The sequence below is a fragment of the Micropterus dolomieu genome, linkage group LG15 (assembly GCF_021292245.1).
Source record: "Micropterus dolomieu isolate WLL.071019.BEF.003 ecotype Adirondacks linkage group LG15, ASM2129224v1, whole genome shotgun sequence".
NCBI lineage: Eukaryota > Metazoa > Chordata > Actinopteri > Centrarchiformes > Centrarchidae > Micropterus > Micropterus dolomieu.
Window position 1 is genome coordinate 17,152,583 of NC_060164.1, and position 72,089 is coordinate 17,224,671.

A 72,089-nucleotide genomic window follows, 5' to 3' on the forward strand; every position below is an offset into this window, starting at 1 on the left:
ATAGTAATACAGTGATTCGCCAATGAGGAGAGTTGTATTTCAGTGACAGGGCCAGTTTATTGCAGCAGAAAACTGTCCTAAACTACTCCTCCCACTGTGATTTTAAAATGCCTTTATTTCATCTAGACGATGAAGGAGGTAAGAAATAAGTGTTTTGCTATCTGCAATAAAAGAAAGTTTCTCTTTTTAATGGCATGGGTATAGCCGAGTGGGGAGTGCACCTTGCTGTTCATCTCCTGCATGCTAGTGTGAGCTGTCTGGGTGATGGCCATTACAGTTCCTGCAACTGCCTGTGCGTCTGCTCCGCCGGGATCACTGAAGTGTTGGAACTAACAAGCTTGGGATGCAGACAGCGGATGCACAAATGGGATTTTGTCCTGAAAGCTTTAGAGTTTGTTCCCTGTCTTCGGTAGAAAACAGGAGACAGGACAGTGCTGTTTGCAGGGACTGTCGGAGTTATGCGCCACCAGAATGACATGATTACATCTGATAATCTTGCTAATGATCTACACTGGGGAGGAGAGCACATAAAATTGAATGAGCTACTCCGATGTACACAGTTTTCAGTCTCGTCCTCTCATCTCTCTTTTTCTCGTATTCCCTTTCACTGGCGCTCAGATTTATGAATAATCTGAGATGTTCTCCACCCAGGAAGATATGCAATATTCCTTGTCATAGTTTAAGCACACACAGGATGTGGGGCAAAGACGTGCACACATAGACACATTAAAACTCTTCCCCCAGATATTTCTTCACATAAACACAAAAGCTTGTCTCTTTTTTTTTCTGTCTCTCTCTGTCGCTCTCTCTCTCACACACACATACACACACACGCACAAAGACACAAACACGCCAAAATCCGCACAATGCTCTCCCAGCTCAAGGTTAGCACAGATTAAAAGATGTGTCATTGATGGAAGATGCTCCTCCTCCCTCCCCGGCCTGTCACAGTGTGTTTGGGAACAACCCACTTCATTTTAGCAGCATAATGGGTAAACAGAGTGTGATCAGTCCAATTACCCCCTCATTGCAGAGGCGTTCTGGTGGGAATGGCCTGTAGAGAGAGTGAGCTGTCTGGCGTGCAACAGAGTTGCAACAGTAGCACCTGCTGCCCGGAGCCCTCACTTGTATGAATCTCAATTTGTTTATACAGTCGTGCCAAAAAACAGGGACGAAGAAGCGAGCCCTCTAAGGAGGATGGCACTTCTGGCTATCCGTTTGACTGCAGTTTTCACTGCACTGTCTGACCATGTGCGCAAGATCTGAAGCTGCTGTTCTCAGCAATGAGCTCATGTCAGTGTCAGTCCTTCCAGTGGATTGTTCTGTGTTTAGTTCTTGCTGTGCAGCTTTCAAGGATGGTGAATTTTCGAATGCCCCACCCTCCCCAACTACACTGTTTTACAGCTCAGTAACTGTATGATTTTGCAGCCTAGAGTTCATCCATAGTACAGTAACAAGCTGCAGTCCTATATAGGAATTCTGAAAATGTATGTGATATGGGTTTTACCTGTTTTCAGATATTGTGTTCGCCCTCAAATGAAGATTAAGACAGGACAGTTGGCAGCACAGTTAATAGTCCCATCTTCACTTTTCCAGTTTGTGTCCAGGTTCTGGATTGGTTTAACCTTGACAGAAATGAGTAATTGCTCAAACTCTGTTTCAAAATAAATAACATCTGCCTTCACATTACATATCTGCTTATATTCTTTGTTTCGTTCTGATCTAAAGATGTGCTTGTCGTCCTTGAAGAAGATGGAATCCTTCTCTTTATGGATCTCCCCTGGGCAGCTGTCTGGCAGATGATGCAAATGTATCTTCCTTGTGTTTTAGCTCCTTATCACCAGGCATCATAATAAGTTTTCCAAGTCAAAAAAATAAGCCTTTTTTAAAAACAAGACTGACATACAATTCCTGCAACAGCTGACATAGAGCTCTGTCAGCAGGAATTAGGTACTGCCTTTCAGGATTCATTTGGCTCTACTAATTGAAACTAATACCTTTCAAATAGCATATTGATTTGGTGAAAGCTCAATTTTTCAAATGAGAATTGTAAAAATGAATGAATAATACAATAATGTGAAGGTGCCAAGATGAAAACAGAGTTGTTGGATGCTTGTTGCCTGTGTGGCACCACAAGACATGGAGATGACAGCAAACATATCATACTATGACTTCAAAGTGCATCTTATTTCCAGGGCTGTTGTGCAGTAGAAGGCCTGAGGCACATTGTATTAGTGGCCTAATTAAAAAAAAAGTCTTATAGTGTCATGAGAAATACAGGCACAGTAGAAAATCCTGCAGCTGTCCACATCAAAACGCTATCTGGATCTTTATCGGGAAGTCCAACTGAAAATGTAGTCACTCCTGCGCACGCGCGTGCACACGGTTGACAGGTGAATCCGGTGTTGATTGATGCAAGCAAATTATGTTTTTTCCCCCCCTGTCGTTTCAGATGCAAAATTTTTTATTGCCACAGCACTGTACTGCAAAGAACAAATTACTTTTGCTGTCAAACGCTACGAGTCAATCAGGGTGCTTTTTTGGATAACTTTTGTAGGTTTACATAAATAGCCTAAGACGTAATTGAATAAAAACTATGTCCTCCCAGACGAAAAAAAGATCAGCATTTTAAAGCCGTTTTTTCTCCAAACATCCTCATAAACAATGAGCTCAAACAGTTCCTGCAGTCACTCTCCGTCGGCGCGTTTGCCTGATGCGCAGCGCCTCCCCAACTGGTCCCTCACTTTGACAAATTCCTGGACGTGAGCGGGTCTGCTGGCTTCTTGCTCGTAAAGATGATACCTTGAATATTTTAGAAGTTGAATAACTCTTGCACACATTCACCCCCCACCGGTAGAAGATCAGTCTGCAAGAACACAATGGGACGGTGGTTATTTTGGAGTTTTTCGCTTTTGGCTTTCGCATTGCTGTACTCCGCTCACCCCAAGTTTGTGGCTCAAGCGGAAATAAGTTCTCCCAGACCAAACGACAGATTTTATCGCCTGGAGGTAATACCGCTGGAGGCACGTGTTACCCGAAAATCAACGGCGGTCAAAGGCTCAATCAAAGTCGACCACAGCGGAAAAGTTTTAAGCGCTTTTGAAACGGACGGTGCTTTGAAGCCAATTAATGGCAAGGAAATGGGGAATGAAACACAGAGTGGACTTCGAAATGAGGCACCCATCGGCATCAAAACGGCACCAAACTATCACAAACGTTTCAAAATGCCTGGTAAAGAGTATGGTAACAATTCCGAGGACATCCAATGGCGACCTACAGCGAATATACTGTTAGAAAACGCAAGAAAGAGAGTAAAAAGGAGCGTCGGCACAACATTCAGCGAAAATGTGGATAGGAGTATAAGTGGAGAAGCTCAGTCAAGAGAGAGGTTTGTGGAGACTGTCCAAGGTGTTTCTAACTCCAGAGCCGAGTTCCGGCGCACTGGGGAGGAAGCCAGAGGGTCTAACCCGAGGCAAAGCGAGCCGCACCTGGACACTTCTACTTTTGCTCTATCGGGAGACTCTGCGCACAACCAGGCGATGGTGCACTGGTCCGGACACAACAGCAGCGTGAGTTTCAGTTTTACAAATAACACAATATATCATAAAGGTTTTAGAAAACGTGTTATTTCCCCACACACCGATTACAGCACAATTCATTTCACATTTTCATTTAATGTGTGAAAATGCAAATTTTGAACATTGTAAAAATAGATTTACATGAAACTGGCACATCTTTACGCACAGCTGTTTCTGCGCGCACGAGGGAAATTCCTTCCTACAAACTAATTACTTCAGTCTAAGATGGTCTTGAATTGATCAATGCATTTTCTCTTTTCTCATTCATGATGTTTGTCGTTATTGCCTAAATAGAGGTTGTGACTTTATGCGGGTTGTGTGGGCGCCTGATGGATGCGACTGTGCACTTGCTGGATTCCCTCTGGCCCTTTCAAACTACACTAGAATAATTTATTTCAATGGAGTGTTTGTCACATGAACTTTAAATTAACAGTTAACCCCGTGGGTAAATTTATCTGACACTGAGCAATGGGAAGGTGCATTGTGGCAGCAATCACAACACATTAATTATTTATGAAATAATCAAAGATTGTCTCCCAGGGAGGTGCAATAGCTACAGTTAAAAGAGATTAGGTCCAACTTGGCCCTTGATGTGAAGCTGATGAGACAAGTCTGACCTTTTTTGAAAACGAACCATGCATTTGTCCTTGACATTTGACTCACACCTTGTTGGTAGTTGTCTAATTGCTTGGATTAATACTACATTGCAATATGTTTGTTGTTGAAATGTTGCCCAGCTTTGGTTGTGCACAGCTTAAATGGATGACAAGACATTGCAGCAACCACCCATACCCCCCACTCCCAACCCACTCTCACACACCACAGCTGCATGCACTCTTTGTGGTTGCACACCATTTTACCATCACAAAGACAAAGCCATGGAGATTTTATCTCTTACTTTACATACGCCGCATGCAAAGGTGTTTGCAAGCTTCAGCACTTATCACACACAAATATCTTAAAACTACAAACAGCCTCGTACAAGCCACTCTGCCTTTTTAACTTCAGGTAATTCAGATCACCTCAGTTAGCTGGGCAAAAGTGTGTGTGGTGGCAGCATTAATCTGAGACCACATCAGAACAGAAACACTGCAAATATTTATACATTATCCAAAAACATATATAATTTCAATGGATTATACGGTTCACCTCTACTATACTTCTATTTGTATTTTCATGGTACATTTTATATTTGGTAATATATGTCATAACATCAGGGGCATCGCAGACTTCAGCCACATGCTATGGCCAGAAATAAACCAGAAATGCATCTAATAAAATCTGATTTGTGGGATGTATTGTGAAATATGTTGTTGGTTTGAGATATCTTCACCAACGATGCCCTTTTGTACTGCAGGACACTGTTCACTGGATCATTACTGATGGGCTTGTCACTGCAGCCAGTCAACATCTGAGATTTATACAGTCTGAACCTGTCTGTCGTCCCAAAAGTACGGCTGGAACTGCAGGGTTTAAATTGATGGCATTTTATGACTAGATGTTAGAGCTTAGACTATATTAGATGTAAATGACTGATAATAAATCCAATCTAAAAGGAGCATTTGAAGGAAAATTACCGCATTCCTGTGGTCTAGGATAGATCTATCAAATAGTCACTTCAAGACTTTGCCAGTGATCTGGCCAAAATGTAAAATCCTATATGGAGTGAAATGAGAAAGATTTAGACGGTGATCATGACGGCAGCGGGGAATCTTCAGAGTTCAGATGAGATAAAGAATTTCATCGTATAAAACCTCAAATCTATCCACAAATCAGTCTCCCAACTATTATTTGATTTCTGTGATTGTCTGAGACATCAAAGCCTGGAGCCATAGCTCTCTGGTCTCTGACTTTTAAGAGAGATAACATTGATTGGACTCGGCCATGGGAATAAAACATATACTGCACGAATTCCCTTTTTAAATTCATGCTTCTTAACTACATATAGTATTGATTGAGTGTGCATGTTTCTGTCCTGAATGTGAATGGGAATGGAGACACATAGGGTTATGATTCATAATGTGTGCCATAAATAGGAGAAAGAATAGAAATTAAAGTAATTAAAAATACTAATAAATACAATTGACTGTGATATGACTACTTATGTTGGTAATCTTTTAAAACAGCCATTGCAGCACAACCTACACTCAAGGGATGCCGACCCTCCCTCCCCCCTGAAGGCAAAAGTCTTAGTGTGCGAGCCAGCTGGTAATCAGGGAGTTATTGGCAGCCAAATTATTTTAGGTTCCTGATTGACCATTTTTGCAAGCTCCTTGCAGACAGCTGACCAAACTAGGACACTGTGCTGAAGCTAAGGATAGTTAATGAGTGTCTTTATTGACATCACACCCCTTGAGCTGCTGCTGCAGAAATTATACTGAATTTGTTTGTGTAAATAATGCCCACCTTCAATGAAAATAAGGGTCTGGTCATCTTCACTGGCCTGCTATTATAAACTTACTCTGGGAGGAGCTGGAGGCCAGTTGTTCTTGGACCATGGTGTAAATCTTTGTTGTTGTTGTGTTTTGTCTGAGGTGGTGAGAGTCAAAACCAATCTGTCAGCTCTGTAACGTTGTCTTTTTCTGCTGCGACTGACTGGCAATCAGACAGGCCTCCTGGGCCGCGTTGTCCGCATGCTTAATCAGAACGAGGCAGTTATTGTTGCACATAATCTCATCGGTATAAATAGACAATAAAAAAGAGGAAATGGCATGGCCCTGGGGGACACTTGTGTTTAAAACCGGTTCATTAGATAGACAGCCATTCCATTTAACATGCCAGAGCTGGTTGCATAGAAACTCCTTGATCCATAAAATCAATTGGAATGGGTTCCCAATTCACAGAGGTGTTTGACCAGAGTTTGCGGGTGGATGATGAAAAGTGCATTAAAAAGCTGCCACTGTCGAGGTATTCAAATACAACAAAGGGAAAAGTTTCAATGTGGTTTTGTTTTTCTGATAATTTCCCACATCTCTTTCGTATTTTACAAGCACATCTGCAATTTCTTGGTTTTGCACTTATAATAAGATCCCTTTTAATAAAACAGTTACATGATGCTAAGTCAAAGGGGCTGATATTTGACCTTGTAAAACCTTTTTGTTCTTCCGCTTTTCATCATCCTCTTGTCCCCTGGAGATTTTGATCCATACACTTTTGAAAACCAAAAGTGGTTCACGTTTTAAAATTTCAGTACAAATTGTTTGCCTCCCGTGACACACTTTGTATAAGGATATTCTGCAGCACCTCAGCATATGGAAATGTTTTGTTTAAATTATTATCAATATACCTACATCTGATTCAATTGATTGTCAGTTAAGTTTCAAATGCTTTACTAAGTATGTAATTGCCACTGGGGAAGAAACTTCAGAGAACTTTTTTTCTCCCAGCCATATTCATCCTTTAGCTTTTACCTGCTTGTCCCTCGAGGTGTCAGCACCATAAGTCTGTTCATTAATCCATCCCGTCTCAAGCCTTTTGGGGTGCACTGTCCACTGATGTGATTCTAAGATGCTGATAGAAACTGCAGCAATCCTGCGTGCTATGTAAGAAGTACACTCTTGGTTACTACAGCAAAAACAATCGCTCAGGAGCCTGTATGGGCAATTATTAAAGGTTTTCTGAGAAAAAGGCAGCATTTACCATTTGTTTGTTTTTTTTGCCTCAGTTTTATTTTACAAATTTTACCCTCTGTAGTAATAATTCAGTGAAATCTTACTTTTTTACTCCTCAGATGACATGCATGTATGCCCTTTGTTTCATGAATCATTTATGCTCGGGGACCATAATGCATGACATCAACATAGGCTCTCAGCAGTTAGGCTAGTTTTACCTCACAAAGTGCATTTTAAGCTGCAAAACAAGGCCCGCCATCAGTTGCGTGTTCAAGCTCACTGTCATTACTTGATTTCCTTTCTGACTCCCTATCAGTCTCAGTCTCTCTTTTTAACACACACACTTACACACACTTTATATTTCAAATTCAATCAAAGTGACAAAGCGGGTGCAGAATCATATTTGACAGGTTTGCATGTGATTAATTAGTTTAATAACTGTCGTAGTGTGGCAGACACATAGTATAGCTGTGATTAGGTTATGAAAACAAATTTATGCATTTTCTGATTGGGAAAATCATAAAATTGAAATTCAAATTGGGAGACGACCTCTTTATTAATCATCATGGAGATAGAGTTAACACAAACTGTGGCGCTTTATGAGATGAAAGTTTTTATGTCTAAAGGTCATGGCTGATTTTGTTTGGTTCTTTGTTGCCATCACTCCAAATAGCAGGCAAACCAAGCTACCCCAATTTGGTAACAGTATGTGTTGAGCCTTACAGGTCCTTGAAGCAGCATATTGCCTGAAGCAACACAGCAGTTACTATCATGTTTAAAGATGACTGGGATTGCTCAGGTGGCAGTCAGCTTAAATAATGGTTTGAGTTGGCAGTTTACAGTGACGGGAATGTATTAGTTGCGGGGGGGAATGCATTTTTCCTATCTAGTGAGATAGAAAAGACCAAAACGTAATGCACCACACACACACTGTGCAATCAATGTAGGTGATGGAAATCTTTCAAACACGAAATGACACATTTGGAAACGGAATACTCACTCAATGGGTATCCTGGAACAAATCCTTTTAAAATGACTGGTTGCTTTTTCTTTGAACAAAAAAAAGACTTATGGTTAAAATCTGTATAAGCTATAGCTATATAAATGGACAAATCAATAGGAGAAAATGATGGCAGTTATTTAGAAATTATGACACAATATTCATCAAAATCTTTGCAGAGGTAAGGCTTGATGGGTTAATGGTTTTATTGGAGCAAATGTGAATTGACATCAATACAAATGTCATGAGACCAACGAAACAATGTAACACTGAATTTGAAATAACATCTAATTGTATTCTAACTTTACTACTGCTACCATTTAATGACCCTCTCAACCTGAATCCAGTACCCTTTAATTCTTGATTTCATGCTGTGCGTCTCTACTTGACACACTCTGATTCTTAAATAGTCCTGTTTGTCACCATCTTGTATTGTATTCCCATTCATTTCTATCTTTCTTTGCTGTATACTCTTATGTGTTTCAGTGGCTCAATTTTTCACATTTTATATTTGGTTGTCCTTCTTTTTTTCTCCCAAACACGTTTCTCTCTAATTTGGAGATGTTCTGTAAATATTTTTCAAAAGTGTAGATGGCCTAATGCAGCTGTTAGGATGGTACACAACCGGGTGTGACAAATACAGATCGGATAGTCTTAAATTATTAGGAATAATTGGTAGGTGGTAAGAGGTAGGTGGTTTGTGTTGATATTGCAGTAAACAACTTTAAATGTGAATTATTTCATATTATTTAATAAACCTGCAAACTAACAATCAAATAAATGGCCCAAACTGTCACATTATACACCATTCAGGTTAAAATGCAGCTGTGTAAACAAATCATTGTGTCTTGCTCCATTACAGGTTGCGACGCTTGGTTACCAGAATCCTCCCTATTCTGTTTCTGATTGGCTAGTATTCATAACTAGGTACTGCACATGCGCAACTACAAACAAAGATCAAATAGAAGTGCGTAGCTAAAACGAAGCAGTCAACACACTGGGTAAAGAGTTGCTGCAGCAATGTGCAGTATGAAAATTATGGTGATTTTTGAAAATGAAACCATGTAACCTGTTTTTGTACAACTCCTAAATAAAATGATGAATCTGAAAATTAGCGTAATTGTTGTGGTTTCAGACAGAACGGACCCAAACGCAACGCTTGACAGTTTTCAAAAGAGGTTTATTGAGTGAAAAAGGGAAGATGACGGGCTGGAGGTGAAAAGGGGGAAGTTAGACGCCAGCAGACGTGGGCGCGGAGGACCGAGGAGCCGGCGGGGCTGTAAAGGTTCCGGCGAGGTGACCAAGAGGGACCAGGAGGCCGAGGCGAGAGAGGACATGGAGGCTGGTGGACAGGCGAGGAGCGTGGAGGGAAGCGGGGGGAGCGCTGCAGAGGCGAGGCGAGGGGAGAAGGCAGGTAGACAAGCCCAGCTGACTGATCGGATGACGGAGGTGAGTGGACCTGGCGGGGGAAACAGACAAGGTTGGTTTCAGGGGACAAGAGGTCGGAGAACGAGGTATCAGAGAGCTAGAACGGTGAGATGGCACCAGGACTGGAGCGACGACGATCAAGCAGAGATGCAGTGGAGGACCGGGGTAGAAATACTGGTGAAGATGAGGCTGATGGCTGGCAGGTGTGGCGGGCGGAGGTGGAGGTTGACGAGACACAGGTGCGGATCATCAGCCGGGCTCCGGAGCGGAGAGAGGGAGAGTACACACAGAGGGAGAGGGGAGGAGCCACAGGGAATAAACAGAAATGCGAAACGAGGGAAAAAGAAAAACCAAAAAAAGCACAGGACACTCGCCGTCAACAGGGCCCCCCCCTCAACGGACGCCTCCAGGTGCACCCCCGGCTTGTCAGGGTGGGCCCGGTAGAAGTCCATCAAGAGGGATTTGTCCAAGATTTGGCTGGTGGGGATCCAGGAACGTTCCTCCGGGCCGTAGCCAGTCCAGTCCACCAGGTACCGGTATCCCCGGCCTCTACGTCGCACATCGAGGAGGCGGTGCGCTGTGTAGGCTGGATGGCCATTGACTATTCGAGGAGGGAGGGGCACCGCCGCTGGCATGGAGAGGGTGCTGGTGGAAACAGGCTTGATTCGGGAGACATGGAAGACGGGGTGGACCTTTAGGTGAGGAGGGGGAGGGTCAGGCGCACAGCAGAGGGGTTGATTATGGCCTCGATGGGGTAAGGGCCGATGAACCGGGGCGTGAGTTTTTTTCGAAGAGGTCTGTAGAGGAAGATCCCTGGAGGAAAGCCAAAGCCTGCTGCCCCGGCCGGTAGGCGGGCGCAGGGGTCCGGTGGCGGTCTGCCAACTGGCGGTTGCAGGCTGTGGCGCGCTGCAGAGCGGCGGCACCGTCGAAGATGGGCCTGTACTGAAGGGACCACTACCTCCTCTTCTAGTGACGGGAACAGGAGGGGCTGATAACCCAGGGAACACATGAATGGGGACATACCAGTGGCGGCGCAGACTTGGGAGTTGTGGGCATTCTCATTCAGGGGATGTGGGAGCTCCAGGAGGCGGGGCTACGGTATGCCACACACCTGAGTGCCACCCCCAGGTCCTGGTTGACCTGTTCGGTCTGCCCGTTGGTCTGGGGATGATAGTCGGAGGAGAGGCTGGCGGCTTTCCAAACTTGAGAGGTGAATTGGGGGCCCCGGAAACAATGTCCAGGGGGATGCCGTTGAGGCGGAAAACATGGTCAATGATGAGTTTCCAGAGAGGTGGGGAGTTTGGGTAAGCGGATGAAGTGGACGGACTTGGAGAAGCGGTCGACGACCGTGAGGATGACTGTGTTCCCATTAGAACTGGGGAGACCGGTGACGAAATCCAGGGCGATATGGGACCAGGGGCGATTGGGGATCGGAAGGGGGCGGAGCAGACCGGCGGGTGGCTGTTGGGATGATTTGGTGCGGGCGCACACCTCGCAGGGTGCTAGGAGAGGGTGAAGTTAAACTTGTTGAAGAACAGGGCCCACCGGGCTTGACGGGAGTTCAGTCTCTTGGCGGTCTGAAATGTAAGAGATTTTCGTGGATTTTCGTCAGTGAGAACCAGGAAAGGGTGTTCTGTTCCCTCAAGCCAGTGCCTCCATTCCTCCATAGCCAGCTGCTCCCGGTCCCCCACGGTGTAGTTCTAGAACATTAGAGCTAGAACATTGAGGTAGCGCCAGGACTGGAGCGACAATGATCAAGTGGAGATGGAGTGGAGGACCGGGGTATAAATACTGGTGAAGATGAGGCTGATGGCTGGCAGGTGTGGCGGGCGGAGGTGGATGTTGATGAGACACAGGTGCGGATCATCAGCCGGGCTCCGGAGCGGAGGGAGGGAGAGCACACACAGAGGGAGAGGGGAGGAGATGCAGGGAAAAAACAGAAATGCGAAACGAAGGAAAGATAAAAAAAAGAAAAACAAAAAAAAAAACACAGGACACTCACAGTCAGCTGGGCTGCCACCGCAACAGTAATATGACCACTTTAACCAAAGTGCTTTTGTTGCCTAAACCTAACCACATGTGAGACTCCGGATGCAAACCTTGCTCTCTTGTGTCAAAGTCCTGCCCTTTAAATGTCCACCAGTGTTGCCAAATGTAACGTGCTTATTAGTAAAGGACATTATTAGGTTATTAATCTTCTGTTATGTTCTGTAGCAAAACAGGAATGCAAGATGGGGGGGAAAAAAAGTGTTCCTTTTGGTTTTCTGTTTTATTAGTATAATTCAACCCGTTCGTACTCCCTGACTCGTCACATACTCACACTCACCATCATTTATCATTTAATCATTTAGCTGACACTTTTATCCAAAGTGGCTTACAATTGCTAAGTATGTCAGAGGTCCATCACCACAGTCAGCATCAGTTTATAATGCACTATAGCATCCCTATAGCATCATTGTTCAACACACTGGGGGAAGCCCGGTAGCATCAGTTTTTGATGGTAAAGTTAGGGATATGATATTTAACAGAAAAGATTGAGTAAGGAGGTGGATGGAGGGCCAGAACCCCGACTTTGAACCAGGAGACTGGGGTTTGTATCCTGTGTGAAACAAAAAGTCAGCATTAAATATTTTTATTATAAAATAATTATATTTTATATTTGATAAGTTCCGCGAGTTACATAAATTGCGTAAGTTACGCAAGTGACTTAAATTAACTTAAGTGTTAACTGACCTAAGTAGTTATTTAAACCCAGACCATGATCTTTTCCAAACCTTAACCAAGTAGTTTTGTTGCCTAAACCCAACCAATTATTTTTTGTGCCTAAACATAACCAAATTGCTACGTTTCACGACTTTAATACGTTTTATTTTGAAAGTGTAACCGGACGTTGCGTATGTATTGTTGCTAACTTTTCTGGGCATTGCATATTTGTTGTTGCCAAGCGTTGCTAACTTGACTGCGGAGCCTTAAATGTCTTAAAATGACGCTAAAGGGCTTCCCAGGGCATTAAGAATGAGTGAGAATGTGTTGTATAATTAGGCGACCCCCAAACGATGGTTAAAGTAATGAAAAATAATCTACAGTCTTTTAGATCATGTAACATTAAACATTTATCAGCTTTTATCACCAAGAAATGACTTTCTCTGTTACTTAGTCTTTATTATGCAATCAAAAAATGGGTTTAAGAGCAAAACTATCCACACTCATATATGTGTGATTAAAAATGCAAAGCAATTCCCATGCACCAGTTCAGACATCGAATCCTTGCTATTACTGAGACGGCATTGATTTTTTTTTTTTTTCTCCCGCTCCGTCTTCTTCATGGACTTCAGAACTTTTAGTGTAATTACTGTGTAATTTACTGTGCAGTGGATGTTGTCACTCTGATCAAGACTGGCCAATAGAGATTTGTCTTTTGTAGGTCCCACACACAAGATTTCAGCTCAACATTTTAGATTAGCAAAACTTTTAGATTTGCAAACAAAAGTTTTGGATAAAATTTATAGCACACATTTGCTAGTGTGGATAGTTTTGCCCTCAAAACTATTTTGTGACACAAAACTAACTCCATAGAAATAAGTAAGTTTTATTTGGTAATGAGTTGACAGTCACCACGAGCCAATCCCATTGAACTCCATGTCCTGTCAATCTGAATCATAATACCTGGAGAGGAGAAGGGGCAGATTCCTTGGACTGCATCTACAACTTTTTGTCAGCTCAAAACAAATGTATCCACCTAAGCTGCTGGAAAACTACCAAACCTGGCAACACTGACACCCACCTCCAACTTAAACACCTTCTATGACTTCAGTCCTTTGTTCCCTGGAGAAGACATTCCCTCCGAACATAATCATGGCAGCATTTATGTTTACCTCAAAATGTTATTGGCAAAACAAATAAGAATATAAATGTAATTTATAGGAGAAATATATACTTTAAAATGTATGTTAACGAAAACTTAAAAATAGAAGCCAGTCTCTGCCTCCACATATTATGAAAAATGCAAATAAGTGATCGGGGGAAATGACAAAATGGTGATATGTGTGACACATTTAGCTTATGATTTTAGTCTCTCAGCACTTTTGGCAGTGAAGGGGGTCATTTTAGGTGGAGGGCTTCTCTCTTCCAAAATCTCAATTTGGACCCACTACTGCCTTTGGCTCCAGCTCAGACCCCCGTGGGTAGAAGCCGAGCCATTAGGAGCCAAAGCTGTGAAGGAGAGAGGAGACTGGAAGTAATGTCTGAATGGTGTTACATTTCTCAAAGAATTCCAAAATCCTAAGTAGTGTACAAACTTATTATAAACCTGTTAATTTTCCTAAGATTTTATATAATCATATTTCACCCAGGGTAAATATCCAATCTGTTGTATTCCATGGCTTAATGAATAACAGGATTACACACACACACAGAGTAGATGTAGTCATGCCACTGTACCTTCGTCAGAACACTAAATATGAACAAATAAAAGTGTCAGAGAACAAAAAACCTGAAAGAGTAAATTGCTAATGTTGTATTTTCTCCAAACTGCTTACAATGCATCAAATCAATATAAAATTGCAGGAGAAATGACTAGAACTTTGTCGAATGTGTCAAAACATTTAAATGACTTGCCATCAAATTTGTCCTTAAATGCTGCATTCCTTGTTTTTCCACCTTTTTTGTCAAAACCTCAGAGTGCCTTGGTGTCACCATCAAAACACAAAGAGAAAATATGGACGGAGAACACTAAATATACCTAGTCCATTAAACATATTTCACTGACATTTCACCCCAGGCTTTCCTTAAAGAAATGAAGCAGACCAATCACAATATTTTATCCCACTAATGGCAAACAGCACAGTTTGTGGTGCATTGTTGTTAGCAGCAGAGAGACATAACATGCCCGCAAAAACTCTTCACAATAGGGCCGTATCTCAAGTGAAACCCTTTTATATTCAGCCCATTTCATTAATTCCCCCCATAATGGACTGAATTGATTGCTAAAACCTCTGAAGCTCAAAGCGTCAGAACCATATGACCAAAGCTCAGGAGTCGTGAGGATAAGCAGACATACAGACAGCTAATGCACAAGGGACATTTCACTGAGGTTTACTTGATGAAAGCAGCATCCTCTGAGTATGTTTTCACCCACAAAGTACAAACAATCAATTTGGTCCTCAGATGAGATGAGGACAGAGTAAGGCCTCTCTTCGACCGCATCGTTTCTCTTAAAAGACATTTGTCTTTTCTGCTAAGTGCTCTACTTCGGAGATGTTCTCAAAGAGCCACAATCCAGATGTTGTGTTTTTATCCCTCCACCCACTTGCAGTGCATCCTGATTTTGCCCTCGTTGCTGTCAAGCCTTAAAGAAATGTATGCAAATTTGCAACTAATACTGTATTTCTTTTCTCCGCAGGTGTTTGCATCAGATAATTTCTAATGGATGCATGAATATATTAATCTTTAATCTTATGAGGAGAAAAAAAACAATTTATGTCTACAGTGTTGGATGTGTTGGATGACACAAAAGTTGAGTTAATTTTGATACACAGATAACTTTATACATCCACACTGGTAGTCTTTAGATTTTAAGGATGTTTTTCTATATCCAATTTGGCTTAACAAAGGACACAAAACTATCTTTTTTTTTTTGGTGTGCTTAGCTGGTGATCCCCCCCCCCCCAACCCTCATATCACAAGAAATGAAAGTGATAGTCTACAATGGACCTGAAGTGTTCTCCCTTTGGGTGGGAGATCTAGGACAGTAATTAGTTAGTTGACTTAAAGAAAACACAGTGTGTGTCAGATTACTCAAATGACTGTTTCTTGCCCTTGGCTGCTTCTTCCTTCCCTTAATGAAGTTGAGAATGTAATGAGCTTAACAACAAATGGAACAGGTTTTATTTTTGTATCATCTGGATTGCATCTGCGTGAACAGGCCAGTGAAATGCAGTGCAGTGAGGTGAACAATGGAGTCCCAGCTTGCTCTTCTCACATTGGTATGCCAGCTTTTGGTGTTTGATAATGGCCAGGATGCATTAGGGGGCCTCCATGGATCAGCATTATTCGGTGGACTTGGCTCTTCCCACTGTGTTCTATAGTTTTCACCCCGCTTCCTCTTCCAAACCATTCTTCTGCTTCTTATTCAAAGCACTAATGGCGGAGAGTCAATTTTTGGGTAATCTACACACGAGTACAAAAAATTATTTTAAAGATTGGCATCACCCAGATCTGTCCTATTGACTCAGACATTTTCTCTCAAAAAACATTCTTTATGGCTTAGAGGTGACTTTATTTTATTCATTTTATTTATCTGTTGTGATCATCAGTGTTTTTATGATTGCCTCAATTATTGTAATATATTCGTTGCTTATCGGTTTGTAGGGGTATATAGATTGATGCTATTTTATCATTTTATATTAATTTTTTGATCTGATCTGTTTTACTCTCTTACTAGGTTTCGTCACTTGAGGGTAGTGGAAACAAGATGTGTATACAACATTGACATATCGTAACTTTTAGTTTATTGGGAAAACAGTTTGTTAGCAAAACAAATGCTGGATGTGCTTATTACCACATCCAGCAGTTATTGAGTAACGTTATTATTCATTTAAAGTCTTGTCTGTGGCCACCTGGTGAATCGAAGTCCAGTATTCACTTTTCTTTTGGCTCTGTTTTTGGTCTCTACCAACTCCTGGGGGAAATATCTGGCCCTTAACCGCTAAATGCTCCACTGTGTTCATGAGCTAGTGCTGAGCAGGTAGTGAACAAAGGGTTTTTATACTTTCTTTACTGAAAACAGTTGCCTGCTGTGATGGAAAACTACGCTATGAGAGCAGTGAGAGTGAACCAAAACAGTAAAGTTGCAGCCAGACAGCTAAACAATGAGCTGAAAATCACAAAAAAATCTCTGGAAAACTGAGCTGCAGATTCAGGTGACAATTCTCTGCAGACTACTACGACTGACGTCTTTTAACTTTACATTGTCATTTGATCCATTGTTGTTTAAAAAAAATATTGATTATAGCTACTTTATAAATTGGAACCCATTTCATTATTAAGTGGGACCTTTTACATTGTCACCTTGTCAGTGGAGACAGGAGAGGAGACACTGTTTCTAAATTACCTCAAACCTAGCTGAACTCGGCCAACATATAAACCAATACGATAAATCTGCATTAAGCTAATATTCGCTCATATATTGGTCTAGCTGTAGTCTGTGTTACATGTTTTGTAACCTCTATGTTGTATGTTCTGTGTGCTGCTGCCTGTAAAAGAGATTGTTTAATCTCAGTTAGGCACTTTTCTGGTTCAATAAAGTTGTTATTATTATGAATTACAAAATTATTATCTAGTACAGGACATCTTCACAGCCTGAGTTTCTTGTTGGAAAATAGAAAAACACAAAAAGTACACACAAATATATACTTTCTGTACACGTGCATCTACACACAGCCCATGTAAATAAAAGAACGTCTGCTCTAAAGTCTTGTCTGATTATTTTTAATTCGATCACTTGATGGATTCAAAACCCACCTTTTACTGTGTTTATCAGATCTGATAAGGTCACAAAACCTGACCTAAGCTGACAGATAAAGGTAGCGTATTTGGATAAAAATCAGCCTATGAAAGCTTATATTTAACAAATGATTTAATTAGTGTTGACACATTTCAGCGAATTGTCAGGCGTTTTGATGTTGTGGTTGGACTCAGAGGAGGTAAATAGACAAGGGTTACTCCCGGGAGATGGCTGTGTGAATGGATGTGTTTACCCTCCAGTGCAATATACAAAAGCTTATGTGTATTCATGAGAATGTAAATGTGTACCATTTCTGCAGTGAACTTTTCACAGGAGGCTAAAGGTAAAAAAAAAAATAAAGATATGTCAATGCTTCTCTGAGAAAGAGCCGTTATCCATGTTATAACATTCACTGTTATAAACTTTGGGCGTCCCTTGGAAATTAATTTAGATCATTCCGTTTTCCCCCTCCGGTTAAGTTAAAAAAATGAAGCCAGATCTGCATGAAAGTGGCTTTATTTCTCACATTTCTTAAGACTCTTCCTACTTCCCGTGATGTGTTACTCCTGAGAAGAAAAGAATGAAACAACAGTCTTTTGGAAGTGTGATATTTAGGATCCCTTTTTTTTCCCCCCTTGACTACCCAATTAGGCAGAAATAATGTTTGAGGGGTGCCGTCTTAATGATGCTTTACTGGTGGCTGAAAAAGCAACAGGTTCCATTTGAAGTGTGGTGTTAGAAAGCACAATAAAACTGAGCTGATGTGCAGCGACAGTCTATTTCATTTTATTAATAGCCAAATTGCAGTACAGTACACAGAGATGATTCATACCTAAATTGCGAGCTGTGTAGAAAATCTTCTTCCCACAGATGCCTCTCATGTCCCACTGACGCATTTTAAAAATTTGAGCATTTTCTCTTTAAAATAACCCCCAAAAAACAGATTGATATTCTAAAGATTTCATTTAGTCTGTGAATGTGCTGTACATGCTGCAGGCTTGAGCGCTCGTGCAAGCGGCTTGTGTAGGTCTGCCTGTAGGTAAGGCATTTGCATCGAGCCAATACAGTATGTCTCTGACATGGCTGTAACACCTTCGTTGTCATGCTGGCTGTCTATGTTCAACCATCTGAAAGAGTCAAAATACTTGCTTGGCTCAACAGCATCTGACTGTGATCTGACTTTTAATGGGTTTTTGTATTTATTTTTTTATTAATCTTCTCAATGTGCGGGTTCCTCGTGAAAAATGCGGGATGCAAAACAAAAACACAACAAAAGAAAGTACCTGGAGAGCCTGTTTTTAAAAGGAAAAGAAAGAAAAGGAACAAAGGCAGAAATAAAGAGAGATGGGATGCAAAGAAGTGAAAAAAGCGACAAGAATAGAATGTTAGGATAAAAGGATGACTAAACCCAACTCCTCGGAGGGTGAGAGCCAATCTGAAAATGATTGGTTGACTTTCCCGGGGCAAAGCTCTCTTTGCTCACATCAATAAAACATAAATATGAATAAATGCAGTGCTTTTGGCCTTCCAGGGTCCTTACTTAATTTCATGTATGCAAGTGAGCGATGATATGCATGGTAAATTGTATTTACCTAGAAGGCTCAAAATAATTCTGAAGCCATTTTGTGTTTGTTTGTTCCCAGTATTTACATAAATGCAAGGCTGCACCGTAAACTCTTTTTGCCTTTTAATGCAACTTCATTTGTTGGGCTCTTATAGTGTAAGTCGCGCATGTGATGTGTAAGTCATGCGCTCTCAGCCACTCGTCTCAGCATTTGCACGTAAAGCAGTTGCTCCCTATTGACTTGAGCCACACATGCACAGCCTATCAATAATGTTGAAGACGTGGGAATGCACAGTCTCCAGTGATGTACTCTACATGTATCCACTTAGAGACAAATCATCCAAACAGTCATCCGCCTCAGTAGTCTGTTGGTCCCTGAGGTAGATCGTCACTGACCCAATTCAATGGGTCAGCTTTGTTAATGAGCCAACTGCACAAACACGTTGATGTCAGTTAAAACAGGGCCCCTAATGGCAATTACAGCTTGGGTGCTAAGAGGCTTTTTGTTAAGTTTTGCCTTTTGGGGCTATTTTATTTTACATCCTCAACTAAATTCGTGAACATTTGATTAAATTGGATCCATGTAAAAAATGGTGATTGAAATCCTAAAACTGTGAACCTTTTATTCGTTGCTCACTCAATTAATTTGCTGGTTATTTGAATCCCTTTGGTTAGGATTGAACTGCCTCTAGTTTGACACTGATAAAATCAATTCCAGATCCAATTTACCTCACAGTATTTATGATGTCCCATGACACAGAGTCATTGTTGTTGGCAAAAGAGAACTGAAGAGACAAACGATCAACAGTTTAGGAGAGTTTTTCTCCATTTTTCAAAGCAGGCAATTAGGCCTAACATCACAGCCATTTAACTAAGTCTGTACTCCAAATTGATTCAGACTCCAGAGTTGGACCTTGCAGACATGGTGCATTTAGTTATGCAAATGCTTATTTCTCTGTGTGATTGGTTAATTAACCTGTAATGCAGATAGTCCCAGCCATGCACAGTGGCCGTTTGATGGCTAAATTGTGGGTCAATTGGGTTTTTAACATTTTCAAAGCAGACTTAGAGACATTTCTTTGTTCCTCCGAGTCTTGTGTGGCTTTTCTCAGTTTAATGACTCGTTCCGTGGGTCCCATAAGGTTAATGTGTTTAAACTCACTGTAATTGAGCTTTTGACCCATCTTTCAGGGTTTTTTTTAATTCGTCATATTATGCCATGTTTCTGGTCCTTGATTATTATTATCTGCCATCTCTTCTCCCTCCCTCCATGCGCTGCCCTAAACTCTCTACCCTAACCCCCCTTTCTATCCTGAGTTATGAGCATCCCCATGGGAAGTCATTTATAATGCCATTGGAGTGACAATAATTCGTTTGCACACCATTTCACTCTGCCCTCTGTGCCTTGGCAGGCTTTTATGGGCTGCATTTTTGTTCCCCCAGAAACACATTGTCCAACCATCCTCAGCGAACACGCAAAAGCATTTAGCCCAAACTGGACCTCTTCCAATGAGTGAAATAAGTGACATAACATCTTCCATCAACATTTCAGATAACATTTGTTGGTGCTTTTTGCACCTGAACTCCTTTGCTATTTTAAATGAATGACAGAAATTTTAAAAAGGAAAAAGAAAGGGAATGAGAGATGACGCTGTAGTGCAGCCACTGACTACATTTCTTTTCATTGTTCAGTGAACAATTATGTTCAGATTTTGCTGTCATGTAGGTATCATTCCACATGAGATACAAGCACAATTCTTGACAGCCCACATGGATTTTTTTCAGATCCTGCCACCAGCAGACTGACATCTCTTGACAGCATGAGGATCACTTGTCATTGGGATAAAATACTGTATGAAGCTGATATTTATCAGTAAAGGAATGTAGCAAGCATGTTGTATTTATTCCACACCATTAGATGACAGGTAATGTATGCCAGTGAGGTACTTATTCAAAGGCGTTTTAGTGCAGACGTTGGCATGTAATTACATATGTCTGTTGCTGTTATGTTGTAGGTGATCCTGATCTTGACTAAGCTGTATGACTTCAACCTGGGAGCTGTTACTGAGAGCTCACTCTGGAGGTAGGTGTTAATTTTAATCATTGCCATTTTCCCCTTTCCATCCACTGCAACATTGCAAGAATAAAAAAAAAATGCAAAAGCACAGCTCTAAAAACAATAACAATAATATATTCATAGAGAGTGCAGTGTACTGTTAGTATGATTTATAGTGTTCTCCTTGCTAGGATATGAACAATCAAGTTACACTGGAAGCCAATATGAAGTATGTTTTAATAAAGCAATCTGAAGTAGTTTAGAATGAAGCATCCTCCCCTTTGCTTCCTGCAGTTCCATAAATAACAACTGAGATTGCAACAACCTCTTAGAAAAGGAACTATCTTCTGTCCATCATCAGTAAAGAAACATTTTGAAAGGCTATTTCTTAAAGACATATACCGGAAGAGTTATCTGAGGGATTCTTTGTTTGGATCTGTGGCTCTTTTCCTCTGACCTAGAAACTTCCTGATGGAGTTTTTGATTGATTGTCATTCGTAACCTTTTGTTTCAGAAGCAATTGACATGCAATTGCTACTGTATAGCTATAGTAATTCCATTCAGTATGTATTGAGAGGTGAGTTACAGTGCCCTGTCAGGTCATAAATAAGAATGGAATTCATTAAGGATTATACCATAGAGACCAACCCAGCTTTTTTTTCTCACCTCGCCCATAGCCTGCAGAGAACTCATTTCATTCTGAAATACACGTGAAAAAGAGACCATCAGTCTGCCAAGCATAGAGTTTCAAATTAATATCTGTTTCACCAGAGGCGCCTCTAAGATTTACACCCGACTTGACACGTTTTGAAATCCCATATTGTGTACAGGAGGTCTTCCATCATCAAGGTGTCTGCTTAACAATGGCACCACAAGTAAATTAGAGTGTACCTCAGGGGGTGCATGAAGGCTCTTAGTATAGGTATTAGAAAAGCAGAGATTTGAATGTTGTGAAAAGAAATAGGAGTAAATGATTTCTGTGACAACACAATAAATGATTTATGACTACAGCTCCGGGCCACTGTTGGTGGCAAAATACAATGTGCAGATCAATGAGTGACTTGAAGAATCTAAACACATCAAGTCCCTTTGTGTTTTAAGATGGCTGCCTTTTCTGCTAAAGAAACTTCACAATATAATAACGTAATTTAAAAGGCTTTCTTCCAGAACCACAATCAAAGACAGATATGCCAACTGAAAGGAGTACTTAAGCAGAAATACAAATGTGTTTAGGGGTAAGTCTTTGAAAACAATGTCAACAACAAATGGGACTATTCAGATTAATGCACAGACAATGATAACAGACACTGGGTATCTATCCAATTATGCGGTGAAATTACATTTGGAGGCACTCAGGTAGAACTGAGAGTGGATTGGCTGTTTGTGGTGAGGAGAAATATGAAGATGTTGATGACAAACACATCTGCCCTTGTCATGAGATGCATGGGCTTGTAAGGAACAGGCGGCTCTGTGAAGAGCAAGTATCTTTACATGTTGCAGAGATACCTTCCACAACATTCTGCTTTTATTTTATTGAAACGCAGGCAATTTAATTGATAAACTGATAAATCTGCTTTTTATTATATTTTTTACAATATAATAACCGTAAACCTATATTTGTCACATTTGTGCTGCTAATTTATTGTTCTATAGCAACACAATACCACACTTAAGCTAAGAAAATGGAATACAAGAGGATGAAACTGAATAAATAAGATGAAAACAGAGAACAAAAGGCCATTCTACCACTAATTTAAGATATATTTCTGTATGAAAGGGGATTTCACCTCTCCTGTGTTTACACCGTTTTAAGGATGTCTTTAAATCCCTTCCTCACTGTCTTCTATGTACAAACGTCTACTGACATGAAAGGAGAGTAATGCCATACTGTCGCTTAAAATGTGTTCAGCACAATGTTGTTATATTCAAGAACTACTGTATGCTTGTGTTTGATGTTTCAGTCCTGTATTTACTGTGTGTACATTCCTCCTGACCATTTTCCAAAGTATACCTGAAGTTCATAAATTGATTTTCTACCTTGCAGGCAGCTGCTTGTTTCATTACATGTCAGTGTAGCATGAAAATCAGCTTGTAAAGCCTTGAGACTTACTTGACGTGTGAAGTGAATGTTTAGGCTACATAATGTGTTTGTCACCGCTACATTATTGCTGAATGGTATTGTAGCTTGGAGTAGGAAATGCCTAATGAATATGTCAACCTCTTTAATGTAGAAAGCTTGCATTATGCTTCTTCTGCTTTCCATATTTTCTTGTGGGTTGTCAAAATGCTTCCATTAATGCAGTAGTAAACAGGAGTTTTTGGATTATGTGTACTAAATGTGTACTAAACCATTACCACACAGTGACAACATACTTTTGAAAACGTTACAATACGTTAAAGGTACCCTGTGGTGTTTTCTTGTAAACACAGTTGTTTGTGTGTATCCTTGAGGCCTAACAAACCTGCTGAATGAATTTCCTTCCTCATGAAATATTTGCAAAACCATTTAATATGTCCATAATATTAATCCATAATCTGTATTTACATTGGTCAGCAGTCTTTTACTTCCTGTCTTTTGCTGGTTCATCGCTACATTTCCTGCTGGCTTATTGCCACCAATTGTTGATCTGTGAAATAAACTGAGGGATGACCGATACTGTCGCCTCTCTTTCATTTGACAGACAATCTTTCAGTTAAATGTATTTATTTGCTTTGACTGTTGCTTCACCTTCACCGCTTCACATTGTCCTACTCCTAGCAACTTTTAAGAAAGACCATAACTGCTAACATAAGAGAGTCGACAACATTTCTTGTATGTGAATTAGCTAAAAAAATGCGTGTAATGGCCAATCCCTGATCACTTGTTTAGCCGGGAACTCCTTCGTTGTTGTTTTTGTTATAATGATTTAATAAGTATGTAAGTGTAATTCTTTTCTCAATAAGTGAGTTTATTCCTGTGTGTTCTCCAGTCTATACAACATACTACATAAAAAAGCTTTTGATATTAGAGGTGGATTTAGATGAATATTGAAATTATGCGGAATAGCTAACATTAAAGCTGGTTAGAGTTAGTTAAGTTTTTACACTTACCTAATGATATCACAGATATGCAAATAGCATGCAACATCCAATGACTTTTTGAGCAGGCTTTAGCTACTTTCTATTTAATATAGTTGTCAACAATACTAGTAGAGTACAAAACACATGCATCAAAAAATGTCTCACAAGTGGTCAAAAACTCCACAGGATCCCTTTTAACAGTGATTTATTTAATCTGTCTGTTTGTATAGCACATTTCTGTGTAAAAAACACAGACTGCTTGAATGAATGAATGAATGAATGAAACCTTTATTGCCCCCAGGGGGAATTGACTTGAAATGTCTGTTTTAACTCAGCTTCCACCGTGTGCTGAAACATGTTGGCAGAATAAAGAGTAGGCTTTTCCATAAGTGAGTGTGATTTTTCTGAGTAATTTTTTCAAATATCCCCTTTTTTTTTATTTGAGCATCTACAGTAAATGACTGGTGGGGTAATGACAGCCCACTTTTTCCTGTCTAGCATATTTCATGCAGGACATCAACAAAATGCTTTACAAGAGCAAAAATAAAAATAACACATTAGCATGAAGCTAGTATCTCTCTGCAAGTTGATTTTCCTTCTGTAAAGCAAAAGCTGCGTGAATGGTAATAAAAAGAAAAAGAAAAAAAAATCTCAAAACTCATGGTGCGCTTTAGAGATGCAGTCACGTAGAGAATAACTGATTTGCAGTTAATGGGCTAAAACATCCCAGATCGCTGGTACTTTAAAATCTGTCTCTGGCAGGTCTCTAATGGATTTTCTTCATCAAACATGCAACATGTTTTTTTTTTTGTTTGTGTCCAGATCCACTGATTATGGAAGCACCTACACCAAACTCAATGACAAAGTGGGTTCAAGGACCGTTTTAAGTTACCTGTACGTCTGCCCTACCAACAAACAGAAGGTCAGCATTTCTCTTTGCTTTTATCTCTCTGTCTCATCTCTTACAAGCTACGGTCCTGACATCAAATTACAGTTTTTTTTTTTAAAATTGCTGCCAAATGTCGGTATCTCTATCTCTCTCCCTCCTCTCATGCCTTATCCCTCGTCTGGCCCTCTGTACTTTAGATAATGATGCTTAGTGACCCAGAGGTAGAGAGCGCTGTTCTCATCAGTTCAGATGAAGGGGCAAGCTTTGAGAAGCATCTCATTAACTTCAATATCCTGAGCCTGCTCTTCCATCCTGCACAGGAGGACTGGATACTGGCTTACAGTCATGACAGCAAGGTAGCTTCTGAGTGAATCCGCAATGAACCTTTAAGTGGAAACAATATAATATATGATGCTGAACCCATAACCTGTTTTTAAAATGTTGTTTTAATGTGATTCTGCTGTGGATGTGATGATAGCTGTGCCACTCATTACCAAGATCTTCCTCCTAAAACTTTTAAGTGTGATGAAGATCAGCCTAATTTTATCTTGCAGCTGTACAGTTCAATGGACTTTGGGAGGAAATGGCAGCTTGTTCACGACAACGTGATGCCAGGCCGATTCTACTGGTATGATTATGTGGATCCTATTTTTGAACTGTTTTGAAGAGTGATTGATTGTAATTTGCATAATGATAGTGTTCATGACCCTATGCTGTCAGAAGGATACAGTGACCTCTTGTCACAGCCCCGCCTCTCCCAATGGCAGTCAAGCACAAACCTGATTATATCCATGTCACGTAGACCTGAAGGAATATTGTTCTTCTTTTCCATAGCACAAACACGACATGCTGTTTTTGTTGTCGCTGTAATTTTGTAATCTCGACTGCTTGGGCACAAGGTAGTGAATATTGATGTGAGCCCGTTTATCCCTGTTTGTCATGGCATGTGTCAAACAGAAGTGTGTTTTGTAGCCGGGAAAGAAAGGGCATTGGTTGGAGGACATCCTCTCCACATGCATGAACAGCGAGGCATTTGATGAATAAGAACGGCACAGCGGGTAAAGCGGCACCCGAAATGGGCATTATTTGTGCTCTTGAAAACCATTCCTTCACGCGTATCAAATTGTATTATTCAAAACGGTTTTACAACCACACACAATTTCATAACTACAGACATTTGCTTTGGTAGATATTTATGGGAATAGCTGATGTTTTGTTATCCCTCCTCCTTGTTGTTTCCATTGCTGGTTCTTTGGTGAATTGAGATTAATTGCTGCTGGTGGCGCAGATTCTACACTGACTGATTTACCGGAGATAAAAACATCTTGCTTTCACACAATAGGGATGTCCATCTACAGCTGTGATACACAACCTGGCGCCCCCCTCTCTTATCTCTTTCTCATTTACCTTTTCTTCCCCATCTTCCTCTACTTCTTTCTGCTCCTTTCTATCTTCTCCTCCACATGCTCTTTCAAGGGCGGTAATGGGGCTGGACAGAGAATCAGATGTGGTCCACATCGAGACGCGCATCGCAAAAGGCCGTGAGTGCTGCACTCCAGTCCGCCGCAATAGCAGGACCCTAAGGACCCCTTGCCTCTCATTTAGAGCGAGGTCACAGGGAAGATGAGACCCGTTCTGCTGTTCAGATTGGTCCCTGAAGTCAAGTAAAGCAGAATAGGTGTCTCCTGACAAACGGAGACTTTTATTGTGTTGATGGATGTTTCTTTCTCTTAATCTATCCCCTGTGTCTCATAGACAAACCTCAACTCCCTCCGCACATCTAAACAGCATCATATATTCTGTCAAACCAATTATAGATGTTTCCTGCATTGGGAAATATAGTCATATGCATCCTGTAGTGAGAAAATATATATGTCTGAATTAGCATCAACTCTTCTCTCTCTTGTCTCACACAATAACATCCTGAACCTTTTTTGTAGTGTGACACACCGCAAGAGCCTCTACTCGTTATATTGGATTATATACCTCTATCCAAGCCTAAAGTTGTTTCAGAACTGTGAACTTACATAATTATTAACATTTAACATATGCATATTGCAGCTCGAGTGCATACAAAATACTGTTCAATGGTAAATGGTTGTAATTTACTTCTTATTGATTTCCTTTCGCCTCTTTCCAGGCGCCCAGTATGTGAAGTGCAGAGCCCAGCGATGCACAGATGGCAACAGACAGTACCTCTTTCCTGGACATGTAGACACCAACTCACTGGTTGTGCAGGATGAATACGTTTTCACACAGGTTACTTTTTGTTGATTAAACTAAACCAGTTGTCTTTTTCACACAAAGGCTTCTGTCTCTGTGAACTTTGATTTTCTTGTTGTTTTTTTTATCATTTTATTTTGGTCTCTAGTGCATTCAATTCATGCTTTTCCATCAAAACCCACATAATGGCTTTCCCCAACACACCTGTTCCCCACTGGCCCAATGTGTGTTTTGATTATGTTTTGTCTTGTTCATGTCAAGGCACGCTCAGTTTTTGAGTTTCCACACAGACATGCTCCATGCCTGAAATATGTGTTTGCTAGCTGAGAGCACATAGCAAAGGAACTGTGAATAGACAGGTTGGTGTCCTTGTTACGATTCATTCTGAGTTTGACTCCAATTAGACAGCAGTAGTCAGGGCCATTATTAGAAATTTAATTTTCAAATGCCCTCCACTGTCATTGATTTCCATCCACAGCTAAGTAATTTTCTCCCTGCTGGTCAGCCTTGATGCATTTGGCCATCCTTGTTAGACTCCAACTAAGTTTCAGGAAAATAAAAATCACATAGCTGTTTTCTAGGGCTCAGTGTTTGTAGTAAATCATCCTGTGCTCTTTCATTTTGAATAAATGCCCCTAAATATTTGCTGTTCGTTTTTTAATTTATTTATCCACAGATTTAATCTTTTGATATGATGAGATGATGTTGCAGCAGGAATACTTCAGCGGTGACCCAGTTTCATTTTCAACACACTTAATCCACAGACTCTATTGGAATGGCTGCGATGTAAGAATAAAAATGTATGGGGGGGAAAAAAATACATCAGAGCGTGATTCAGAAATGGTGATTCAATAAAATGCCCAAATTGCATTTAGCTGAGATGAGATTGACCGTCAAGGCGGAGGCAGACATGAGGAAGATGCTGGTGAAAATAACTGGACACAGACAGTGTCTATGCCGAGCTGTGGTGGCACAGATGACTTTCTTGTGACTTTCATTGCTCGGGGCAGTTGGATTTAACTTGACAAAGAGTAATGAGGTTATCGATTGGGTTACAACGAAATAAGCAGTCTTCAACACCTCCAAAGTCTCTTGGGAGAGAAGGAACAGCCAAGTGCAACATCCTCAAAAATGTGGCCTGGGAAAATGCAGCTCATTGATTTTCGATAGATTATTCCATTAGAGCCCTAATGTAGTGTGTTGGGGGACAAACACCATCCTTCTAGTTGATTAGAAAATAAGCAATCAAGTAGTGTTGCCCTGCCTGTAAGTGGGAAAGTGGTAGTGCATTAAGATCTTCAAGACACACTGTAGATAAAGCCAACACAATTTTCAGTGCCTCTTCGCTTTAGACTAATTGAGATAATGATTATAATTTCTGTTGTGCTTGTAATTTTTAGTCTGCTTTCGACACTGCGGAAAGCAGAGCAAAACTGTAAGCATTTTATCAAGTCAGTCATGCATTGTGAATTAATATACCTCCTTCATGAGACGTTTTAGCTTTGTGTCCTCATTTCATTCACATTTTGAATGTTGTCAAATTCTCAAACGTCTTAAAAAAGCTCCCCATCCCATTTTTTTTTTCATTTTCCGGACAGTCTACATTGTCCTCTATGTAGGGAAAAAGTCAAAAGTGTCACTAAAATAGAGAAAAACAAGGCGTTAGGTGAAGTGACACTGACATATATGTATATGTGGTCTATTTAAAGAATGACAAAGCCTCTTTGACATCATTGCAAAGGTAACCAAGTCAGGACGAGCCAGCTACTTTGTCTCCTACATGAGAGAATCCTTCAAGCGAATGAAACTACCTAAGTATTGCCTACCAAAGGTAAGCATCAAAGACACCAGATAACTGTCAAATAATAATGGTTCATATGTATGATCATAAATAAACATGTTTTGTTTTTTTCTGCTTGGAATCGCTTTTGTTTCTTTTTTTTGTAGAATACAAGTCGCACAACAGTGTTATGAAGAAATGTATTAAAAGGTTTCTTAGCAGTACACAACCTCTCTTAGTCTTTTTCATCTCTAAGACTTTTTTGGGGGGTTTTCTCACTTGCGCTTTGCTCCACCTGTCTCTCTTTCTCTCACCCACCCCTTCCTACAGGACATGCACATTATCAGTACAGATGAGAAGCAGGTATTTGCTGCAGTCCAGGAGTGGAATCAGAACAACACTTACAGCCTGTATATCTCAGACTCCCCCGGGGTCTACTTTACTCTTTCATTAGAGGATCTGAGAACCAGCAGAGGACCCGCCGGTAACTTACTGGTTGACTTTTATAAGGTGCGTAGTTAGTCTCGTTCATGGGCTGTCACTGTACCGCTAATTCCCCTTCCAGTTATTTCACATAGTAGGAGCTGTCAGAAAGGCCTATAACATTTTTCAGAGCCTAAGGTGACATATTCAGTGCTAAAGTATAATTTTGAGGTACTTTACTTGAGAATTTCCATTTATTGCTACTTTATACTTTACTACATTTGAGAGGTAAAGGGAAGGGTAAATAGGGCCCTTTTTACCCTTCTACATGCATTTCACAGTTATAGTTAGTTACTTTTCAGATTAAGATTTTATGCTTATAAGTCTTTAAAAGATGGCGCATTGTTACACATTAAACAACCCACTAGCAGGGTGCAAACCACAGTGGAGCCAGGGGGCTGTGCAGATGTTGTAGTTGGAGCTCTCCTAAATCCTGATTTCTGACATTTTATGGGGTCTCTAAAATATTGTCAATATACAAATGTAGCCATGCATTTCTATTTTCTGTATCTTCATCATTATGGATCATGCATAAAATTAGGCTATTATTGATCTATGATTGATGCGTGAGGGTGATTCATCACTAATTCAGTTTAATAAAGATGCATGCTATTCTGTCATCACCATTGAAGTGTGGCGGTGCAATATCATAAACATCACTCGCTTAAAGATCAAAAAAATGCCGTGTGCCGAATCACCATGATTCATTTAAGATAAGTACCAAGCCAAACACTGGAATAGCTTTGTACATGCATGGCCAGGTTGGGGGGGGTTGCGTGAAAACATTGCTTCCCTTTAGGCAACACCCTTTATAACCATTAAAGAAGTAGGCAGATAAAATTTGGTAATAGTGAACTAACATAAAAACAATAATAACACTGAGAAGGCCTTTTCGTAATGAATTCTTTTAATTTTGATACTGGAGTACACTTTGCTGATAAAAGTAAGTACTTTTACTTAAATAACCTGTAACTGAACTGAGTGGACTGAATGCTATGCCACTGCTCAAACAATAAATCACTTTCTAATGATTCATTTTCCATTCAACTAACTAATCAGTTAATTATTTTAGCTCTAAAGTGTCATGAATATGATTGTTACTTCTTGACAATAAATGCATTTTTGCTGTTTTCCTTCATAGGTTGAGGGGATAAATGGCATTTATCTCGCCAACAAACTTCTGGACAGTCACATCAAGACTTTTATCACATACAACAAGGGACAAACATGGGCACTGCTGCCAGCTCCTGCCACTGATGTGGCGGGAAATAACCTTCATTGCATTCTGGTAAGCTTGATCCTTTGGGCAGCAGTGGATGAATGCTTGTATTCATGCGAAATGAAGCTTATGATGTATGTCATTCATCAAATGTTTCAACCTCATCAGCTGTGCTGTGGGTCTTCTTTGATTCAGAGCCATATTTGCACAAGGCTAGGTGCCAGCTTCAGCATCAGCTTGTGTCTTTAGCCTCCTAATTGGCTGAGGAGATGCCTGGCTGGAATATTCTTATTATCGGTGGGAGGCACAAAGTGTCATCGCGTTTAGTTTCAGGGGTCCAGACTTTCCATTAACCCCTGTGATTTCAATTTACTACCTGTAGTCACACTGGACTAATGACTGTTAGATTACACTGAATTACATTATGTGGCCGTGTTGGTATTCAGCAGGTATGAGAATCACCTAATTCAGTTAGTGTGTTCTATGGAGACAGAAATAATGTATATTGTTTGGTTAATAGCAAGTTACACTTTTTCTCTGTCATACAGATGACCATTATGCTCTTGCCTGCTTTCTGACCTCTGTCCAACCTCAGCTGTTTGAAAAGCCTTATTGATGTTTTTGAGTGTGCTTTAGTCTGTGAGATGAGTGAAAATGATTTGAATCAATTTTGCCAGTTTTATCAGTGCATCTTGGCGAATTTTAATTACATGCCTTGTTTGCTTTAGAATGAAACAATTCACATGCCCTCTGTGTCCTCTCAGCCATTTTCTGCCTTTTTTTTCTGGTAGAGGAGATGAGAGGAACAAAGTATCTTTGTTTTATAGATTTTCTCTGAAAATGTTAGCACTTTTCTCTCAATGGGAAGAATAGTTTGAAAGCAAAGCTAATTATAATTGCTTCTGTTAAGATCTGCCTGATACATATTGTCTCAACCTGTGCTGTATTGGAATCCATTTTGTTGACAGCCATTTTGTTCGCTGCATCTTCATCTGGAGATGTCGGAGAATCCCTACACGTCCGGACCCATCACCAGCAAAAAGTCTGTTCCAGGAATCATTGTGGCTACAGGTACAGCTGCATAAACGACGTGCATTTAATTTATGGATTAAATTGATCAGTTTAGACCTGACAGAAGTGGTGAGACTTGGCTAATTTTTCGTCACCATAAGTATCCCTACTCTCTCAGATAAATGCATTGTACCAGTGCAACCACAAAAACACAAAAAACTAAATCATACAGTGCCCTCTTTCTGTCATTGAAATCAGATACTGAGACTTCAACTCCTGAATCTCATATTTTGGGGGAGATGATTAGGTTGCAGTAAGTCATAAACATGTCCCCCGGTGGAAATTGAAGACATGCACAGATTTGCAATATAACTAACGATATCTTTATCAGGCGATCGTGCATATAGGTATGTTATGGAGTCTTTGCTATGTAAATACACAGTGAGTGAAATTATTCATGTTTCTGTACTCAGGGAATATCGGAACAGAGCTGTCCTCCACCAACCTTGGGATGTTTATTACATCTGATGCAGGAAATAGTTGGAGACAGGTGAGACACTGAACGTGTTTACCTTAAACAATATGCATTCATATTGAAAGTGTTTCTGTCATGAGTGGAGCAAATGTGTTTCTTCATTATAGATTTTCGATGAAGAGCACAACGTTTGGTTTCTTGACAACGGAGGGGCTATGCTGGCAGTCTTGCATGCAGCAACGCCTATTCGACACTTATGGTGGGTGTAGTTACTGTTAAACAATAGCTGATCTCATAATTGCTGGAGGTAGGGACTGTAGGTGTTGCAGTGGGACATTACCTGGGTATAATTTCATTTTTTTTCTGGGTTTGATGCAGCAAATGATTACATTTAATGATGTGAAATGCTGATTGTATCGGCACTACAGCTTCAGAACTGTCAGACTCATTTCCAGCAGAAGAGAGTCTATTAAAGCTTTGTACTTGTGGTTGGATATGATGGTTTGAGTGCTTTTATGCAAATGAAAAGTAGAGCAGGGTGGAAATGAGACTGAGGACACCCTCATAAGTCCCCTATGTTGTGGTAGCTTTGTAACACTCTCTACTTTGATATGTACTTTGATGTCCCTGCTCCAGTCCTGTCAAAGGTGATTTAAGCTCTGAGAAAGGTGATTTGAACCCCCCAAATCTATTTCAAATGTTACAACCTGAGACATATCTCTCTTTACTGTTGTTTTGTCACCTTCAAAGATTTACCTGCGCCGAGGAACATTTGTTCCATTGTTCACCTTGGTGACGAGATAATTTTTCACACTGAAGAGAATTCAAGGTTCTTCATTTCTCAACTGTGCCAAAAGCTAAATGGCCTGAAATCTTTTATCATATTTCTTTGTGCCTTGCTTTCCGCTGTTGACCTCTACTTGGGATGTTTAATGCCATACGCATAGAGAAAACAATATATTTAACCACTACAGACAGACAAATGTGGTTGGACACACAGACAGACAGATGTTCATGCATTGACAGCTGTTGTTTGTTCATTGTTTTATGCAGGATCAGTCTAGACGAAGGAAAGAAATGGGACCGTCACAGCTTCTCCTTGGCACCGCTGTATGTGGATGGAGTTTTAATGGAGCCAGAATCTGACAATCACATTATCACGTAAGCAGAGACAAACAAGTACAGTCCACCATGAATAAAACAAATATCAGGCTTGAAGAATTAGCTCTTCTGTGGATGTAAACCTGATTTTCCCCAATCAAGTATAGGGAATGTTATCTTGTTTATCAGCATAAAGGACATATGACACATTTGTAGGTGCTGTTGTTCCACCATCATGTCAGTAACCTTTATATCTGTATATCAAGATAGTCTCATCTGAAATGAGCTTTTTGGTAAATCATCTTACAGTTTCTTTGGACACTTCAGCCATCGGTCAGAGTGGCAGCTGATCAAGATCGACTACAAGGGTCTCTTTAGCAGGAGATGCATGGATGGCGATTATCAGACATGGCACCTGCACTACAAGGTAAGAGGAATATTAAACGTTATTGATTTATTGTCAGTTTCAAGTTTGATGCGTGTTTCACCAGTGTCACTGTGGACACAGTACACTCGTATAATGCATGAACAAAAGTATTTCTTTCTGTCTGTCTCTCTTTTTCTTTTCAGAGTTTCTTTCAATCTTGTAAAAAAACGAGATCATCTTTTTCTTTGTTTGGTAGGGAGAGCTGTGTGTGATGGGTGAGAAGCAGATCTATATGAAGCGCAGGCCCGGCAACCGCTGCATGCTGGCCCAGGACTATTCAAGGATCTATTCCTCGGAGCCCTGCCTCTGCACAGCCTATGATTTTGAATGGTAATGACTCATCTCAGCTATCCCATTTGGGACTGAACTGTACTGTACTGTACTGATCCTTAATTTCTTTCTCAGCATGTTTACCAAACAGCCCCTCTCCCCATCTAATTTAATTGCACTTAATTACGGCTGCTTGTAGACATTTGTAATCAAAAACACAAGTATCAGATTGCAGAAATTCATATGCCTTAATATCCATCTTACATTGCATATTTACTGGATAACCAATGTGACTGTATCCATCAAATCTAATTATAGTTTTGGAATTGTAGATGGGAGTTAAGAACTTTTCATCGTGCTACTGTAATTTGCATAATGTCGAATGACTTATTAGAATTCAATTAATAATGAATCGCTAAATGAATTTTGAATATCTTTTATCCATCCGTCTGAAATTCTGTTTGATCCTACTTGTCTGACAATCATGTCTCTAGTTATGGTCTTAAAATATGCCACGAAGCTCCAACAGCAAAGCACTTGCCCAACTACAAAAGCTTGTAGAAGCTAGATTATTTGATTAGCAGAATTTATCATTTTATGAAGTGTCGTGTTTTTTTGGGCAGTGATTATGGGTGGGAACGCCAGGCAGATGGGAAGTGCTCCCCAGCTTTTTGGTTTAATCCAACTGGTGCGACTAAAAGCTGCAGCATCAGCCAAAGCTTCCTTAACAGCACAGGGTAAGTGGCCCCTAATGTTCAGTCCTCACAAAACAATATTATTCCATTCCAGCTTGTTTGTCATGTTGTCTAGCATACAGAAACAACAGAAAATAATGCTTCATTTCCTCAATGGTAAGTAACCTAGACTGTGTCCCAATTCCATAATGTATAATAATGCTAAGCAGATTTGTAGTATGCAGCGTGTTCACACTCATAAAGTGACAAAATGAAGTATACTTAAGGAGGCCAGCATGCATACTAAATCTGTTTGCTGATGATGGACACTTTTGCCCCACAACTTAAGAAATGAGAAATGAAAATGAGGAGCTGCTCAGAACTGGAATTTTGTAAAATATATTCTGGATGGATGGTCCAGAAACATATTTTAAAACCCCCTAAAAAGACGTATTAAACCTTTTGCTTTCTGTTTTTGAAGTTTAATCGACAGTAGCATTCCAAAGTTGCAGTATGGTTGATCGTCTTCATTTTCTGTACAAAACACTGAAGTGCATAGATTAATTTAAAGTTGTAAATGATGAAAATGAGTATAAATCATAAATATCATGCTGTATTCTTTTAATATGTAATAAGACATTATGAGACAAGACTTGTTTTACTATATGCTTCAAAGGTATCGGAAGGTTTTGTCCAATAACTGTAAAGAAGGAGGGAAGAACGTGTACTCACCCAAGAGGCAGGCGTGCCATCCCAGCCCACCCCGAGGCCTCCGGCTGTCCATCAGTCAAGGAGAGTTCAGTGCCACTGTTGGAAGCAACGTCACTTTCATGGTTTACCTGGACGATGTGAGTCATTTCACCAAAAAGTTACTGAAATGTTAGCAGTAGCTGTAGCATTAGTAATTGTTTTAGAGGGTCGGTTAAACAAAAATGAAAGCAAGACTAGCATGGGTGTAGGCTCTGTGAGCTATATGGTAACGCCAACACGCTAACATGCTAATGTTAATACAACCTGCTGGTTGCTACTAAAGGAAAAGTTGGGGAATCGCCAACGTCAGGAACAATGAATGTCAGCGCCAAATTCATTTCAAATTTACCAAGCAGATGTGGCAATATTTCACAGGAAAATTTTAAAATTGAAAGTCATTAGGAATCCTACCTTGAACACATTGACTGTCAGAATCAAATTTCATGGCAATCCATCCAATATGTGTCGAGCTATTCCACACAAAAGCTCAAATCCTAACCTGCAGGAACAGTCAAGAGATCACCAAAGGGGCCAATATGTGTTGAGCTATTTCAGAAAAAGACTCAAATCCAAAACTCACGGCAATAGGGTTCCCAGGACCAGCAGGGCTGGGAACCCTATTGTAATAGTATTCGTTTTTATTATTGTTATTCTTCCATAAAGAAAAGTGATACTGCGGCCTAGATGGTAAGTGCTACAGACGCGAAACTCATAGGATAGGTACAGGTCACCCCAGCGACCTCAGGCCCCAAATATTGCACACTTCAACCTCTAGGGGGCGCTATAAGCAAGTTCAACGCATTTGGGCTTGGAACTCCTGCATACAACGGCCTTGTCAAAAACCTTATATCCACGCGTTGGGGGATCGAGCTGAATCTCGTGGTATAGGCCGCACCCATTTCCGTCTATAAAAAACTATTTTAATTAATTCCTCCAAAGTGGTAAATCTGATCGGCAACTTGGCACGGACCATCTTTGGACCAAGCTGGTAAAAGTTTGTAGAGGAAATTTTGATAAATGAAAAAATGTCCCAATTACAAGCTAACAAATCTTTGCGAAAAATGCTAAAAACAGGAAGTCATGTCATATTTTAGGTTTGGAATGGCTGATCAACACCAAACTTGCTGCCCTAATGTGGCATGACTTGCTGAGTGGCTGTGTAAAATTTGGTGCAATTAGCCACTATGTGACATTATTTAACACAAAATATTTGTTCCTCTATAACCACAAGTCACATTGACATGAAACTTGAGCGGAATTGTTCAGGATGGTCTCCTGACTCCAGGCACCAAAATTGACTCTAATATGCCCATATGTGGCGCTGTTGTTCCAGATTAAAGACTTATATTCATTTCATAACCACAATTCCAATTGATACCAAATTTGGCTCATTTGTACCCCATGCACCCCTGATGACACCTGCAAAATGTTGTGCAATTTGGCCTAAAGATGGTGCTATAATCGAAGCTGAAATACCGTATCATTTGAAAGGGTCACGGCTGTCACCATATGCCACATTTGATGTAATTCGGACAATAGGTGGCGCTGTTATTGCAAACTGAATAGTGCTGGAAAACGTTATTTGAATACATAGGATTTTGAAATTACACAGAGATCAGAGGGCAGCAGCTGGCGTTGAGAGGCTTGGACCCCGCTTACAACTGCTCACAGTTCTAGATATTTATGAGATTTCTGCCTCTAGCCCAATAATGAATGGAATTTTGTTTGTTTGTGGTGAATTTATAAACTCAAACAGTATCATTACTCTTGATAATTCTCAGATCTTGCGGTGAACAGTTTCCATTGGAACCACTGAAAAAATTCTTTGTAAAACTATTGACTGGGTGTTTAGCAGGACATATTGTTAGCAGAGCACCACAAATTAAGCCTTATTGACATACTACATTATAGTGGCAGCAGAAATCTCCCTGGACAGATATCTCAAAGTGTGGGAAAATAAAACCAAAGCTATCTGCCTGACTAGATGCCACTATGGGTTAGTGAGAAGATATGTTTTTGTTTCTTTTTTTAATTTGGATGAAAAACTCTTTAATAATAAAAATATATTTGTTTGTTTTGGATGATTTTATCAGTTGGTAAGGTGGCACGCGAATAAAAACTGATCCTTCTCACTTTAGGATGGTTTCATTACCTCTTTTGCTTCTTTAGCTCTATTTTTACTTTTCTCTTATTTTTTCAGTTGAATTTCTGTCTCCTTCCATTCATGTTCACCTACAAAGTATTTGTGACACAGCTTATAGGACATCTCAGCCCAAGCACTTTAGAAGTGGACTGTGCTTACTTCACTTGTGTGTGTGTGTGTGTGTGTGTGTGTATGTGTGTGTGTGGTCTAATTGAAACATCCTGACCTAAGCCATGGTGACAGAGGCCACGTCTTACCGTCTGTCCACAGGGAGACTCGCTCAGGACCAGCATCCAGCTAGACTTCGGGGATGGCATCAAGATCACATACTCTAACCTGAGCAGGACTGATGATGGCATCAAGCACATCTACCGAGCAACCGGGATTTATAGAGTGACAGCTTCTGCTGAAAACAGCCATGGATCTGACAGCAGCACACTGTTTTTACACATCACCAGTATGTGAATAAGAAACATCATTACTCAGTCCTCCGGCGGCGCATATAGCATGAACCTCCTCTCTTTCATGGATAGTCACGTTCCCACTCTGCTGAATTTTATTTCAGTCATGGTTGTATTACTTTAATACATTTTAAAATTGAAGAACACACACCTGGAGCTAAATGTACATCATCTGTAATCACAATAATACCCTGTTTGCTGAATATTTGTGTGTTTTGTGTGTGGGTGCATTTATTTGTATGCACACGTGTGCTGGTGAATGTGTTGCTACCTCAGGTCCAGTGGAGCGTGTATATCTCTCCGCTCCTATTGTAGCCATCAGGGGGAAGGAGGCTAATCTGACTGCGGTGGTTTGGCCTAGTCACACCAGAACATTGACCTTCTTCTGGTGGCTTGACAACAGCTCAGAGGTGAGAAGATTCTCCTCCCACTCCCACTTATTTTCCCCACACACATTTTTTTTGTCTTGTTTACTGCAGTCTTTTCCATTCTCCCACTCTTTTCTTGATGTCCTGGTGTTGTAGTTTACAAAGTATAAATCTACCAAGGTTTTGCACAAATCATGTTAAATAGGACTGCATGTGACTGCCCTTTGTCTTTCTGGAGGATCCAGCTAGGATGGCTGGTCATATTTGTTTATCATGCTGATTGTGTTTACTGCAGCACCCCCTCATTATACAGTATGTCAAGGGCTGCATGTATGGAGTATTCTATATTCGGCTGAGAGGATGGTGGTTTTTCTGTGAAATTCTCTGTTTTTCCTTTTGAAATCCAGCCCATTATAACCTTGGAGGGAAGCATCTCATACACGTTTCAGACAGAGGGAAAAAACAAGGTCACGGTCCAGGTTGCTTCTGGGAACACCATAATGCAGGATTCAAAAGTTATAACTGTTAAAGGTGAGTGGTGGAGACAGTCTTCAAAGCACTTTAATTGGTGCGATGCATGTTACATGAATATGCAATCCCCTAGCTCGGGGAAAATATGATGCCCCTCGGTCCACTCTGCAATCGGAGTCGATTTGGACTTATCTAATGAATAAAATGTCACTGTAGATGAACACCCAATCTTGAGGTGCAATTAACTTCAAGACGTATGTTGCCAAATGAAAAAAGACAAAACTGCACATCAGATTAATCAAAAAGAAACCAGAGGTAGTGTTCATATTCTAACATCATGACACCTTTTTTTCCAGAGTTCTTCAGGTCGCTGCTTTTGTCGTTCTCACCAGCTCTTGATGAGCACAACCCTGACATACCCGAGTGGAGAGAGGACATAGGGCGTGTGGTGCGGACAGCTCTGTCACAGGTACATCACGTCCCCATAGCTCTGAGAACATTGGCCACAAGTGGCTTTCAGGGTCATTACTATTTTATACCTGTGTGCGGTACTGATACAGCGGTCCTGTTTTATGGCCAGTGTGAGAAAGTTGGTCTTTTTTTAGTTTACCTATGACAGTAACCAGACATGGCTGTCTAGTGTGAGTTTGAATTGAAGCTGTCAAAATGTTTGCCGTGGGACAGTGTCCGTTTGGAGATTCTGACTTTAGATGTAACAATCCAAACTTTAGCCTCCACAGTGGAGTTATACCTGTCTGTGGTGTTGTCCTGTTGCCGCAGGTGTCTGGGGTATCTGACGATCAGCTGCTTGTGTCTTTGTACCCTGGACTTCCAACGACAGCAGAGCTCTTTATCCTACCTGATGAGCATATATCAAATGAGCACAAGAGAAGGAGTGAGGAGGCTCTGGAGACAGTAAGAAACATGATATCTAAAACAATACTGGGTCACTTATCATATGAATCTTTACCAAGAATAGCTGTACTTCTACTGATATGACTCATAAAATTATACGATCTTATTATGTGTAAAAAAGCATTCAGAGGCTGTTGCCAAATCACGTCCACCGGTAAATAATTAGACTAATTGATTTTGGCTCTGGTTTTAATGTACTTTTTCATACTAGCTGCTATGTAAGGAGCCAACAAACTAAATGACGAGGAATAGTTCTACATGTCTTTATTTGTTTTTTTGTTGAGAGTTAGTTGACTTAGATCTAAAGCTCACTAAAGCTAAATAATCAACATATTATAAATTGTTTATTTCGTATGCAATACAAATGTAAAACTGATAAGTGGGGTTAAATGCTGTAACTTGTGATGCCAAATTTTGAATGATGGAGAGAGCAAGGCTAATTGTTTCCCCCTGTTGCTAGTCATTATGCTAACCTAAGCTAATCGCCTCCCGGCTCAAGCTCCATACTTGATGTACAGACATGAGAGTAGTTCTTCTCATTGAAAGAAACATTTATCGAAAGAAGAAAGCAAGTGTTAAGCAAGTTATAAATGGCCAGTTCATGATATTATTAGGGCACTATGATATTTAACCATACAGTGAGATTTTATTTTTATTTATTGTAGTACAATACATCACTCTCTGTTTTTTGTGTTTTTGTTACCTAAAACAGATGTCAGATATTTTTGTCACTGCCCTGAACCAAGGCCTGATCCAGTTTGAGCTGAAAGCTGATATTCGCATTATTGTGTACATGACTCAGCAAACCTTGGGTAAGTATGTCGTGTTTGTAACCTTAGTCTGTTATTTATGCACACTTGGACCAATGTAACATTGAACATTTGAAAACCTTTTGCAGGCACATAATAACAGAGTGTTTAAACAGATCTTAGTCTTAACTTATTCCAGTTTAGTACAGGATGTCTACATCCACAGTGCATTTGTTCTGCCTGCTGATGTGCAAAAGATAAACCACATTTCTTTCTTGGGATGATTTGACATTGAGTTGTACCCAAAAAACAGACAAAGACAACAGTATTCCCAGAGTGAGATTTATATGATACGGTATCTTACAAGATTTAAATATATTTCACAGTGCATCAGTTTTGCACCCGAGACTGTGAGACAGTTGTTCTCTTTGAAATCAGCCAATCAATGACATGATTGACAAAGAAGGCATTTGGTATGCACTGAGGAAATCGTCAGGGTCACCAGGTCATTAGCATATCGCAAAAATGTGTCGATCAACCCTGCGTGCCTTTACCCTTTTCATCCACCAACGGATCTGTCTTCATTTGTGTCTGCATACAAAGGTCTGGGTTGCCTTTAAAATGATCCAGAAAGGTCATAGACTTCATAGGCTTCTTTCTGAAGGAGAGAAAGATGGGCGGGGAGGAGGAATACTTTGAATATTGCATCTCAGCATTTAGAAAACCATGACTATGCATAAGCTACCTGCATGATGGACCCTAGGGAGAGGCAGTAGACCTCCTAAAGCTTCCTTTTAATACCCTGAGGGGATAACATGCAGAGAGCAGCTCTTCCAACTGGGCCTGCAGTTGTTACATGACATGGAGTAATGAAAGCAATCTCCTTGAAATAAGACATAATTTAAGAAAAAAAAAGAGCGGGGGTTTAATGCATTTGTCTTAGTCGAAATGTAATGCTCATTTGATGATGTTTGTCTTTCAGCGCCACTTGTGGATTCAAACTCCATCCACAGTGGGTCAGCCATGCTGATGCTACTAACTGTGGTATTTGTAGGTGTTGCGGCCTTCTTCATCTACAAGTTCAAAAGGTGTATTATCCCTTAGATGAGTTAATCAGAAACTATTTATCTTTGTTTTTGGTGAAAACCTTACACAGTTGCTCTGCCATCTCCTTGTCGTTAGGAAAATCCCTTGGATCCATGTTGAGACTGAGGACAGTCATGAGAAGGAGTCAGAAGTGATCAGTACAGTTGGTCAGAACGACAACATGTCCAAGGTCAAGCTCAGTGAATTTCCCTCTCCAAAAGAACTCATGGAAAAGGAGCTGGAGGCCAGAAGCAGAGGTACACTGGCTACACATTTTCTGTTTACTATGTGTTTTACTTGTGTTTTCTATTTTGTATTTTAATCAGTGGTGGATGACGGATAATGATATATTTCTTAAGTAAAAGTAGCATTACCCAGGCCTGGGTATTTTTAGGGGGAAAGGCCATATGGCCTTTGGGGTTGTCAATTTTTTGAGGTCATAAAGGCCAAATGCCAGGGCAGCAAGGTCATCAAATGAAACAACAATTTTAAGACCACGGAAATAATGAAATTAATTTAAGGATTAAGGATGATCTTGTCCCTATTGTCTTCGGTCTTATGGCTGCAGCTGCAAAACCTTGATTAACTGGAATTTAGGATCTTGAGGAGGAGGATGTGGGCTGGTGCATAATCATAGTTGGCTGACAACACATCTGTCTCGCTCTTTGTCCGGAGTGACCCGGTGCTGCAGATGACCAGTCTGACTATGGTTTCTTGTCTTATTCATTCTCTAATTTATCAAACTTTCTTACCTCAGCTCAGCAGCCCTTCTCTTCTCAGAAATTCACTCAATCTCAGCCTGTGTATCAATGCATTGCATTTTATATGCTCATAGGTTTTTATCATCTGCATAGTAACTTGTAACTACAGGTACAAATACATGTAGTGGAGTAACATGTACAATATTTCCCCTTGAAATGTAGTGGAGTAAAAGTATCAAGTAGTATAAAATTAAAATAGTCAAGTTAGTACTCAAAATTGTACTTGAGTAAATCTACTTCCCACCACTGACTTGAGTGAATGTTTTTTAGGATATAGAGTCAAAACTATAGTATATGACATCTATGATGCAACTTTTTATGCCAAGACTAAATTAAATACAGAATATTCATATCTGTACTACTCAAACACATTAGTACAGGGTTTAAAGGCTGACTGTCAGTGTGACAGACTGATACTGATTAACATTTTCTTGCCCTAAAAACAAATCACAGAGCATCTGTTTTGAATAAATTGAAGCTGTATTTGGTGTAAACACAGAACACAATGACGTTGTTTCAGCTTTATTTAAATTAAGTCTTTTCTATGAGCAAGACTACTGCACATTGAAGTCAGCACACATCTGAGGTGCTGGAATGTCTTTATCAATGCAATGTGTCATATTTTGCAGATTTGTACACCACAAGAGCAACTGCAGCCAAGTAACCAGATATCACGATAACAAGTTAACTGTTTGATTGCTATGGCTGACATCCACTGTGATGTCATTTAGACGAGAACTATTCAGTCCCTGCAGACAGTGTGGGTTATTTGACAAAAGTAGCATTGCAGTGCTCCTGACACAGACATGTGGGCTGCAGGCCTTTTTTCTGGTCACTCAGCACTTTCTACTGTTCTTCATTTCTCAGCTGTTTCTACCTTTCCAAGTCCTTACTGATCTGAAACAAATTAACTCCTTTTGGTTACTTTCGAAAGTGTTTATTTACAGAAAGGGCATAGCAGCATGCAACCTTTGATTTGGGGCTTGATTAAATGAATTTACAAGCATGCTGTTTAAAGATTTCATTTATACTTGGAGGCTTGGCTTGTTTCTCATGCAGTCTGATTTTGGCTGGGAGACAAATGTTCCCATAACGCTGAGTCTGTTGTATCCAACTTCAATTCAGTTCACAAGAATATAAGAAGATCTATCATCTGCTAGTGAAGGTCACGGTCAGTCTTCCTGCAGGATTAATGGCAATAATTCATCAATTTTTAATATTGCCTTCATTTATTTATCTACAGTTACTCTGACATGTATATTCATTTAAAATTGACCTAGTATAAACTGAATATCCCTCTGAAATATTTTATGAAGTAAAGTAAGTCTGCAAGGTAAGTCTTACGCCAGCCAATGGGGAACATGCCCCCTACCAGAGAAGAACCATTAAACAGTTTTAATTTAATTAATGCCAGTGTTCATTGATTTTATGTCTTCTCCTTTTAGTCTAAATGGCTTTAAAAAGCTCTAAGAAGAATCTGCAGGTCTTTGATAGTTGCCACAGAACAGCCAGAACTGTGAAGTAAAATCACAGTCAAAATTCATAAAGGTTGAAATGAATATTTGAATATTTAAAACGGGATTTGACAGATTAAAATGAAAATTTGAATGCAAGTTCAGTTAAGAATCTTAATTTGATTTATGTTAATGCAAATTGGTTCAGAATGATTAACACGACAGCTCACACGGGCTCATGTTTCATAATAAGTAGAAATTTGCAGTTCAGCTGAAATAAGAATTTATAAAGCTGTAAAAGACATTATGCATCGCACAAGACAGGAGGTCAGCAGAACAGGTCTACTTTGCAATAAAGGCAGTGTTTCCCAGTGTGAGAGACGCAAAATGAATACTATGAAAAAAGTGTTATTTATAGTACATTTTTATATTTATATTGCATACTGTATTTATATTTATATTATATAGTCTTGCTAATCCACCCTTGATGCTCATGTGCTGTGAGGGAGAGGTGAATATTTTTGATATGATATATTGATGAAGGTTGGGGTGACTTATGCCAAGTATATAGACAGCAGAGCCTGTACTCATCAAACCTCTAAGAATTACAGTTAAAATTGGTCTAAAGAGCCCATTTAGTCTAAAAAAGGTGAATGTGAATAATAAATATTTATGAAGCAACTTACTCCTACTGACAGTAAAGTGTGGAAAGTGTAACAGCAACTCTCAAGTAATCACATCATTTGTCACATGTATTAACAGCCTATCAAAGACAAGGATTTACCCTACATCTGCTCCACTGTTTAAAAATCCTTACCTTTTACTTAGTGATGTTGTTAAACATTTGTAATTTACATTTTTATTAGTATGAAACCTATAAAGTGGCAATAATTTACTTTTTTTTATAAATACCAATGCATAAAATGATGTGAAAACAATAAAGAATTATCACCTGATTCTGCAGCTCCCCTCAGTTTCATGGAGCTTTATAGTGAGTTTCAGCTGTTTGGCCCTTCAAAACTTTACTTTTTTGGTTCACTTTCACCGCTCTAAAACCCCCCTGTACACTACCTCCTAAGCACCAAACAGCACACAGACACAGTTAGCCAATAGCTGGTGAATATAATGCTACATTTAGCTGCTAAAGAACCAGATATTTTCCTCATGAGTTGGTGGAGACCAAAAATAGAGCTAAGAGAGAATGAATATTGTATTGAATGTATAATGACTTACTTCTCAAGATGACCACCACCCCATATGAATCATGACGTTGCGCTGTATCTGCTGGGTGTTAATAAGCAACTGTTTGCTAACAACGACAGTTGCTAACTCGCCATCTCAGCTTAAAAGGTGATGTGTTAACACTGCCCACAATTGGCCAGAAACTCTGTTATCGCAGCTTCAACGTCTTTACATGTGAAATGAACAGCAATTTAATACATTTATAAGGTCTAAATATACTGTATGGATGAAATAATAGTAAACTGACTGAAAACTAAACAAAAAGATACCCAAACTGGAACAGGAAAAATATTCTGTGACGCTGGTAGATGAGGCACATCAGAGAAATTATTTTGTACAGTCACTTCAAAAAATGTCTCAAAAGGTGTGTGCTCACCTCTCTGGTGGTACTGCAAACATCTATGATGTACTTTTAGCCAACTTGAGATTAAGTTTGATTAATATCTTATAATCTTAAGTGTGTGAGTAGAAGTAAAAGTGAGGGATTTAAACTTTTTAATTTTAGCAGTTATACAGGTTCAGGTCTCTTCCCTCATGGACACTCAGCTCTTTGAAATCAGCCAATCCTGGCTGGCATACTGTGATATAGTAACTTCTGCTGAGGCTTATGAGACATTTATATCTTAGATTTAACCTTTCAGAACTCAATTCTAAACATTCTTCAAAATTTTGATTTTGCTACAGACAGATTTTAGTCTTAAAATACGCTCCATGTAAAAGCAATTTAAAACTCATACATCATATTTTCTTTAGCAAATCTGAACTGACTGCCAGATCTTTACTTTGATGAAATCTGCCAGGTTATTAGTTGTATGGGCAAACATGAAATTTCATGCTGCTTTTTACAAATCACTAAATTTAAAACTACTGACACTGTTTCAACACCTTTTGAATAAGCCAGTGTCTGCACAATCTGAACGACCCCTCACAGTGATCCTATCAGCCCTCCATCGCTAGCTCATCCCTGCTTGGATAGACCGTGTTCCTTTGAGACAACAGGGGGCTTTTCAACAGAAATGCATGGGTGATGACTTTATAATTAAGTGTAAAAGCTTGTGATCGTCACGTAAAAAGATTAGAGAACACAAGATTGAACTTTGAGTTGTTTGGCTGATGTTAAAGATAGTTATTACAGCTCAAAGTTGTTTGCATGGATCCTCTCTCACAGTTCTTTTATTACCATATCCTCAAAGCAAGCAACTTGTGATGTGCAAAGCAGTTGACTGTCCTTATATTTTGTCTATTTTGTCATTTGTTTGCATGTTTTCAGGAAGAATTGGAAGAAATATGGAGAGAATTGTAACAAGGGAATTTCCAAACTGTACAAATGTCTAAGACATGCGCTCTGTCACTAAGTAAGTACAGATTGTTGTGTTAAAATTGTGCTGAAATTGTTTGCTTTGTTGGCATTGTTTTTTATTTATTTCACGCTGATAGCAGCTATTGTTCAAAGTCATGTTTTAAACTCACATGGATAGATAAATATCTACTTTACAATACTTGATGAAGATGAGTCCACTGAGCCAGACTTGAGGGCCTCTAGTTGGAGGGCGGTGAATTGCTGAAATTAGCTGATAACTACGGCACACAGCACAAAATGTCCAGTTAGCATCAAGGTTCCCTAGCTCTACGTCAACATCACTGATGAATTGCTGATGTGAGTATTGTCAAGAATGTCAAGAAATGAAAACAGACTGAGTTTCTGAAATTAAATACCTCAAAAGCTATAAAAGACAATTTGAGAAATATCTTTAAAATAATGTAAATGAGAAAAGTACAATTCACTCATGGGCAGTGGTGGAAGAAGTACCGCTACATTCCACTACAAGTAAAAGTCATGCGTTCAAAATGTTACTTAATTTACAGTACAAGCATTATCAGAAAAATGCGTAGTTTAATCTACAACAACGCATCATCATGAGTTTGTAGCGTCGCTGTCCTGTGAGAACCATGTGTCTCTCAAAAGTCACCTTTTCATGAGCTCAGTAAAACAGCCCTGTTTTCAGCTTTGTGACAACGCATTTTCCAGCTAATCCAAGAAGGTTTTTAAAATAGGTTCTTTAGTTTAAGTAGTAGGAGTTGTTTTAACCCATAAACACACACAGAATCAACAAATTTGGACATACGTGGTTTTCACTGGACAGAAGAGGTTTGAAACAACTAAAGCGGTCAGACAAATGCAGTGGAGTAAAAAAGTATAATATTTGCCCCTGAATAGTGTAGAAGTATAAAGCTGTATAAAATGGAAATACTCAAATAAAATACAAGTACCTGGAATGTATACTTAAGCACAGTACTTAGTAGTGTTAATGTACTTAATTACATCCCACCACTGCTCATGGGTCAGTACAGGAGACAGTGGAGTGTACAGGTTTTACTGTATCTGTGTATAAGTTTGATAAAGTTCAGCATTGAATGACAGAGAGTGATCGTGACTTAGAAAAACAGGATATTTAGGCCCTTGAGAAATATAATAATAATACAGAGCTTAAAATGACAAACTAATGTATAAAAAGTTTTTCAAATCTTACCGTACATGTTGATAATGTTTCCCTCTTAGCATAATGTTTGCTCATGAATTGAACCCGCAGGCTATAAAATTTCTCAAGTGTAACCTTTTAATTTCCTATTTTATTTTCATTTTTCTTATAATTTTGTGTCTTTTTGTTACATCCCGAATGGATAATACAACCCAACAACAAAAAGTTGTCTGTTTAAGGCAGAACACACCTTGCTCTGCCTCTGTAAGACAGAAATATCGTTAATAGATCATTTTAGATTTAATTACAATTTTGGTATGTTAAATAGGGTTAACTTTACGCTCTGGAGATATATCAACATTTACCACCCTATAACTAGAGGTCTTTTAGTTGTAAATATACAGTAATGAATATAAAATGTAATAATCTGACTGTTGTGAATGCCTTTAAGAAAGAAATATGTAGTTGCTCTGTAAGATAACATGGTGCTTTCATTGACTGTTTCTCAGATGATGGTACACAACAAAAATGTGACAAATTGACATGAAAGTCTAGCCTTAGGTGTGGAAATACTAAAAATGTGTATATAGAATAAGACGAAATGTAAATCTATACAGTAGCTCCATCCTACTTTATTGTAAAGTCTAAACCACAGAACAGACAGTAATGTTTCCATGACCTTCAGTCTCACAACAAGCTGTTTGTCGTCTTTATTCTATTTTTTACAGTAGCATGACCTAATAATCTGTGTTAAAAGACTGAAGACTATATTAGGGTGAGCGAGTACTGTGTGTGTGTGTGTGTGTGTGTGTGTGTGTGTGTGTGTGTGTGTATATATATATATATATATATATATATATATAAACATATAAACATAACATGGTTGGTTTTAAAGTTTACTTGACACATCAAATTATTAAACACCTTGTCTAATAGGCTAGTTGTGCATGATCTATGATATTGTTCATTTGTCGATGATATAAGAACCGTCTTGTTTTGAATCATATTTCTTACTGTGAACAAATTGCCATTTTAAAATTGTTCAAAATAAATGTATTTTTGTATGGAATTATGTTTTTTCTATTATGCATGCACCTACTATAGTAGTTTGTTGTAATGGAAAATGTGAAATTATAATATGGTTTACCCTTTTTTTCAGTGAATGAGAAATGCCCATGTTGTCATGACATAAACATGAAAACAAATGAGTTCATGAAGCTTTGTTTTTACAGCATTGCCACAGTTTTATCTGAAACATAGGTGCCTTGTAGCACTAGTGTATCAGCCTCAGCCCACCACTTATAATGATCCCGCAGAGGCCCTGAAGTTGGCTTTAATGGGCAGAAGTGTGATAACACCCATGTGAAGATTCCCATCTGACACTTTGACTGAGCTTCATTTTACCTCTATCACTCGAGTTGTCAGTCCCAAATGGTTTCTATTTAATGGGAACAATTACTGAGGCTGTAGTCGAATGATGAGAAACAGATGATTTTGTAAAGAAGAACTACTGCCGTATTGCTCCTTCTCCGTTCTCAGATCTGAAAAACAAAAGTCTTAAAATTAAATACACGGCAAGGTTGAAGGACAGAACTGTGCAGATGATTGGCTGAAATAACTCTATACACACAAAGCTGTAGCAACAAGGCCCTTGTTCCTCCTCTTTTGCATTTTGTTTGCCACTTCCTATCACACACACCAATCTTCATCAGTCCAACAGCCATCGACACCCCGAGAGTCTTATTCTCGCTCTTGCTCTCAGTCTGAATTAACACCAAGGCCTTTCTCTAACTGCCCTGGGATGTTCAGCGATGCACAATCAAATTGAACGGTGACAATCACTAATGGATGATTCGCTGCAGCCAGACACTGTAATGTAGCACTCAATGAAAGGAAACATGCTCATCAATTTCACACTGTGGCTAACACAATATTGCTGTGGGTTATTGTTGTGGGACATTTTTCATTCAAGGTGCTACCCAGACTGGGAAAATCTTCCGTGTGTGTGTGTGTGTGTGTGTGTGTGTGTGTGTGTCTCGATTTCCTGGAGAGGGTATAATTAATTTGATGCACAGTGGGATAGCCAAGGAACCAGCCCATTAGAATCACTCCAGGCTACTTGGTGCTTTTCATTGTCCTCCAGCTCTGCCCCATTGTGTCATGTAAATGGCACTGAAACTTTGAGCCTGCTAAGCAACATTGTTAGAGACAAAGCAGAAAAAGCAACAAATTTCGACAAAATAAGAGTTCCTGTCGATCAGAACTAACGTTACCAATTTGCGACGGACTCACAGTCAGCTGAGGTGAAGTCACAGTTTTGCCCTTCATGAAGTCTGTTGATTGATTAAATCAAAGGTCAAACACAACTAAAAGCTGCAGTCAACTTACATAGATTACAATAGATCGATAACGGCACAAATGAGCCGTTTGTGCCTTTAGAAACGAGTTTAACAACCAGCCTTGCTGCGTTAATGTTGTTTCTGCTTTATTCCACAACCATGGTCACTTCTGCAAGATCAAATGGAAAAACACAGAAACAACCCACTGAATAATCACGTCACTTGTAATCAATGCGGTGTCTAGCCTCTGAGAAACAGAAAATACTGCAGTTCACATTTCTAACATTTTCTAATTAAAACATATTTTAAGTATCTTGAAAGAAGGGAGAAAAAACATCATGCAAATATGTTCACAATCGTATTTACAGGTTGATTACTGGGGCTTAAAAACTTTGTTAAATAAGTAAACAAGCACAAAATAAAACTCTTCCGATGATCGGTGTGGAGAGACGGCGTTCACCTGGTGATGATCACAAGGTTATTTTTGCTTTAGGCTCAATCGCAGGATTTGGGGGAAGAAGTATGGAGAAGTCTCTAGTCAATTTGTCTTACTGACAAATGCTGCTGACAACTCTTAAAAAGAAAAGTTTGATGAAGAAGAACTTCAGTACTTATCCCAAAGAGACAGCAGCTGACCAAAGCTCTGTGCGTAGGCTGAGCCTTGTTGACAGGAGATACGTCTTCTCTATCTCTGTGTCCCTAGCAGCGAATGAGATGAACAAATCTGCAGCCTTTTGTCCGCTGAGTCCTTGGGAGCAAACCTAGAACAGACTGCAGGCTCCTCTGCGTTACTGTAAATTGAGGAAATGCCATTTGGAGATGTTGGTATAATCATGGTAAATAAATAGTCCAGAATAAACAAAAGGTGTTTTAACATAACGTAAAAAGACAACTTCTTCCTGCTCAGATCTGGTCTAGTTTAGCTGTTGTTCTACTTCCTGTAAGAAGGCACCGCAACCTTCACAGTGAGATCAGTTCAAAGAAAAACAACAAAAATATGCATCTGTGTCAAGGAGTCTTTTAACTTTATGGTGGCAAATCGAGAACACAAACAAATAGCTAATACATTTAACTAATAAGTAATTGTCATACAGACATGGCACTGTAGCACTTTTTACTGCATTACAGCAAGTCTTTGCTGCTGTATCGTAGCTTCTTCTGTTAACACAGGAATTATTGAGAATTTACATGTAGTTCTTTTTTTTTGTTATAGAAACCAGAATGTACAAGAAATGCTCCCGGCAACAAGTAAATATGAAACACAAGTTTAAAAGTCATTGTCTGTGAAACAATCAAATATAAAATTGCTGCTACAACAATATAATCCATATGCATGATTTAGATTAGACAAAAGATTTGTGTATAATCTGTTTTAAAGTAGTTTTAACATTTATGATGTTAGCATTCATTCCACTGCCTCTAAAATGATTTGCAGTCTCCTAAACAAGAGGGATTGCTCATCTACTGTATATACCTATCTAGTATATCCACTTTCTGCTTCTGTTCTTATTTTTGTTATGACATGTATAACATTTTGAGCGGCGGGCTTGATGGAATACACAGATCTGGGAGTAGGAGCCCTCCCTCATCTCCTGGATATTGCAAGCTTTCATTTGATGAGAATCTGGTGATAAGATTTACTGATTGTACAGAGCTTAATGAATCTGCTACCCTCACTGTCTTACTCAGATAAGCTGTTTCCACATAGTTAAACAAAGTAAACTTCACAAACACAAGCCCAAAGAACAAAAACCGAAGCATATTTTGAGATATTATTATACATCACTTCTGTTCCGCTGTTTAATATTTTCATATTTGAGCAGGCGCAGCTGTAACCAGCCGAAACAAATAACTATAACTCCTTCCATTATGGATGTACATTATTTACATAAAAAGATCAATGTCCTTGCAAAAATACAAGTATTTTCAGTCAAAAAGTGTCCCTTTTCAAGAAGCAAGTATAAATCTGTACAGTCTCCTCAGAGGGATTAGGCAGCACAGTGTGAACTGGTCCATCCATGCATGGGTAGCAAAACACTCGAGACCATTCATTGTGACCGTGGTTTCATAGCTTGCTGGAAGTAACTGCCAAAGAAGATGTATTGCTTTCGAGTCGGTCATAGACTCTCAACATTAAAACACATGGGGCGCTTCATCAGAGAGCTTGATGTCTGTGTGCGATGGCAGGTAGCCTGGCAAGGGAGAAGAAAGGGAAAGAGACAAGAGGAGGAATTTTATGTAGCTATTTGCATACGGCTGTAGTTTTGCAGGCAAACACATTTATCTTGGATGGGTCGATTGTTTAGCTACGGGTAGAGGTAAATCAACTGGAACCCCGTGGATATTTCTTGATGAAAATGCTTTCACCACTCTGCCACTTTCCTGATGCACTAATTATTTTATTGGGTCAAATAATTCACCCAGACATTTTCATCACTTTAGATCGCACTTGATTGTGCTTCACTCACCTGTGAATACTAATACCCTGCTATGACAAACTCGGGTTGGCAAATACATAAATATACAGCACATAATAATGAAAGTATTTTGGCAAACTCATGTGATAATACAGGGGAAGGAAGAATAGCAGCAGCACTTAACAATAAGTGAATATCTAGCAACTCTTCCCCGGTCAGCGAGCTTCAACTTGTTCCTCTTTGCCAATGCGGTTTTTAATGTACTGTCACAACTTTTGCGACAACTCTTTTTGCTTAGTCCTTGTGATATCCAACTAAGCAGATAGTTATGGGCTAAGGTTGTGAGATATGGCTGTGATTTCTGCCTCAACTCACACACAAAGGAGGTGAATTAAATGTTTGTATTGCTCATAGCATTAAAGAATTAGATTTTACAAATTCAACAGTAACACGTATTTCCAGAAACAAGGTCTGCCTTCTGTTCAGTCTAACTGCTGCGCAATGCCTGACTATCCAACCACCCACCCAAAAAGGGTTAGTGATATCATAATTTTGGGGTGGTAATGAAGAAATATTAGCAGAGCAATCACTAACTGTAAGTGGTTTATGAGAGCGATGCTGCCATTTGTAGTCTGGTAGAATAATATTGAACAAGACAAGTTGATGGCACATTGCGAGTTAATTAGCAATTAATTTTATTTCCATGTCAAGCCGAACATTTGGCTGACCCTACATGTGATTACATGAAACTGCAATATATCAAACACCAAAAGTATAACAAGATATTTTCTGGTAAAACATGCACAAAACAAAAAACATTATATGTACTTTTATATCCATTGAAATAACATGTTTAGGTGTAAAACTTCAAACAAGTTTCGCACCAAATAGTGGAGGAAAGAAAAGAAAAACAACAAGTTTAAAGTTTATTCTGGCCAAAGGCCTTTTCCCCCCTCATCTACCTGGCTATCTCCAGTTAACCGGCTTAAACTCAGTCTACTGAACTAGTTAACAAGACTACATTTCCGAATGCAATGCATCACTGTTTCCGAAAATGCGCATGTAAAGGTTTAATAAAAGTAAACTCTGACTTAAGAGTTTGCAGCAGCTGGCCAGGAGATCGCAATGAAACAGGAAAAGCATTCCTGAATTCATCATGGGTGCTGTGAACAGCTTTTATAGGAACAACTTTATACTTAATAGGTCCACCGAAGACAGTTGACAGTGTGTTCTGTGGATTATCAGAAGGGGGAAATTGTTGGAGAAGAATTTTCTAAATGTGATTTATTTTTTCAATGCTGTTAGCACTACAAATTAAATCCCAGAGATGGTTATCTTGAAACCTGTGGAAATTACAACCAGTACCACTAAATGTAATAAAGAAAATGTCAGCTGGCGTTGGCTCCAGACCTTTTGTTGCTTTGACAAGTGATACATACAATGGAGGTGGTGATTATTCGTTTACAGGTGTAATACCACAGAGTGAATAATTACTTTGTCAAGTGATAGAACACAACACTACATAAAGAACAGACGTTTCATTGTCCAATGTACGAATCTGAAAATTACAATCTGTATAAACCTTGTGTGTTTCCGAGGAATGACTGTAGCTCAAAGGAAGAAACAGATGCATTAATACCTCTGCTTTTTGAGTCCAGCTGCACATCCACACGATCCAGTGAGGTCAGCTTGTCCCCCTCAGGGTTTGGGACGTCTATGGAGGTCACTGTCGGTATGACCTCTTGTTCTTTGTCAGGCTGCTCTGCTGTGTATGTGTTGATGCCCGGGATCTTCCTGTTAAGTCATGCAGAGGAGGGAAAAAAAAGAAAGGAAAGGATTTTAAAGTAAAGTTAATGGAAACCTGCCATCGAGTCTGTTTCACTAATGCTCTCACTATGCATAATGTGTCACACACTATTTTTAACTGTTAAGGATGGGAGAGGATTGCTTGAAAGCTAGAAACTGGGGCATTTTGTGTTCCACTGGGCATTGCTCTCTCACTTTCATATTGTTCACCTCAGTTTTTTCAATCAATTTTTCATCCCCCTCAGATGCACCCCCAATTCTGCCTAAAAACTAACATCTTGCATTTCTAATTTCAGATCCTCCCCTTGTGATTTTGTGCTGCAGCTGTTGCTGTGACATTTGAGGCAGCTTTAGAAACTCAACGTTGATTTCTTAATGTAGTAATTATGATCCGGAAAGTTAAAGTTAAGTAATGTTTTACTTTATAATGAGTAAAATTCTCCAAACTACAGAGGAACTCAACCATCCCCCTGTGATTGGCATGGGATTACCTGCAGCAGAGGATGCTATTTACTGTATGTCTCTCACTGTATAATATATGTTGTCTCAGGACTCATCTCCTCAACCTTTCCTGCCATTCTGCAGAGTATGCCTCACCTTGAACGGCTGTGTTTAGCATTTCCAAAAGGTCAACCCTCACATTGTCAGATAGATGAATATTGATAACTGCAGGACTCTGACACCCATTCAGCACTCTGGGAGAATTGATTAGACTGTCATTCCCTGTAATATTCTGCAGATTGAGACAGAGGGGAATTGTCTTATTCCTCGAGTTATTATTGTGTCGTGGACGTCCATAACTCAGAGATATACGGAGTCTGAATACTTGTGGAAAGTTTTAGGAGTTCAGCAGTGAGCCGCTTGCTTGTAGATAATAGGGCCGACTACAAACACGGCCATTGTGCAACACACACACAACCAAAACAACATCATCTATCTTCTAGATATTTACAATAATATCTTCACATATTATTTCTAACAGTTTTCCTGTGCCGTATATGTGGTTACAATATCCAGTATACTGTACCTTTTAAATTTATATATTACAAAGAGAGCCAAGCCCATCAGTACGACTGACACAAGCATGATGACTGCAGTGCCACTGTGGCCACTGTCACTGCTGTCCACAAGAGGAGCTTTGAAAGAGAAAGAATTAAAGAGAAATTGAGTGTACATGCAGGCCAAATGAGGACAAATGCAGATTTTTGTATCGACTATATATTTCTATATCGAATTAGATAACAATTGTATTAAATAACAATGGAAACCACCGCTGTCTGGTTTAGCTGCTAATATTCGAGAATTATCTCCAGGAAGTCATGGTTACATGAATTAAAAACTAACAATACACCAGTAAGACAATTAAATGACATAAAACAGTTAAGTAAAGGCTGTAGACACATTTGTTCCCTTGCTAGTCATCTTCGCCTCCAAAGTAGAAGAATTGCACTGTCTTGACTCAAATAAGAGACAACACACACAACCACCTGGAATGCTCCTCTATCCCCAAAATGATTTGGACGGTAGGTGCAGCAAACTCACCCGGAGACAGCCGTGTGGCGTACACGTTCACTTGCACCCCTGGTCTCAGTGCGAACTGGATGAGGTCTTGGTTCAAAGCACTTAGCAGGACCTGATAAAGCTATGAGGAGGAGTGACAGAGCGGAGAAGACTGTTAACGGCAACTGCACAGCAATATTCCACAGTCATCAATATTTCAGCCGCAGTCATTTCATCCAACAGCCTGAATTATGAATCAGAATTTTTGCTTCCTTCTAAAGAGGAGCAAATGTTGATGTGACGTGAAGAACCAAACCTGCTGCACTGAAACCTGGCAGGCTATTAATGGCGATGGAAACCCTATCAGGTAAAAGGGCAATCTGCTTATTATGTGGTAGTGACATTTAAAAAATCTTTTGCCATTTCTATCAAATCAGGGAAATTTCCACCTGTTTTATTTTTATTTTTTGGTGTACCTATGTTCAACAAAGTATTATTCGCCATTTTGAAAATTCACTGAGGCAAAGCTATTGGAACTCAAAGTGTGTTCCAATATCATAAAATTGCTATTTTAATTGTCCATCCTGAAGTGCCTCTAGTCTCCCTGCTTTTTTACACCTAGATGAAGCAGTCATTTAACAAGAGACCAAAATGCCTTCCCAGAGCCCATTTGAGTCCTTAGCCATGCCTCACTAATTCCATCTCACTCTTTCTAAAATCTTTCCACTGGTTAAAATTAGACTGCTCTACACAGTATGAATAATTACTTTTTGTTCTAGTGGCATATCAGGGTCAGTAAATCTATTACACATTTTAATAAGCTGTTCCACACATACTCACCGCACGCACGTGTGTATGTGTGGGTACACGCTCACTTAATGCATCCACATTGCAAGTCATTCACTGGAGATGAGAACAGTGAACTGAAGATTTATTACCCTATTGTCTGTGAGGTTCTGCCAGGTAATCAGACAGGCTTTAGATAAATACATCTCTTTAATTCCCAATCCAGGCCGCCTGCCCCAGTTTGTCTAGTTTCTCCATGGTGCCAATTATATGATGCATCAATGTAATTAAATACCTATTAACTTAGTTCAAGACTGACTGTCAGCCAGCAAAATTATGTTTACTTGTGATACTTCGAGGCCCTATCCATTATCATGAATAAATGAGCTGGTGCTTTAAAAACAGCTCTGCTTTATTGTTTTGTTTACATATTTAATAGCTTTATACAACATGATAAGATCCAGAAATCTTTTTTTGATGTAAGAAAATAAATATGACGCATGGTGGCTTGAAATTATTATGTTATAATTTAAAGATTGCTGCAAGTCTCTAAACTTCTAAGAGGTTAGTTTGGCATTGAGTCTATAACATGTACTGAGATGTTTTGTGAGCGTTGTTTCAGTGCTCTGATGGATCCTGTTTCAGTGCTTTTACATGTGAAGACATTGCCCTCTAGTGTTGACATTATGCGTTACTCTTTAGAAGGGAACATGGGACCATTACATCATTTAAACTTCTGTGTTACAATGAGTGAAATCTCTCACTTTTCGTTTGATGGCAAAGAAAAGAACCCCAAATTAACAATTTAGGTTTGGGTTGCATAATTCAACCATTATAAAAAACAGAGATACAGTGAAATTGAGAAGCAGTTCCCCAATTGAATTGACTCCACGGGATATATAAGTGGTTTACTCTAAATCTGGAAACTAAATGAGAAAGTCATATGGAGCTATGAGATGAGATGTGCTTGCATGCTAATAACAGTGGAGCTGTAGAAAACATATTCCTCTTGCTCTCTGTTGTGTGTTGTCACTTGGCGTTTTTGCATCTTTTACCTCATTTTCTACAAAAAAAACACTCTTCATTACTGCTGACCTTTTCCAAGGAACAACAGTGTTTTCCTACCTACAGTACCATGCAGCCAATGGTGTGTCTATGGTGACCATTTCACTGTGGTATGAAAATACATTTGCAGAGACTTTAAACTTGGTTGACTTGTAATCCATCACCATGAGCATCATGTCTGCATTTATTTTTGTCAAAGTTAACCTTACTGTTGTGTGGTGTGCCGACTTTCCAAATCAAGCTGCACTTTAAAACCTTGTTACCATGCAACGATAATGTAACTTTGACAAAAATAAGTGCTGACATGATGCTCATTGTGATGTATTGCCTCACAGAAACAAGTTTAAATTCTCTAAGTTGATTTTCATACCGCACTGAGATTAATAGGAACTACTGGCTGCCTGGAAAGTAGGCACAAATGATTAATGTATGCATGTAAAATGTAAAACACTTCATAAAAGAAATAATCAGTGATGATGCAAAATACTTGCATTTTAAGAGATGTATCTCAAATAAAAAAGGGGAAACAATTGGGCTGGGGAAAATGAAAAAGCCAAAACAGAGGTAACCACCTTCCATGTAGTCAGAGATAAGAGGGGAGTTATCAGTGCAAGTACAAGTATCTGTTCACTGTATAACAGCGCACATATAATTTAGGTACTGTGCACAAATAAAGAAACGGTGCAGTTAAGATGTAATCTTCTCTTTGAAATTCCCCTCCAATACATATGAAGATACCTTCAGGGCAGAGACTTTAGAGAAATGAAACAAGCTAAAGAAAGTGGACCTAAATTGTAAACATATTCATTGATGCATATGACATAAAAGACAACAATTGTCTAATATCAAGATTATATAATGAACACAAAAGTCCAAAAATTACTTGACTGTCTATATTAATCAGAAATTGGAGAATCAGAGATAAATGAGCATGATTGATTGATATGATATGAGAATGGCAGATGATGACTACCAAAATTGAAATTTATACAACAGGGTTCTCAGGAATTTGTCGTTTAACTTTTTAACATTGGCAGGAGATTGCAAAAGAAATGATTAAAATATTTGTAATAGAAGCTGCATGGATACGTTTGGCTATGAGCAAGAAAGCTATCACAAAGTGCAAAGTGAAAAACATATACAGCTGAATCAAAGCGTGTTTAAAACTTCTCACGACCCACCGTAGTCGTGAGAAGCAAGTAGTCCTTAACTAGGAGCTGTGCATGTTCAACTCCCAACAAAGGTCTTGTAGAGTTAAGATGCATCACTCCATAGCTGTGTTCAACACAGGGTGAAAAAAGGAGCTGCAGCAATTTGCAGTATGACAGAAAATATGGTGTTTTTTGAAAATGAAACCTTGTAAACTTGTTCTGGTAAAACCCTAAATAAGATTTTGAACCTGAAAATTAGCACAATATGACCTCTTTAAACTGATAGTTAATCAATAGTGTTGTATGACACTGAAGTAAATTGCATATTCTCAAGGGATGTTCTTTCTAGACAGTCTCCTCACTTCCCTAGCGTACTTTTGTGCGGCTTTAATTATCACATAAAAACCACATTGTACTGAGCATCTGCCATGGGCCATTAAAATGATTTGACGAGACAGTACCTGATTCAGGTGTGCCCACTTTTCATCCATGGCTCTGTGTCTTGACCTCTTCTCAGGCACAATGAAAATCTCTGCTGTGGTTGGTAAACCTGGAAGCACTGTGACCAGGAGCTGATCCTCACTGATTCCTGTGACCTTTAATATCAACAACAACAAAACCTCATTAAAAAGGTTTTTAAGTTGACACTGTTTGGGATGATATTCTGAAATATGATTGGGGTCATGGGCATTAATGACTAAATACTGTTGGCTTTCTGCTTCATATATCATTTGCCTAAGTACCAGTCACTGTCAAGATATAATGCACGTCCAACTGAAACATGCTAGTTCAATTTGACAGTCTTTGGTAAATGTCAGGGCTTTTAGTGCATTTATGCCGTAACCAGAGGTCTCCTGTCAGTTTCCGGGTGTAAACCATGGTAATATCTGACAAGACAGAAGGTCAAAGTGAATGTTTCATACTGAGGGCTACTGTAGGATATATATAGACCTCAGTATCCAGGTCTTTTACATAACCTGCTGCTTTTTTGACATCCCCACAGTGTCTGAGAGAGAAAACCAGATGCACTTAACCACAGTTAGGCTCTCTTCACTTGAGGTTTTGGTGTTCTCTCGAGGCAATGGCATTACACTCTTTATCAACTGTCTTGGCAGTACTTTTACTGCCCTTTAGTGTTTTGACAAGTTCAGCTGAAAGCTTGTAGTGGTAATAATGATTTCAGGTGATGTGCCATGTCAGCGTGTAGAGGTTAACAACTCATTACACAGCAAGTGAGGTCAAAGACATTGCAAGTAGTGAAGTGCAACACTTGACACAAAACCACATGCATACATTACCAATGCAGCATAACCAAGAACGGAAATGTCACTGGCTCACTAGACAGAGACTTGAGTTTTTCTCTCTAGGCGAGTGCAAAGCTGGTAATTGCCAGAATTTGAATGAGGTCTAGGTTTAGATCATACCTGATTGTTTTTCCGTCTTTATAATACGAGCTAGCAGATGCAGAACATACCTGAACCATGCAGTTCTTCACCACTCTGCCGATGTCCTCTCTCCACTCAGACACCCCGGGGTTCAGCTCGTCCAAATTAGAAGAAAAGGCCAAAACATGTGACTGTAAATATTCTGAAATGCAGACAGAAAACTAACTCAGACCTACTTTTCTTGTTCTGTCAAACCTCACGATACAGGATCATGATTACAATAATCAGGTACTTCAAATAACCCTCAATAATGTTCAAATGATTTCTAAAATGCTGTATATTATACGCAGAAAAGATGCATAAAGATAAATGTTGAAATGTCTTTTCTATCTTGGAGTTTTAGGAAGCAAAGAGATTGTTTCTTTGATATATATTTTGATCTTGTGACCATGTAATGTTTGCATCTCTAGCTATCATCATCATTAAATCCTCGACTTCGAAAATTTGGCATTTTAATATGAATTTAGATTTTTGGAAACATTTAGAAACTATTTAAACAAGCTAATTGTGAGAATCTTATTCCTAAATAAGCTCAATGATTAGCACTAGTACTATATGTTGTAGGATATGTACATAATACAGACAAATAAATCTGTATTTTAATTGTAAAAAGTAAAATAATGTTTGCAGCAACTAACTTACTTACTAGCTCACAGCCACATCCCATGGCCTTCATCAGGGACTGGAGTTTAGTCCAAACACCTGTTATCATGTGGCCAAATTCCATACTTCGGTCACGTGATAACAGTTAAAACATCACCATGGCAACTAAGCAAAGACCATCCGCTGATGAAGGCCAAGAAAGCTCTGGAAAAGTTAAGTGGACTTTTTTAAGTAGGCTTTGAATATTTCAAAACATTTGTTGATTCACTCAACTTTGAAGAGACAAAATTAACTTTATAGTTTTAACTTCATTATTATATTTAAAGTAAAGAAAAAATAAATGGTTTACCATAAACTGCCACAGTCATTTGGTCCTGATGGACAGTATTGCCCACTGAAGCCTGAACAGCAACAGTGTGACTTCCCTCCTTGAAGAAAGTGAAGGACATTGCTCCGTCCAGTGTCACAACAGGCTAAAAGGCAGACAGGCAGACAGACAGAGAGATGTACTGTGACTTGTGAATCTATCATGTAATTCGCTAAATAGGCTGCATGGTAGAGAATGAGAAAGTAAGCCTTACCTCCGTTTTGTTATCAAACCACCAGTAATAGGTGACTGTCCCCACATTGCTGGGTTGTAACACTGTCGTGAGGTTTACTGCTTTGTTCTTGACGACAACTGAAGGAGCCAAGAGCTGGACTTGTTCAAGCTGACCTTTAGAGAGAAAACATAAAAGTCACAGTAATGGCTAAATACTGCTTCCATGATGCTCACATTTCCAACACAAGCCATATTTAGGGACAACAATGACTGTCTGGAACACACTGGGCACACAGGCAGACCGTGGAGATTTTGCAGGAGTGGTTTGATAAGTGTCTGTGGATGTTTCAATGCTTTTGCCGCCATAAAAATGTCACCATTGGGATCCTTTATAATGAGCCAAATTCAAACTGACCACCGCTGCACTGTCAGTGAGGAGACAGTTGTCTTTAAGCCTACACGAGGTGAGTGACACTTGAAACTTTGGAAGGAGTCTCATTTTAATGAGCCAATTTGAAGTTACAGAAGAGTCGCAAGCATATTTATCCAAGTGTTTTGTATTATTTTTTCTTTTGAAAGCCTCACAAGTTGAAGTGCTTTGACCTATTTGAAGGCTGTTGGATCTTGTCTATGATTAGCTGTGATAAAGAATCAAGACCATAGCTTATAGTGTAGTCGCTTTATATTAACTAAAATGAAGTTAGTGGCTAACAAGTTCACCTTACCATGTGGCAAGAAACAGACCAGTTAATCATCGCCTATGAGCAATCCTTTTACACTAAATCTACCCCTGAAGTCGAGGGGTATTACACAATTCATTAAAATAATGCACACAATAACTTACAGAGTATTCAGGAGGAAAAGGTTTTATTATATTCAAACATTCAGAAATCACTGGAAGAATGATCATACTAAGCTTCATCATTTAAGCTTTGCAGCAACTTTTAAAAAAGGTACAAAGTGTAAGATTTGGCCAGAATTTTAGTTTAAAACATTAAATGATCCAACATGCTCGACAGATTGTGAAGAAGAAACAGCTTTCACGTCATGTCAGAGACTACTACTGAAGTTAGCATGCTAAGCAGCCAACCCTGGCCCATCCTGGGTTGTAAAGCCACTTGTGCCTCGAGATGCAATAGTATGGAGCATGTGGTCAGGAATTACAAATTGTACCTTTTAATGACCTTTTAGTTACTTTTTTGTTTTACTCACAGGAGACGTGGAGGTAGAGTATCACCCTGTCAAATCCCAGAGTGTTGGTTGCTGTAGCAGAAACTTGGTATATGCCAACTTTACTGTAGATATGCTTGACCCCGTCATCGATGGAGCTTATGTTAACATACGATATAGCGGTCCCATCGCCGAAGTCCATCGTTATACTTGTTGTGTAGCCGAGACCCTTCAAAAAGAAAAGAAAATACTGTCACTCAGCCTCAGATGTTGGTCAGAGTCCTCGCTGACACACAACAGAGTGCATTCTCCATAATATCTACAAGAACGAGGTCAAGTGGTAAAACATGTCACTGCATATTTACTTGACGTGCTGGTGCTCCAGCCTCTGCGCTCTGTCTCTGTCAGCATCTCGATATACAGATAACACACTAAACACTAAAGAAAAAGCATGCAGCCTAGTAGTGTGTATCACCCTGTAATACACACTGCTGTTGCTTTGTTTAAATGAAGTCAGCACCTCTTCCAGAAAGACCAAGAAAGTGACATTCCTCCCCAGTGTTGCAACCAGTGTTCCCTCACTGGTGAAGAGCTGGAGTCCCCTGGGGGCCTGGCTGGGACACTTTTGACGCCTGGGGCTATACTTCAACAGCATTCCCTCAGTGCAGTTGTTAGTCAAAGCCCTGCGATATCTGGAATTCATTAAAGACCCCCCAAAAGAAAGAGATGAGCACTACATGAGTGTCCAAACAGGCATATAAAACATGCACACACAGGTTGACATTCATACGACATGTACAACATTGGTTTTATCTACCATGGCTCTATCAGACAAGCTCAGTTAGCCCTCTATCGGCACCAGCCATCAGGTACAAATGTGTTCATTTGAATTGATTTAAATATACTTAGTTGCTTTCCACCATAGAAGAATAGGGGGTGATTTACAAGAAGGTTTATCCTAAATTTTGCATGTTTGCACACACTATTCTCATTGCTAGAGTTAATACAAAGGAATTAGGTGTACCCTGTGGTGTTGAGGAAGGTGTCCCCCGTGATGCAGTCTCTAGATGTTTCTGAAGGAATGAACCAGAAAGCTGGAGTGCAGCTCCCATCAATCTGTCTCTCAAACCCATAGTCGCTGTTTCAGTTGCAACAACACGTACAGAAAAAGATACAGCAAGGTGTTATTGAGATCATGTGGGGTGGTGATGGTGCAATGGATAAGACACATGCCTTTGGTGTGAGAGACCCGGGTCCAATCCCCCACTGTGACCCATGCACCATTGTGTCCCTGAGCAAGACACTTAACCCCTAGTTGCTCCAGACCTCAGACCGTGCAACCTCAATTGTAAGTCGCTTTGGATAAAAGCGTCAGCTAAATGAATAAATGTAATCAGTTATCCATCCATCATCAACCGCTTATCCTGCGTACAGGGTCGCGGGGGGCTGGAGCCTATCCCAGCTGACATCAGGCGCAAGGCAGGGTACACCCTGGACAGGTCGCCAGTCCATCACAGGGCCACACATAGACAAACAACCACTCACACCTAAGGACAATTTAGGGTGACCAATATAATCAGTTGTCATTTATTTAAAATATCAAATAAAATCACTCAGCTCAAATAGAATCATACTTAATAAGTGCTGTGAATAGAGGTGATCCTGGCTATCTAGAAAACTTTTTTCTCTTTTGAGTTTTTGAGATTTGATGATGTTTTATGTATCAAACTTCTGAAGTATTAAAATGCATTGTAAGTGTTTAAACAAGCTATAATTATACCTTGGCAAAGTCAGAGGGATCTGTCAGATTCCTTTTCATCATGATCAGGGATACGCAGTCTCAGGAGCCAGAGTTGGAAAGTTTAATAGGTCTTTTAATAATAAAGTGCTGTTAAGCTTGTCTAATATACTAGTCAGTGCTGCTCATTTAGCACCAGTGAGATCAGAAAGATAAAAGAAAGTATGTGACAGAGTGAAGTGATGTAGGAGATGTTCTGACTTGTAGTACATAATGTTATAATAGACTCTGGAGTGAACCTTTCCTTTCATTCATCATGCAAATCTATTCAAATGCACATTATATAAGTAGAAAGATGGCCTGCTATCACATATTTCATTGTTAGAACTGGGATATTTTTTTTCAGTTCACTTGTTGTTGTGATGATGTGATCATAGAGCGTTACAGTTTTAAAAAATTAAATTGTAGTTAAAATGAACAAAAAATGTCATTTAAGTTTTTGTTTTACACAATTTAATAGTGTGTGTGACCACAGACGGTTCATTGCAATGAACACAGGTTTGATTATTTATATGGCATTTCGCTTTATATCAAAATCTTTACACTTTACAACTACAATCTTATGTCAAGATTATTCATACCTAAGAGTTGAAACAACTGATGGCAAGTTTGTAACTCGTAGTACTAACATCCTGAGTCGACAGAAATATAACATAAATGAGAATAATAAGTTGTGAATTATAGAATATAACTCTTAAAACTCTCTTCTTGTTGTGCCTTAGGTTTTCTTCACAGACTCTGCCTCTGGAGATTGATAAAGTGTTGTGCACTGGATTTAATGAAGTGAAAAGAGTAGCTTCAGAGCAGGGAACTCACCACTCAAAATCTGCCTCTGTGCATGGGCAGGAGTCTGACATCTGGGAAATATACTGATCTCTGGCCTTGACACATCGAACATTTGCTTTCAGTTTTTGGAAGATTCTCTTCATTCCCATGATGCACACTTCACCCTATGATGAATAATGCATCATAAACATTTCAGATGTTCTTTTTCCTTTCTTTTTTTACCATCTTGCTTTTATTGTGTGACTGAATCAGATTCTTGAGTTTAATAAGCAACCGCAAGATCCCTCTTACCTCATTGTGTAGCTGCCATGTCATATAATCTTCAGATGTGCATCGTTGTTGGAAAATGGACCTGAAGTCAATTTTGACAAGTTGCCACTCAGATCGATGACTGAAATGACCAAATATTCTGCACAAACAAGTGAGAAAAACAAGGTCAAAAACATTTCGTATGTGGGGCAAATTCAAGAAAAAAAAAAAAGACTGTTGTGTGAAAACCTTCACTTTGGGTAATTTTAATGCGCTGACATTAATCCATGTTCCTCTGTGGGTTGAGAAACTCCTCCACATCTTGGGCTTATGAAACCCTTTCAAAACCACATTAAATAAACTCAAGAATATTTATGTACACTTCTAAGTCTTCATCGGGGTAATGATAATTAACAAGTGTGGTAATTAACAAACCAGAAAAACCTCAGTTCTTTATGGTTCCTTCATATCTTACGTCATTATGAGGGTGTCCTCTCCAGGCTCCCCCAGCACCCCATCAACATAGAGCGGAGAGGAGGTGAAGCTATATTTGTCCCAGTTTCTGCCCTCATCAAAACTCAGCCTGAGGGAGAGAACAATGGTTGGATCACAGACACACCAGCCACAAATAGAGCTGAATTCAGTAAGAAAAGTCTCAGCAGGAAAGCAGTCTCAGTCCTTGTTTTGAAGATTGAGTATATTCTCTAAAAAGATGTGGCGCAGCTTTACCAAATGTGTCTAATTGGTAGAGGTGTGTGTCTGATGGCCACCAGAGATCCTCCTTGATTCAGGAAAAACACGCTGTACTCTTCCTGAAAAACCTGCAGACACAACCAGCTTCACTTTATCCCACCAGAGACAAAAATTCAAGTCTACACAAAGTATGCACCGGTGACAACATAAGGAATATGCATATATTTGCTTACACACTTCACAAGTAGAAATCTCAACAGTTCTTTACACAAGAGCATCAGTTTTGTGAATAAACAGAAAACGTCAAGCAAGTGTTGCTCACTTTGTTGATTTTTGGAGCTTTAAGCTGCTACTTTCGGTTTATTTGTTTTACAGATCAGAGATGCACATGTCTTAGCCTTAGCTTAGCGCCAACAACAGAAATGCGAGAACTAAAGGAAGTGGCACTGAGAGATGAAACCGATTCCTAGTTTTGTTCACCTATTTTTTCTTCGGATAATGTCTCAATAAAGTGAGGTTTTTCACATTGTATTCTGTATTATATTGAGCGGAAGTTCAAGGGAAAGTCAATATTTATCACAGAAGAACCGAAATGTATTGGTGTACAAATGCGGGTTTTGTAAAGAGACCATTATCACAAAATTTCCACCCAGCCCCACTCTTATAGTATCATACTGTACCTCTGTCCAGGTGTTTCCAGCATCAGAAGTGATGAAAATACTGACATTAGTACTGCTCAGCTCAGGTCCCACCACACCTAAATACAAAAGGTATATATAATACTGCTTTCAAGCATGCCACTCACACAGTTACACAAGTAAATCAGTATAATTTCTTTTTGAGTATTTATTCAGAAAAGATAAAAACATATCTTTGTTTTCTTTCATTTGAAGTAACATGGAACAGATGGAATATTGACTTCATTTCACTTTGCAAACCGTTGTCAGTGGAGAACAGAACTAAAGAACTGATTTGTATGGGAGCGCTGAGGGATATGACCGAGGACCAGAATTACGGCTGAGAGTAAACAACAATGTGGATGTGCAAATAAAATAATCTCCTCACCTGAAGCTATTATAAATCCAGGAGCTGAATCTTTGCTGACAATGTTTCCCGAGGTGTAAGGATTCTCTGACACATGAAGGTGCAGATGTAACGAACAGTAAGGCTGCGAAACGCAAAGGAGATTAGTTTGCTAAAGTCAAAAGGTGAAAATTAAAGGTTTGATTCAGACCTGGTTCACATACAATAAGAAGGTGTCATAATAACGTCCTTGAATTAATTGTGAATCTGTTATTATTTGAAATTAGTTAATCATTTCATTTTGTAATTTTGAAAAAGGGCTGAACTGAAATGGCAAATGTTTTTAAGTTTTTACAATTCAAAATATTACACAGATATCATACACGATCAAGTCTCCATACAATGAAACTGAGGAAAGGTTATTTATGATGGAAGTTCAATATCAAAGTCCTGATTTAAGCTTACTTGAACGAATGCATGAAAATGCGTATTATTATGGTTGGTATTATCACAGCCTCCAGAATTATTTTGGTGAACTGGAAATAGCTAGAGCTCCAGATTTAAAAGGCTGGGTAGATGCATTGATAGAGATAGCATTTGATGAGTGGAAGCCCACTAGATTAAAAGCTAGTTTGAATGATTGCATATGAGTCAACCAAGTTTAAAGATGTTTTATGGCTAAGAACATCCTCTGTACTGGATAGTTTAAATTTTAAATTTATTTAAATGTTGATCGGGTCTACCACTTTTTTGCGCTCCTTTTTTGTTGTTTATTATCACTTGTCTTTTCTGCACAGTGTCTTTTAGTTTTGTCTTACTATTGTCTTCTCCCATGACCATGCAATAATGTAAAGGCTTTTCCTTGCTGTCATGTTCCAAACCTGTCCACAATTAATACAAACAAAAAACTGTTTTGACTGAACAGATTACCGATGTTGTATTGAATAATAAATGGTAATATTTATTTTTAAAAGTAATAGTAGCATTAAAATCAAGTTTAGTAGTTAAGATACAACATGTTTACAATGCATCATAGTACACTTTATTATGACAAAATCCTTACTAAAATATTAAAGACCTACTACCACCAATAATAATACAAATAAAACCAAATAAATTATGTTAATGTTAATAAATTATGAATCTAAATATAAAAATTTATAAAAGGACAGTTATGTTAAAATAGTGTTACCTTTAAAGTGTTTATGAGTGGGGTTTGCCAAATTAGACAAAATTTAGTGACACAAAGTTTACAATGTCAGGTCAAGTCATTTTTTTTTATTATTGCCCAACATTACAAATCACAGATTTGCCTCATGGAGCTTTATAATCTGTAGACCATCTTTCCTTTGACCACTGACCCTCAAGATATGTTAAATTATTTAATATATTTATATTATTATTTAACTTTTCAGTTACTGACATAGTCTGAGTTATGTTGATGTGATGCATCTTTATTTGCACTCTTTGACCATGGCATTGCATGGTTTGGTATTTTTTGAGCACATAATGGAAATCCAAATAACAAAATTTATCCCTCTCGTCAGTGGCCCACTTACTTGTTCACAATAGACCTTGTTTCCCTGGAGATCAGTTGTTGGAGCCTGAAGAAGACGCCAGTCTCTCCCCTTGTTGTATGTGATATAAGTTTTTACTTGGTTCTCAACAACTTTATTTGACAGGAACACCCCTTTAATCCCGGCAACCTGCGAACATGAGAGGCGGAGAGCAGTAGGGTGGAAAATAACCAAAAAATGGAGGGGAAAAAAATAACCGTAAATTATTCAGACTTAAGTAAAGCTGAAGGCCTAGTTCGGAGAGGAAGAGATGTCTGAAAGTGATAGTTTTTCTGACAGGGAGCACTATTTTGGACCATCTGTAGGACTCAGAGAATCAAAACAACATATGGTGCAGCCCTGAGATATTTCTTCTTCTTTGTATTTATGTGCACAGAGATGCAGACTTTAACATGCAGCCATCACTTGAGTTCACATTTCTCTACTATTTAGAGAGCACAAAACTTTTGTCAAAGGAAAAATGACCATTTCATATTTACCATTTAGGTCAAGTCATTGTAGCTAAATATTTCTGGGCATAAAATGTGTGAAGGAGGGAGGTCAGCGTGCAGTGAAAGTAACCGATGCTGATGGCTTTCTTAGCTGTGTGCTTGTAACAATGTGATGCTTTTACTGCTGGCTGCTGATGAGGATGATCTAGAGTGATGCATACATGTGCAGTCACTGCAACCTCATAGCACATCTGTCGACACAGATAAAACATGTTCAGGGCACAAGTTAAAGCTGCTATTTTTCCTGCATTGTGATTATGGGCTGTAAGTGATGCTAAACTTGCGTATAGGTGGTAGTTACCTAAAGACTGAACCTAATAAATGTGATGCAATGATGTCACAAGCAGGCAGGAATTAGGTATGAGAGAGACACTCAGATGCTGCAGAATAAAATGCAATGTACCAACATCTGTTCCATTATGGTGAGTACATCTAAGAGCAGGGTACACTTAGGGAAAAACAGCAGAAAATCAGAGTAAAGTTTAAGGCTGTCTGTTGGTACTTTACTTGTCAGAGTCAGAGTCCATTTTATTCTTTGTGAAAGCTCCCAAACCAGATATTTAAATTCGGATGGTGCTCTTAGATGCACAAAAGGAATGCGGCTTGTTTGTTTCTTCTCATGGTAAAAGGCATGAAAGTTAGGGGTGATTGGAGACTCCAAATTGCATGAATTCAATGTGAGTGGACTATAGTTTAATAGTTTTGGGTTTTGGACTGATGAAACAAGCCGGTTGGATTAAACAAGGCATCTGATGACATCACTTTGGGCTCCAGGAAATTACAACAGGCAATTTCCACTATTTTGTGAAATTTTATGGACTTTAAAAATGTTTGTTAGAGTAATCATTAATGAAAGTTATCATCTGTTGCAGTCCCTTTCTCGTCTGGAGATTATATAGTCAGAAAATCAATTTTCAATTACATAAAACAGATAAAACAGCAAATACTCAAATTTGAGTAGCAAATGTTTGACATTTTATATTTGATAAATGATTAATCAAAATTTTGATTATTTTCTGTCAATTGATTCTGACTTTTAACTCACTCATGGGCAGCATATGAATATCTGTAATATGCAGGCATGAGTGTAGAATTTTACAAAAAGTTTATAATACTGCATAATAGAAAATAATTGTGCATGTATAATTGCACTAATGATTGCACAAATTAGTTATTACATTTTTAAAATGCAAGTAGCATGATATTTGATTGGTTTGATAGTATACATTTGTGACACATTGTCCTCTAAACTACAGCAGTTACATAACCAGGCAAGTAATATGAGTTGGTCTCACATGGATGAATAGCATGAAGACATGTAAAAGGATGACAGCACCACCACCAACAGCACCGCTGCTGCCTACCTCATATAGGTCTATCATGATGTTGCCCTCCGGTCCTCCGCTGCTCACAACGTTCTCCAGCATCAAGGTGAAGAACAGCCCTCTGGACTCAGACATGTACAGGTTGTAAGAGTCATTCTGGTGCCAGTCCTGAATCGCTGCCACCACCTGGTTATCGTCTGTGCTGATTATCTGCAAGTCCTAAATACGTGAAATTCATAAGATGTCTCTGTGTGGAGCCAACAAAGCTTTAAGAATTGATTTAAAAGGTGTTCTCTCAACAAAAAAGTGGGAATCTGCATGGGAGCGTGCACATAGTGGCCACAGAGCTCAAGCAGCAAGCTAGCAATTTGTCACTTCTTGATTCAGTCAGGATCAGCAGCGATTAGACCTCAGGCGCTTCATGCAATGCACTAAAAATGAAGACAGGCTCCATTTAATTTTACTGAATCCCTTATCCAGAGTGAGGTGAGGTAGGGGCTGGTGTCCTTCTCAAGGGAGTTTTGACAGTATACATGGATGGATGGATTGATCGAAAAAATACTGTGGGTACTACTGTTATGACACGGTCTCTCAAACCACTAAGCCACCCTGCTGTACTTTTAGTAAAGGGGATTCAGGGCTGAACACCGGTTGCCCCGGCCTTTCTGTGTGGATGTTGTCTGTGTGGATGTTGTTTGCGTGGGTTCTCTCCGGGTGCTCCGGCTTCCTCCCATGCAGGCTAGGTTAATTGGTGTCTCTAAAATTGTCTGTGAGTGTGAGTGGTTGTTTGTCTATGTGTGGCCCTGTGATGGACTGGCGACCTGTCCAGGGTGTACCCTGCCTTTCGCCCAATTTCAGCTGGGATTGGCTCCAGCCCCCTGCGACCCTGTACGCAGGATTAGCGGTTGACGATGGATGGATGGATGGATGGATGGATGGATGGATGGAGTTCTGAGGAACACTGGCTGTGCAACTCCACATAAATGTAAGTAAATATCTCTTGATACAGTCGGGAGGGTAACTGATTAAAAACTGTGCATGGCTCTTAAACCAACACAAGATCTAAAGATACAATTATGCATAACTGAATCAATTTTCAGGAGGATAATAATGCGGAGTGAACAATTTAATGGATTTGTCATCAAACATTATGACTAACCAATCCTCACCACAAAATAGTCTGAAGGAATAAGTAAGAGTAAAATTCACAGTAAAATTAATGCTGCAGCTCGTTCCTTTGCATGTGCCCAACTCACCAAACACTGCCTTCTTTCCAGTCTTACCTTTGGCAGAGTGTACTTGGGAAGCTTCATTGGGTAGAAAGCATTTCTTTTATAGGACACATAATGGACTGACTGGCCACCTACTGGTACCTAGAAAAGTAATATAGTGAAATTTTCAGTTCACATTTCAGGTAAATATTCATTAACTTCACTGTGTACACAGATTGCTAGCAGCATGTATCAAACAACTTAAACCAACTTAAACCAACACAGGTTTCCTACTAATTAAGGTGTTGTGCATTATGGCAGAGTGGAGTTGTAGTATAATACACAACACTGTGATTTCAATTTCATGCCATCCTTTCCCAGCATAATGGCCTCTTTTAGTAAATGAAAAACATGACTGTACATTAAAATGCGATCGAATGCAGTGGTTTTACAGCTTTTAATTGTCTTTTAATGAAGCCAGACCTTGCAATAAAAACCCACCTGGATGAAAACGTATTCATCCTGAACCACCAGGGAATTAGGGATGATAAATCCAGGGAAAGGCTTGCCCTTGTTTCCATCAGAGCAATTCTGAAGTTTACAAGTTATGTACTGTGACCCTGTGGGTAAACAAGAAATGAGTGCTAAAAATATAACAAAGAGAAAAAACAAACATCCTTCTGTAGTCCACATTCAAGGTTTTAACTGAGCTATAGAGGCAAAATTTTGGAGGCCAATCCTTATTCTCACTAATAGATAAAATAGAGAGTGCTGTCCCAGTGTGTTAGCATCAGCCAAATGAGGCGGTCTCCCGAAGGACTAGGCATTAACACACGATGCCTTATGGAAGTCCCCCCCCCCTGCACTGTGGCCAAGAAAA

General features: G+C 39.4%; 2 protein-coding genes across 3 annotated transcripts in view; one reads left to right on the plus strand and one right to left on the minus strand.

The window, feature by feature from the left end:
* Positions 1-2,450: 2,450 nt before the first annotated feature.
* On the plus strand, positions 2,451-48,076 carry sorcs3b (sortilin related VPS10 domain containing receptor 3b). The gene is made up of 27 exons (XM_046071291.1): positions 2,451-3,569; positions 20,701-20,768; positions 24,624-24,723; positions 24,888-25,046; positions 25,245-25,318; positions 26,167-26,231; positions 26,831-26,949; positions 28,655-28,744; positions 29,024-29,203; positions 30,318-30,464; positions 31,364-31,466; positions 31,880-31,956; positions 32,049-32,140; positions 32,935-33,042; positions 33,292-33,409; positions 33,606-33,739; positions 34,303-34,416; positions 35,030-35,201; positions 37,517-37,703; positions 37,984-38,117; positions 38,483-38,606; positions 38,903-39,015; positions 39,327-39,461; positions 40,174-40,273; positions 41,193-41,298; positions 41,393-41,553; positions 46,024-48,076. Exons 1-27 carry the CDS (start codon positions 2,880-2,882, stop codon positions 46,086-46,088), a joined length of 3,735 nt encoding a protein of 1,244 aa, XP_045927247.1. The 5' UTR covers positions 2,451-2,879; the 3' UTR covers positions 46,089-48,076.
* A 2,655-nt stretch (positions 48,077-50,731) lies between these two features.
* Positions 50,732-72,089, minus strand: part of LOC123984416 (VPS10 domain-containing receptor SorCS1-like) — an 84,288-nt gene continuing 62,930 nt past the window's right edge. For both annotated transcript variants that reach the window (XM_046071290.1, XM_046071289.1), the window contains 21 exons: positions 71,711-71,829; positions 71,282-71,371; positions 70,038-70,217; positions 68,165-68,311; positions 66,648-66,750; positions 66,263-66,339; positions 65,619-65,710; positions 65,365-65,472; positions 64,932-65,049; positions 64,671-64,804; positions 63,081-63,194; positions 62,577-62,748; positions 62,099-62,285; positions 60,927-61,060; positions 60,695-60,818; positions 59,772-59,884; positions 58,759-58,893; positions 55,338-55,437; positions 54,823-54,931; positions 53,629-53,783; positions 50,732-51,764 (listed from right to left, as the gene is read on the minus strand). In XM_046071290.1, the coding sequence (XP_045927246.1) occupies positions 51,706-51,764; positions 53,629-53,783; positions 54,823-54,931; positions 55,338-55,437; positions 58,759-58,893; positions 59,772-59,884; positions 60,695-60,818; positions 60,927-61,060; positions 62,099-62,285; positions 62,577-62,748; positions 63,081-63,194; positions 64,671-64,804; positions 64,932-65,049; positions 65,365-65,472; positions 65,619-65,710; positions 66,263-66,339; positions 66,648-66,750; positions 68,165-68,311; positions 70,038-70,217; positions 71,282-71,371; positions 71,711-71,829 (2,570 nt within the window). In that variant the 3' untranslated portion in view covers positions 50,732-51,705. The remainder of the gene's footprint in view (positions 51,765-53,628; positions 53,784-54,822; positions 54,932-55,337; positions 55,438-58,758; positions 58,894-59,771; positions 59,885-60,694; positions 60,819-60,926; positions 61,061-62,098; positions 62,286-62,576; positions 62,749-63,080; positions 63,195-64,670; positions 64,805-64,931; positions 65,050-65,364; positions 65,473-65,618; positions 65,711-66,262; positions 66,340-66,647; positions 66,751-68,164; positions 68,312-70,037; positions 70,218-71,281; positions 71,372-71,710; positions 71,830-72,089) is intronic.

Coding starts and splice junctions, on each gene's coding strand:
- sorcs3b (XM_046071291.1), top strand. CDS start 2,880: ATGGGACGGTGGTTATTTTGGAGTTTTTCGCTTTTGGCTTTCGCATTG. Junction 24,724..24,887: donor GCCCTACCAACAAACAGAAG/GTCAGCATTTCT, acceptor TCTGTACTTTAG/ATAATGATGCTTAGTGACCC. Junction 37,704..37,983: donor ACTGTTTTTACACATCACCA/GTATGTGAATAA, acceptor TTGCTACCTCAG/GTCCAGTGGAGCGTGTATAT.